Genomic DNA, 60,948 nt, shown 5'->3' with positions numbered 1-60,948 from the left:
CATTATTTACCCTCTGTTCCCCCATGTTTGTTTGTGAGTGATTGTTTATTGTATTGCGGTCCGTTATTGTGGCCTTGGATTTATTTGACTTGTATTGTGATTATTGTTGAGTAAAATTACGTACATTACTCATATCTGCTGTCCTGCGCCTGACTCATCTTCACCAGCTACACACAGACACATTACAGAACCTGATAAAATGAAGTTGAATGAAAGGAATTTTTGAGATCCAGTTAGTTGTTTGCATTTAATATATTTGAGTTTGTAGTACACTAAAAGTGAAGTATATTATACTTAAAATATCCTCCTTGTTGGATTTACTTAAAGAGCTGATGCAAATAGTTACCTACGTTTTTTATGTAAAAGGTGCACAATATTTTGTTACAGTGCAGGAAGCTGTCTTGTTTCCCATAATGTCACGAATAGCATTATTACCTCCACACTCCTGGAAAATACCCATACCTCTGGACTGCAGTAGTTACTGGTCTTGTTGGCCTGGTCATGCTACTGATCTGATTCTTGGCAGACCAAACAACTGAAAAACCGGTTGGCCACAAAAATGTTAATTGTAATTAATTTGAGCTTACCTACCTGGAACACAACCAGGGAATTTTCCTAGAAGCCTGCCCATGTTACGTTACAGGCAGGTATAAATTGAAAAATCTCAGTAGGAAAAGTTTCAGAGAGGAATTGATGCCTGTCTCACCTAACTGAAGGTAAGAGTAAATACTGGGATATTAAAGAATTTAAATTGGATTGTTTTAAAGAGTTTATGCCACGACACTGAAGGCTATTGAGCACATTATAACTTTAAAATGCTTAATTAAACTTAATATTCATGTTTTTTTTTACCAAGGAATTCAAAATACATTTTACTCATAGCAAAATAGTATATAAACAAATAAATTTCGATCTAATAGGCTACAAATGTTTGAATTATTTAGATAAATGGTATTTCCATATATGTTAATGAACTGCATTTATTTTACAATTATGGAGATGGTGCTTCAAGATGATGAAACCAAAATAGCTCTGCAGACTAAACCAAAGAAGGTACAAATTGAGATGACAGTTGCAATAAAATGAGAAAATTTGCTAAAAGCAAGCGACATATGTTAAACCCGTTTCACCTCTATGTTCATCCCATAGTGGGAAACAAGAGCAAGCAGGTGTCCGTTGTCTATACCTGTGCGTAACGTGAAGGATGGCTCAAGACTCAATGATATGCTGCACCACCAGGCAGTTAAGGTGCGTTTACAGTTTATGATGCTTTGTGTGTGCCGTGGTACAGTACCGCAACTTATTTGCTTGGCTCTTTTGCTCAAATTATGAAGCCGTGCCTCAATTTGAGTGTTTTCTATTTCAGTGAAGATGGAACACTATAAAATAAAGCAACACATTTTAATTTAAACTGTCTTATTTTATTTCATATGCAGAACCAACAATGCACATCACAAGTTTGTGAAGGTTCTGTCATGACTCCCAAGGCTCTAATGCGCTGTCCCAAAGATACTCCTCTTGAGATCCGACCTCAGGCAATTGACCTAATCAACCAATACTACAAGTCCTTCAAAATGTAAGTAATAGGCCTCAGTGTAATACTTCTCTAAAGACGATGACTATTATTACTCCAAAATTGTTCAACCCAAGTGTGGAATCTGTAAAAGACACACTGTTGCTTAAAATTGCAATATTGTTTAATGCCTTTTAGGCATTTATAGATTTAGCCTATATTTTCTGTACATCATTTATGAGCCTTTATAAAGCCTTTACTGTACAATGTATTCTTAGGTGCTTCATAAATTATGGCAGTATGGGAAAATATTTAAGCCAGTTAGTCTTTATAGCCTATTGTAAACATTTGCTTATAGATAATTTATGAAGCATCTATGTGGGCCTTACAAAAGTTTTGCAATGGGAAAAATGTAAATCCCCTCTATGTTATGATTTGTTTGTTTTCAATGATTTACACATAGCCTAATTTAATCCCAAATGCATAGCCCCAAAATTGAACATCACCTTGCCAGATTGGAGGAAGTTGCTATGGAGATAGGTTCCTGTGGAACTTATTCGCTGACTATGGACGAATTAGTGTTTGGTGCTCGACAAGCATGGAGGAACGCCCCAAGATGCATCGGCAGGATTCAGTGGTCCAATTTACAAGTAAGAAAACATACTAACAAGGCAGAAGATACATTTCCGTTTCTCATGATCTTTTAGGAATCAATATCAGTATCTATTGTATTCTTGTATGTGTTTTTCATGCATGCACATGGGCGTATGTGTAATGTTCTATGTGTAGATTAGCCTAATGAATGATGAGGGTGAGTATTGGTAAAGTGGGACACTTTATGAAAATATGCTTTCTGGAACACCTTACAGAATCACCCCATTGTGTTAACCCCCAACATTATACAATTCTAAATAGCTTAAGAACTCCACTACACTACACTACCGTTCCATTAAAATAACATCAAATTGATCAGAAATATAGTTTAGACATTGTTAATGTTATAAATGACTACTGTAGCTGTAAACGGCAGATTTTTAATGGAATGTCTACATAGGCTTACAGAGGCCCATTATCAGCAACCATCACTCCTGTGTTCCAATGGCACGTTGTGTTACAACTAATCCAAGTTTATAATTTTAAAAGACTAATTGATCATTAGCAAACCCTTTTGCAATTATGTTTGCACAGCTGAAAACTGATTAAAGAAGCAATACAACTGGCCTTCTTTAGACTTGTTGCATATCTGGAGCATCAGCATTTGTGGGTTCGATTACAGGCTCAAAATGGCCAGAAACAAAGAACTTTCTTCTGAAGCTCGTCAGTCTATTCTTGTTCTGAGAAATGAAGGCTATTCCATGCGAGAACCAGAATAGAAAGAGGAGTGGGCGGCCCTAGTGCACAACTGAGCAAGAGGACAAGTACATTAGAGTGTCTAGTTTGCGAAACAGACGCCTCATAAGTCCTCAACTAGCAGCTTCATTAAATACTACCTGCAAAACACCAGTCTCAACATCAACAGTGAAGAGGCGACTCCGGGATGCTGGCCTTCAAGGCAGAGTTGCAAAGAAAAAGCCATATCTCAGATTGGCCAATAAAAAGAAAAGATTAAGATGGGCAAAAGAACACAGACACTGGACAGAAGAAGATTGGGAAAAAAGTGTTATGGACAGACAAATCTAAGTTTGAGGAGTGTGGATCACAAAGAAGAACATTTGTGAGATGCAGAAAAAATGAAAAGATGCTGGAGGAGTGCTTGACACCATCTGTCAAGCATGGTGGAGGCAATGTGATGGTCTGGGGGTGCTTTGGTGGTGGTAAAGTGGGAGATTTGTACAAGGTAAAAGGGATCTTGAAGAAGGAAGGCTATCACTCCATTTTGCAAAGCCATGCCATATCCTGTGGACGGTGCTTAATTGGAGCCAGTTTCCTCCTACAACAGAACAATGACCCTAAGCACAGCTCCAAACTATACAATAACTGTTTAGGGAAGAAGCAGTCAGCTGGTATTCTGTCTATAATGGAGTGGCCAGCACAATCACTGGATCTCAACCTTATTGAGCTGTTGTGGGAGCAGCTTGACCATATGGTACGTAAGAAGTGCCCATCAAGCCAATCCAACTTGTGGGAGGGAAGCATGGGGGGAAATCTCTTCAGATTACCTCAACAAATTGACAACTAGAGTACCAAAGGTCTGCAAGGCTGTAATTGCTGCAAATGGAGGATTCTTTGACGATAGCTTGAAGGACAATTATTTGTTTGAAGGACAATTATTATTTCATTAAAAATCATTATTTAGAACCTTGTCAACATCTTGACTATATTTCCTATTCATTTTGCAACTCATTTCATGTATTTTTTCATGGAAAAAATGGACATTTCTAAGTGACCCCAAACTTTTGAACGGTAGTGTATGTGAATGCAAAGAGCAAACAACAAGTTGCACAAGAACTCACTACTTTAACGGTCCAGGTTACAAAGTGGCTCAGTGACTCATGTTCACATCTCAACGTTAAAAATCCAGTCTGCATGTTCCTCACAAAGAGGGCAACTGATGCCGCTGAGCCAGATCTGTATGTGTCAGGGGAAAAGCTCCAGCTGGTATCCGATTTTAAGTACCTTGGCATCATACTTGATTCCAACCTCTCTTTTAAAAAGCAGGTGAAAAAGGTAACTCAAATAACCAAATTCAACCTAGCTAATTCCCGATATATATGAAATGTTTTGACTACAGAGGAAGATAAAACTGTACTTCAAATCTATGATGCTTCCCCACTTAACATATTGCTTGACTAGTTGGGCCCAAGCTTGCTGTACAACAATAAAGCCCATTCAATCTGTCTACAAACAGGCTCTCATGGTGCTTGATTGGAAGCCCAATAGCCATCATCACTGTTACATCCTCAGGAAGCATGAGCTCCTGAGTTGGAAAAATCTTGTGCAATACACCGAAGCATGTCTTGTATTCAAGATCCTAAATGGCCTGGCTCCCCCTCCACTCAGTACTTTTGTTAAACAGAAAACCCAAACCTATGGCAGCAGATCTACAAGGTCTGCTATGAGGGGTGACTGTATAGTTCCCTTAAGGAAAAGCACCTTTAGTCGATCTGCTTTCTCTGTGAGAGCTTCCCATGACTAGAGGCCAATCAATAATCCCTAGCTGTGTATTACCCGTTTCAAATCAAATTAAACTTTATTTGTCACATGCGCCGAATACAACAGGTGTAGACTTTACCGTGAAATGCTTACTAACAAGCCCTTAACCAACAGTGCAGTTCCAGAAGAGTTAAGAACATTTTTACCAAGTAAACTAAAATGAAAAGTAAAAATAAAAAGTAATACAAAGTAATCTGTACATGTAGGTGGGGGCGAAGTGACTATGCATAGATGACAAACAAACAGCGAGTAGCAGCAGTGTACAAAAGGGGGGGTCAATATAAATTGTCCTGTAGCGATTTTATTAATTTGTTCAGCCGTTTTATGGCTTGGGGGTAGAAGCTGTTGAGGAGCCTTTTGGTCCTAGACTCTGTGCTCTGGTACCGCTTGCCGTGTGGTAGCAGAGAAAAAAGTCTATAACTTGGGTGACAGGAGTCTCTAACAATTGTATGGGCTTTCCTCTGACACCGCCTATTATATAGGTCCTGGATGGCAGGAAGCTTGGCCCCAGTGATGTACTGGGCCGCTCACACTACCCTATGTTGCGCCTTACGGTTAGATGCCGAGCAGTTGCCATACCAGGCGATGATGCAACCGGTCAGGATGCTCTCGATGGTGCAGCTTTCGAACCTTTTGAGGATCTGAGGACCCATGCCAAATCTCTTCAGTTTCCTGAGGGGGAAAAGGATTTATTGTGCCCTCTTCACCACTGTCTTGGCATGTTTGGACCATGGTATGGACCTTGGTATGCTTTCCATGTTGTCTGTAGCTGGTGACGTGTGGAAACACTTATGTATTTTGTTTTGTTGCTTTTAGCGTTGCTGTGTCTTTACTATCATTAACTGTAGACTGGTAGTTTTTATCAAAGATTCTCTGTAATTAGTTATTATGCGATAAGACTGATTAATCATATGTAACCGTAATTACTAGGAAGTCGGGGCACCAAGGAAAAATATTCAGATTACAAAGTTATCATTTCCTAAAATAACTTTTCAGATATTTTATCTGAACAATTAGTCTTCGAATAAATTCATTATTTACTTTACCTCACGTTAGTCTCATTCCAAACGTCGTAAATTGTTGGTTATCTGCACGAACCCAGTCTTCACTATGAGTCATCCATACATCAATTGTCTTAAATCATTTATTTATTACTAACTAAGTATTTCACAGAAATGCATAAACAAACAAACAAACAAGGTAAATGTGGTACCATGAAATTATAGGAGAATGTGCCCTAGTGGGCTAAACCGGCATGGCGGCTTGTTAGACAAAAGGAGAAGTGGGGGTCGACTAAGAAGTCACAACAGAGTGATAATTATAACAATTGAAATGCTAATCCTTTGCACATGAACACTCACTCATTCGGGAACAATTGCAATCAATATATATATTTACGCTCAGTGTGTCGTCTTGATCACTGGTGAAAACTTAATTTCTTTTGTAGAATTGTCCGTCTCTCTCCCTCTCTCTCTCGGTTGTGGTTAGAGGGGATTGTTCAGAGTGACATTCATTATAGGATAGATGTTTCGGCGGTTGTCGTTCTTCGCATTCCATGATACCGAATTCCTAGTGGCAAACTAGTAATTAATATCAAATACTTGTTCTTATTCTGTCGGTATCGATAGTCTAAGAGTTTAACCACGTGGTATGGTTAAAAGATTCAGCAATGGTCTACAACCCTTGTCCTCCTAATGTAGAAAAATATGGTCTGACCCTAACTGGGCTCAGGGGCGGTCCTCTGATTTAGTTCAAATCAAAAGGAAATTGTATTTTTCTTCATTAAACAGTCCAAAATCATATTACACAATTAAACAAACAGTATCATACTCACTCATTCATCTTATACAACAATTAGATGTGAACCTCATATCTGAGGCTATTATATAAACAGTATTATGGTAATATGGCCACACCGTCTCCCATGAGCTTCTCCAAGTTGTAACAAACGGACCAGTTCGTAGCTGGATTCTTCACCGATCTTTTATACCTTCTCCGGAACATGAAATTTGTTCGTACCTCAAGTTCTGTGAGGTGGAAGGATTTCCTTTGTTCTCCATGAAAATCTACTCTCTCTATACTGTGTGTCCATGAGGAGATTCTCAGGAATTTACAACGTCTCTCTGACCACAGCAACCTAGTTGAAGGAGGAAAGGGGGAGGCAGGGAGAGGGGGATGGGCTTGCTATACCCAAAGAGGCCAACGTCATGACAGCGTGCTATGTGATACTTGTTCTATGTTGCTCTGCGTGTGCTCACTGCTCATTGATTGTCTGTATTGTTATTGTAATTGTTTTGAATAACCTGCCCAGGGACTGCAGTTGAAAATTAGCCTGCTGACTAAAACCGGAACTTACTGAAACGTTGATTAATGTGCACTGTGACTGTAAAAATAAACTCAAACTCAAACTGCAATCCACTTTAATGACAGGACATTTTTCCACGTAATGGAACAGATTATAATGTTAGAATACATTAACTTAATGCTCAAATTAACTGGTGTTACCTACGTTTCCAATCCAACTATTCAGACCTCTGCTTCAAATGTCCCACTGCGTCCCTAACAGCCCGATGTAGCCCAGCGAGCATGACTCGCTTTCTCCAGCGGACTAAAACATGGCATTAGTAGTTTATCTAAAAACTACCAATAACTAATAACATATTCAATTAAAATTATTAGAAGGCATTGTTTTCATTTCAGTCTACCGAAACAATATAACACAGGATGGATGGCTCTTCTTCAAACACAAATTGTCATGAGACCACATTTCTTCTGTAGATACTGGCAAATTGGGACAACTTGGTATTCAAAGTGGGACACTTCATTCTTTATTGTAAAGAATAATAAATTAGAGTATATGAGAAATTTCTTTATTTTTATAATAAACTTCAATTATTCATACAAATTAAATGTATTAAAACATTCTTTATGTCATTTTGTGGAACATTAAAGTGGCAATATGTCTTTTTGGCCAACCCGACCCAAAAAATGTACGTAGAAATGTGAGTTATAGATCCATCATTCTACCTGAAAGCAAGTTACATTTACATTACATTTAAGTCATTTAGCAGACGCTCTTATCCAGAGCGACTTACAAGCAAGTCTAAGAAGTGGTAGATCTGTTCTATGTGCGCTATTGTAATGCTTCAAGTTCTTAAAAAAAAGTTTGTCTTTTACTTTCGGTTTGGTACACCAGCTTCAAACTACACTCTAGTGGACATTTTGTAGAGTGAAACCATTTTAAGACCTCACCCCTCAAACATGTCAATGACTGTTTTATTGTCACCAGCGTCAAATACAGCAAAATAAAGTTTTTTAGTCATCATATTACCTGTATGCTTATGAATATACTGCAGCTAGCTAGAATGGTTTTATGTTGGTGAGGTAATATCTTTCATTTGATCCTATGTAGAAAATTGATTTCTGTTAAGAAAACAACATGTATTTCATAATCTACCGGGGGGGAAAACTGCCTTAAAATGGCCTAGAGTGTCCCAGTTTGACAGTAACAGAGTGTCCCAGTTTGACAGTAACAGGGTGTCCCAGTTTGACAGTAACAGGGTGTCCCAGTTTGACAGTAACAGAGTGTCCCAGTTTGACAGTAACAGAGTGTCCCAGTTTGACAGTAACAGGGTGTCCCAGTTTGACAGTAACAGGGTGTCCCAGTTTGACAGTAACAGAGTGTCCCAGTTTGACAGTAACAGGGTGTCCCAGTTTGACAGTAACAGGGTGTCCCAGTTTGACAGTAACAGGGTGTCCGAGTTTGACAGTAACAGAGTGTGCCCGTTTGACAGTAACAGGGTGTCCCAGTTTGACAGTAACAGAGTGTCCCAATTTGACAGTAACAGGGTGTCCCAGTTTGACAGTAACAGAGTGTCCCAGTTTGACAGTAACAGGGTGTCCCAGTTTGACAGTAACAGGGTGTCCCAGTTTGACAGTAACAGAGTGTCCCAGTTTGACAGTAACAGAGTGTCCCAGTTTGACAGTAACAGGGTGTCCCAGTTTGACAGTAACAGGGTGTCCCAGTTTGACAGTAACAGAGTGTCCCAGTTTGACAGTAACAGAGTGTCCCAGTTTGACAGTAACAGGGTGTCCCAGTTTGACAGTAACAGAGTGTCCCAGTTTGACAGTAACAGAGTGTCCCAGTTTGACAGTAACAGGGTGTCCCAATTTGACAGTAACAGAGTGTCCCAGTTTGACAGTAACAGGGTGTCCCAGTTTGACAGTAACAGGGTGTCCCAGTTTGACAGTAACAGAGTGTCCCAGTTTGACAGTAACAGAGTGTCCCAGTTTGACAGTAACAGAGTGTCCCAGTTTGACAGTAACAGAGTGTCCCAGTTTTACAGTAACAGGGTGTCCCAGTTTGACAGTAACAGGGTGTCCCAGTTTGACAGTAACAGGGTGTCCCAGTTGGACAGTAACAGAGTGTCCCAGTTTGACAGTAACAGAGTGTCCCAGTTTGACAGTAACAGAGTGTCCCAGTTTGACAGTAACAGGGTGTCCCAGTTTGACAGTAACAGGGTGTCCCAGTTTGACAGTGACAGGGTGTCCCAGTTTGACAGTAACAGAGTGTCCCAGTTTGACAGTAACAGAGTATCCCAGTTTGACAGTAACAGGGTGTCCCAGTTTGACAGTAACAGAGTGTCCCAGTTTGACAGTAACAGGGTGTCCCAGTTTGACAGTAACAGGGTGTCCCAGTTTGACAGTAACAGGGTGTCCCAGTTTGACAGTAACGGAGTGTCCCAGTTTGACAGTAACAGGGTGTCCCAGTTTGACAGTAACAGGGTGTCCCAGTTTGACAGTAACAGGGTGTCCCAGTTTGACAGTATCAGAGTGTCCCAGTTTGACAGTAACAGAGTGTCCCAGTTTGACAGTAACAGGGTGTCCCAGTTTGACAGTAACAGGGTGTCCCAGTTTGACAGTAACAGAGTGTCCCAGTTTGACAGTAACAGGGTGTCCCAGTTTGACAGTAACAGGGTGTCCCAGTTTGACAGTAACAGAGTGTCCCAGTTTGACAGTAACAGAGTGTCCCAGTTTGACAGTAACAGGGTGTCCCAGTTTGACAGTAACAGAGTGTCCCAGTTTGACAGTAACAGAGTGTCCCAGTTTGACAGTAACAGGGTGTCCCAGTTTGACAGTAACAGGGTGTCCCAGTTTGACAGTAACAGAGTGTCCCAGTTTGACAGTAACAGGGTGTCCCAGTTTGACAGTAACAGGGTGTCCCAGTTTGACAGTACCAGAGTGTCCCAGTTTGACAGTAACAGGGTGTCCCAGTTTGACAGTAACAGAGTGTCCCAGTTTGACAGTAACAGAGTGTCCCAGTTTGACAGTAACAGAGTGTCCCAGTTTGACAGTAACAGGGTGTCCCAGTTTGACAGTAACAGGGTGTCCCAGTTTGACAGTAACAGAGGGTCCCAGTTTGACAGTAACAGAGTGTCCCAGTTTGACAGTAACAGAGTGTCCCAGTTTGACAGTAACAGGGTGTCCCAGTTTGACAGTAACAGAGTGTCCCAGTTTGACAGTAACAGAGTGTCCCAGTTTGACAGTAACAGGGAGTCCCAGTTTGACAGTAACAGAGTGTCCCAGTTTGACAGTAACAGGGTGTCCCAGTTTGACAGTAACAGGGTGTCCCAGTTTGACAGTAACATAGTGTCCCAGTTTGACAGTAACAGAGTGTCCCAGTTTGACAGTAACAGAGTGTCCCAGTTTGACAGTAACAGGGTGTCCCAGTTTGACAGTAACAGAGTGTCCCAGTTTGACAGTAACAGGGTGTCCCAGTTTGACAGTAACAGGGTGTCCCAGTTTGACAGTAACAGAGTGTCCCAGTTTGACAGTAACAGAGTGTCCCAGTTTGACAGTAACAGGGTGTCCCAGTTTGACAGTAACAGGGTGTCCCAGTTTGACAGTAACAGAGTGTCCCAGTTTGACAGTAACAGGGTGTCCCAGTTTGACAGTAACAGGGTGTCCCAGTTTGACAGTAACAGGGTGTCCCAGTTTGACAGTAACAGGGTGTCCCAGTTTGACAGTAACAGAGTGTCCCAGTTTGACAGTAACAGGGTGTCCCAGTTTGACAGTAACAGAGTGTCCCAGTTTGACAGTAACAGAGTGTCCCAGTTTGACAGTAACAGGGTGTCCCAGTTTGACAGTAACAGGGTGTCCCAGTTTGACAGTAACAGAGGGTCCCAGTTTGACAGTAACAGAGTGTCCCAGTTTGACAGTAACAGAGTGTCCCAGTTTGACAGTAACAGGGTGTCCCAGTTTGACAGTAACAGAGTGTCCCAGTTTGACAGTAACAGAGTGTCCCAGTTTGACAGTAACAGGGAGTCCCAGTTTGACAGTAACAGAGTGTCCCAGTTAGACAGTAACAGGGTGTCCCAGTTTGACAGTAACAGGGTGTCCCAGTTTGACAGTAACATAGTGTCCCAGTTTGACAGTAACAGAGTGTCCCAGTTTGACAGTAACAGTGTCCCAGTTTGACAGTAACAGGGTGTCCCAGTTTGACAGTAACAGAGTGTCCCAGTTTGACAGTAACAGGGTGTCCCAGTTTGACAGTAACAGGGTGTCCCAGTTTGACAGTAACAGGGTGTCCCAGTTTGACAGTAACAGAGTGTCCCAGTTTGACAGTAACAGGGTGTCCCAGTTTGACAGTAACAGGGTGTCCCAGTTTGACAGTAACAGAGTGTCCCAGTTTGACAGTAACATAGTGTCCCAGTTTGACAGTAACAGAGTGTCCCAGTTTGACAGTAACAGGGTGTCCCAGTTTGACAGTAACAGAGTGTCCCAGTTTGACAGTAACAGAGTGTCCCAGTTTGACAGTAACAGGGTGTCCCAGTTTGACAGTAACAGGGTGTCCCAGTTTGACAGTAACAGAGTGTCCCAGTTTGACAGTAACAGGGTGTCCCAGTTTGACAGTAACAGGGTGTCCCAGTTTGACAGTAACAGAGTGTCCCAGTTTGACAGTAACAGGGTGTCCCAGTTTGACAGTGACAGGGTGTCCCAGTTTGGACGTAGGCAAATATTCTAAAAAGGTGAAAGTAGTAAAATAACCATTTACAGTCATTTTCATTTACATTTACAAAATATGTTGTAATGAAAAGCTGAATATCCTTTCTTATTTTTTTAGAAGCTTAACATTATTTATCTTAGAATCCTATGTCATTTTACTTACCATTATGACTTTAGAGACATGTCATTACACGCCCACAATGACTTCACGCCAATTGAATCCGTTTTTTATCATCACATACTTCCTCACTAACACACAGGCATTGATTGTTTGTTATGTTATTGTACACATTTAAATATATGCATTATAAAGCTTTGCTAGGTGTCGCACTTAACCAATACTCACCAACATGTTTCTTGGATTGTTCTGCAGGTGTTTGATGCCAGAAAGTGCAAGACTACTCAGGATATGTTCAAGTCTCTGTGTGAACACTTACAGTTTGCCACAAATGGAGGAAACCTAAGGTAAACAAAGAGTTGGGACAAAGAGCAGGGACTTGTTTCAATCCAAACATCTGTGTTATAGCGCGATTGAAACTGTAAGGTAATTTTCAATTGAGAGATCATATGCAGTGTTTACGTGAATGCAGTCTCTGCGAATGCGGGAAGATTGCCTTTCGATTTAAAATCACGCTTCGACACAGATTGAATCTAGGCCTAGGTGACCAACAGCCCTACTTTCTGAGGGAGCCTAACTAATTCAGCATTCTTTGTGAAACTAGAAAGGATAGAGAAGTATGAGGTAATGAGGCAGAGGGCAGAAAACACTGAGTAAAGATCAACCCTGTATGAAGTTAGAAATGTGTCAAATGTAAACTACAGATTTGTCCCACTAACTGTTCGTCGCTCTGGATAACAACATCTGCTAAAATACTAACATGTAAATGCACCAATGTAAAAGTAATTCTACTAATACTCCTGTCTCATGTGTTATTTATTGCACTTGACTTAGACCTTCAACCCTTTACTCCGTGAGAAGAATATTGTAGGTCAGGGATCCCCAATTACATTCAGCTATAGGCCGATTTTTCCTTGAAGGGATGGTCACGGGCCGGAACATAGTTATGAATAGTTTGTACACTGCATATTGATCTGTGGGCATGCAATGTTGTTGTTCTAAAATGGGGATTGCTAAACAATGTGTTGGAACCTAACCAGATTAAATTAGGCATACCTCAGGTAATGTGCTCCATCATAAAGGCGAGGGGGCAGGGTTCTGGGCATCTCGCCCATCCAGCCTAGGGATGAAGTTGGTATGGTCATGCAAATGATGTTACTGATCTGGTTGGCCTGGTCATGCTATTGATCTGATTATTGATAGACCATTATCTTGGCCAGGTCGCAGTTGTAAATGAGAACATGTTCTCAACTAGCCTACCTGGTTAAATAAAGGTGAAATAAAATAAATAAATAAAAAAGACCAAACAACTGAAACACCCGTCTATAAGAAATCTTTTACAGTTTAAATGTAATTTTAATGGTAAATTTCTTGAATGGAAAATTCTCTTAATATTAATGAATAACTTAAAATAAATATGCATTAACCTCTTCAATTAAAAAAAAGAACATTATCATCTATAGAATGATATAACAAATACAATAATAAAATCAGCAGCCAATTTTTTTAACTAAGTATACCTACCAACTAGAAAATAAGCAACTGTAAAAGGGGAAATGGAAAACAAAATGGAAATGAAAAGGCCTGATGGTGGCGCTAGAGGAAAGGTCAGGTAGTCACCAAATCAATAGGTTTCTTCCACTTGGTCTTGATTGTGCACAACAAATTTTATGGCAATCCAGCCATTCCTTTGAGATATATCTTGTTCTCAGTCTGTTCTCAGTCTTGTTCTCAGCCTGTGGGCATCATGTGTGTAGTGATCCAATATCCATAGCCATTTAACAGTTATCACTGGCCCTTGCTCAGCCTTACCCACCAAGAGCCCAGCGCCGAGCCTTCTTGCTAGCAAAGTCACTGATCAAGTCTTTGAAGTCCAGCTTTCTAGCTAACTGACTTTCAATGGACAGCATGGCAAGACTGCAAAACTTGTCCTGGGACATAGTGGACCTCAAATAGTCTTTTTAATCAGTTTTATCTTACTGAAAGCTCTCTCACCACAAGCAACACTCACAGGCAGTGTGCAAAAAATACGTAAAGCAATGCACACTTCTCCAAAAATGCTTTGCAGCTGCATCTTACAAATTGCATTCAGGAGACCAAGAGGGGACAAGTTAGGGGGGAAAGTGGCAGCATATATAGTGTTCAGGTGTCTTACTTCATGATGAAACTCAGGTGTAAGATCTCTGGAATACTTCATGATCAGTGGTTGGCACACAGAAGGGACTTTATCCTCACTAATCTGCCCAACTTTCAGAACAGCAGAAAAGTATTCTACAATTTCTGCAGTGGTGTAGAACCTAGTGTCCAAGTCACTTATGATGTTGTCCATAGCAGTAAAAAAACACTGTTCTGAAACACCGTTGCTGCACTGTCCTGAGCTGTCTCCTCTTGAGAGATCTCATCATGGAATCTCTTCCTTTTCCTCTGGCGGCTGTGTTCTGAAACACCGTTGCTGCACTGTCCTGAGCTGTCTCCTCTTGAGAGATCTCATCATGGAATCTCTTCCTTTTCCTCTGGCGGCTGTGTTCTGAAACACCGTTGCTGCACTGTCCTGAGCTGTCTCCTCTTGAGAGATCTCATCATGGAATCTCTTCCTTTTCCTCTGGCGGCTGTGTTCTGAAACACCGTTGCTGCACTGTCCTGAGCTGTCTCCTCTTGAGAGATCTCATCATGGAATCTCTTCCTTTTCCTCTGGCGGCTGTGTTCTGAAACACCGTTGCTGCACTGTCCTGAGCTGTCTCCTCTTGAGAGATCTCATCATGGAATCTCTTCCTTTTCCTCTGGCGGCTGTGTTCTGAAACACCGTTGCTGCACTGTCCTGAGCTGTCTCCTCTTGAGAGATCTCATCATGGAATCTCTTCCTTTTCCTCTGGCGGCTGTGTTCTGAAACACCGTTGCTGCACTGTCCTGAGCTGTCTCCTATTGAGAGGTCTCACCATGGAATCTCTTCCTTTTCCTCTGGCAGCTGTGTTCCTTGCTTACTTGAGGTACAACAGCTATTTGCATAGCAATCAGTGTTGCCTCAGACAGGAGAGACTCCCATTCATCTCTAAGAGCCTCCATCTCTTCCTTCTACGTCTCTGATATTGGCTGCCTCTGTGTCAAGTGAGATTTTTCCTGACTGGAGAATCACATTCCTCTTCTCAATGCATTGCAGTACCTGCAATTATGCCAACTGACATGTCATTCAACACAATGCTGCTCACCTCCTTCTTCAGTTGGGAGTAGGGCTTGTTCAGGGATATGGGGATGGGGAGACATGGCTGCTGAACCTGAAGCTGCATCTGTTGGGCCTGGCACCAGGCAGGGGGAGGGACAACTGGTTTATTATGAATGGCTTGCTAAACGTTTGCCTACATTGATTAAATGTGGGCTAAAAGAGGAGCGAAATGTAAACACTCAGAATTTTCTGTGAAGATATTCAGTAACTAATGTTAGGGGAGCAAAAGTAGCCTATTTCAATATGGACTAAGCTATCAGGTTCATTTCCACCACTCACGGACTACACCCACCTTCCTTTGTGAAACATTGGGTGACATACTGTCGCCCTTTCTGTTCTCTTTCCTGTCTTTATTTTCTTTCTTTTAGTTTTGGAGGGGGGAATACAGAGGCTCTCTGGGTGTTTACTTTTTGCCAAAAACAAGAAAAGATAAAGAAACCGTTACTTTTATTAGTTATTAGTACATTGTAAGTAAAATAATATATTAACGGTGATAGGTTAATAATTTAATATGGAAAAAAATTTACCTAATGTTCTCTGATTTCCTAGATTTTAGTATTTTATGTCAACAACTAAATTATTAGGCAATTTGTTTTGTTTTTTCTCTGGAAATAAAATTGCCAATGGGCTGCCTGCTGCTAACCCTGCTGTAGGACATTCACTCTGTTATGGGCCAGTTTCACAAGCTCCTTCTTATTTCAGTTTGTCTGTTATTACATATCTTATTCTTTCTTCTGTCTTATTTATTTCAGGTCTGCGATTACCGTCTTCCCTCCGAGAAAGGAAGACATGCTAGATTTCCGGGTGTGGAACAGCCAGCTGGTGAAGTATGCAGGTTACCAGATGCCTGATGGCAGTATCCAGGGAGACCCATCCAGTGTAGAATTCACTGAGGTACTATATAAATGAGCTATAGCCACCAGGATCCACCCAGCTATTTCAATAACATGCATTAAAACAGGCTCACATACTGTATGTCTTTGTTTGAAAATATCAATTTTTAAAGTTGCTGTTACTTTTGTGCTGTGTTCCTAAAGATCTGTATCCGGCTTGGATGGAAACCTCGGTACGGCCTCTTCGATGTATTGCCACTAGTCCTGCAGGTCAACGGGGAGGACCCAGACCTTTATGAAATCCCTCCACACCTGATCCTGGAGGTTCCCATGGAACACCCTCAGTGAGTGACTTTAGCCTCGTTTCTATTGGATGATTGTGTACACACTTTTGAGAACAAATACGATGTTAAGCCTGCAGAGAGTCATCATAGCTATTCCACTGCATACAACGACATTCATTGGTTATGATACCGCTACAAAAGTGGTGTCCAGTTATGTTGTGACACGTGTATGCAAATCCGTTTGATTCCATACTAGATTTGCCATTGATTGGATTCATCAGAGACACATAGTATTCAGAGCATCATGCCTCCATAGCCACGGTGATTTTTTTAAGTAGGAATTATCTAATTAAATCAATGTTTTATGTAGCTGCCTGGGTAAAATCAAACCATTGCCCCCAGTCACTCAAGATTTTGAACTATAAAAAAGGTTTTAAAATCCTCCGTCTGGAGCTCTTGAGGAACAGAGCTGAATAGGAGAGAGTGAAGAGCTCTAGAGAACTTAACTACGCAGCACATTCCTTTATCCAAATAGTTTCCCAAAGCCAGGTCTAGGAGGGCCCAATGACCTGTACCATTTTCTTTTATTTAAATGTCTAACCACTCCAAAGTGGTCCTTCATTTGTTTCACTGGACACAATACTGAGTTGAGTCAAGTGTTTCAAGCACCTTTGGTCGAGTGAACACGTCAACTGTGTGTGTGAGTAACTCATACTGTATGAAAAAGGTGTTACATTGAGGACTGAATGATTCACTACAGAAACTAACCACATCTATCCTAGTGGTGGTGTTTTTGGGCGTGCTCTTTTATATATTATTATCAGATATATTGTGTTGATCTTTCCTCATTATAGGTATAAGTGGTTCCAAGACCTTGGACTGAAGTGGTATGCTCTGCCTGCGGTGTCCAACATGCTGATGGAGATTGGTGGACTTGAATTCCCAGCCTGTCCCTTTAATGGCTGGTACATGGGCACTGAAATTGGTGTGAGGGATTTCTGTGACTATCAGCGTTATAACGTCTTGGAGGTAAGGCTCACTTTCACAGGTACTCACCATGGCTACAGCACAGGGTCATGCTCAGCAAGAGTAGCCCACGTTTTTAAATGGAGGAGGAAACCTTGTCTGGAGTAACCAAAAATATAATTTTCTGTTTAAAAATGTTTTCTTGTTTCATACCTCTGCAACACAACCCTGGCTGACTTGATAATGATGCAATGATTGTAGATGTTTTGGCTTCCTGTCCGTACAGGAAGTTGGTCGCAGGATGGGCCTGGAGACACACAAGCTGTCCTCACTGTGGAAGGACCAGGCCTTGGTGACCATCAATGTTGCAGTCATATACAGTTTCCAGGTAACCTATGATTTTCATGTATACAGGACCAATCCAAAGGCATGTTTTTCCCAATAGATATAAATACATTTGATTTGATTTGATATCCCAAGTTATGTTGTTGTTGTTGCTGTTGTTGTTTTGTTACATAATTTGTTTTTTTAATACCTACAATTTTAAATAAGATACTTCCATCCCATAATATTTAGCCAGAGGATGCTACATCGATTCAGCCATCAACTGGAGTTTTCCTTGAGATAAATGTACTCCTTTTGTCTCATTACTGTACGCTGTAGAAGAACAAGGTGACCATCACAGACCACCACTCTGCAGCCGAGTCCTTTATGATGCACATGGAGACCGAGTTCCGGCTGCGTGGCGGCTGCCCTGCAGACTGGGCCTGGCTGGTTCCTCCCATGTCTGGCTCTCTCACCCCCGTCTTCCACCAGGAGATGGTCAACTACATCCTCTCTCCCTTCTTCTACTACCAGGTAGATACTGAGACACCATCTTGTTCTGTGCATAGTATATGTCATTCATCTGGTTAATCTCCACCAGGGCAACAGGGCAGTTGCTGAATGATCATCTGTAACTGTTGTTGTTGTTGTTGTTTGAAGCCTGACCCCTGGACGACCCATGTCTGGAGAAATAGGGAGATGTGCCTGAGGAAGCAACAGATCAGCTTCAAAGCGGTGGCCAGGTAATCTTACATGGACTATGACACCCATATCTGTAATGCTTTATGAACACAGTCTTGATGCGTTATAAATTAGAATGCAGTCCTAATCATATTATTGACATAGCTATAAATGCACATAATGGTTGAGGTTGAGTGAAACCATGCACATAATGCATTACAAAGTATTATCATTCATTGCTGGTTCCCTCCTATAGGGCGGCTCTCTTTTCTTCAATCCTTATGAGCAGAGTGCTGGCTAACAGGGTGCGTTGCACTGTCCTGTACGCTACTGAAACAGGGAAATCACAGACATTGGCCCAGAGACTGAACTCCATGCTAAAATGTGCCTTCAACTGCAGGGTAGGAGATCCATCTCATCTCTATGAAGGATGATAGGGGGCCTACTGCCTCAGGCTAATATGCTTCAGGGCATTTGTGTGTGTTAAGCACTGTGAATCAATGTAAAACTCTAGTTTAATTGGAAGCTAAATTTATGTGAGGACTATATTGAGCTCATTTAGAGTTAATTTACAGAACAAGCAATGGGGAGTTAGCTAGTAGATGTGCTTGTACAATGTACAATCTGTTGATGTCTTAAGTCACTACTGTCCTCAAAATGCAGAATTTCCCAGATATTTTACAAAGTTAACTAAAGCTGCTCTGTATATCTTCAAAGTTGCTCTGTATGGAGGACTATAACTTCAGTGACATGGAACAGGAGAGCCTTCTGGTTGTGGTAACAAGCACATTTGGGAATGGAGACTCCCCTGGAAATGGAGAGGTGTGTATCTGTATTTTGAAGATATTAACAATAATATTTTCCCCCTCATTTATAAAATGTAATGTCTAAATATTCACCACATGTTAATATTTAATTCTCTAGAGTTTCAAGAAGCAGCTTTTCTCCTTGCAGTATCTCAGGAACAAGTTAAGGTAAGTAGTATCTCAAGAATTTTTCTCTGCATTGCCCTCTCTGTACTGTGCTGTACATGTACATTAGTGGAGTTTGCTGAGCGGAGCTCATAATATTGTCTGGAACGGAGCGAATGGAATGGCATCAAACACATGGAAACCATGTATTTGATACCATTCCACTGATTCTGCTCCAGCCATTACCACAAGCCCGTCCTCCCCAATTAGGTGCTACTAACCTCCTGTGATGTACATGTCTTTAAGATGTACTAATTTGATGAAGTGGTGACTTGACTACAGTCTCTGTCACCTCTCTTTGGTTTTGAAACTGGTCATATCTCCCCTCTCCTCCCCCAGGTACTGTGTGTTTGGACTGGGCTCGAGGATGTACCCACAGTTCTGTGCTTTCGCCCATGCCGTGGATGCCAAGCTGGAGGAGCTGGGGGCAGAGCGGGTGACGCCCACTGGAGAGGGGGATGAACTGAATGGACAGGAAGAGGCCTTCTCTGCCTGGGCTCTCACCACTCTCAAGGTGGGCAGACAAGGAAGGATGGCTCTCTGGCTTAAAAGTGGATCTTAATTACGTGCTGACGATAATTTTTTCAGTGTATTTTATAGTATACATATTAACTTACTCCTGGTATGTCTACTATATGCTCAAGTAACATTACAAAAAAGACCTGTTATGATCTTTAATCTGATAAGCATTTGCATATCATATTGATCTACACAGTGTATTTAATAATGGAGCCTAAGCACGCTTTCTCTGCTTCCAGGATGTATATAAGGAGTTCAACATCCAGGGACAGCTGAGTCTGCAGCTCCCTGGGGCAGAGCGACTCCGCGAGGCCTGGGACCCTCTGAGATATCGTGTAGCACTGGAGACTTGCTCCCAGGACCACATCACAGGTACTACACCTGGGCCAGGGGATGGACATTTGACAAGGGACTGGTGTAGCACTATAAAGCATTATAAACTAATCTTGTATTTCAGTCAGCCAGTTGTACGTGATGATTTTCACTGTCCTCTCTTTCGCAGCACTTTCAGCCATTCACTCTAAAACTGTCTTCCCCATGAAACTGAAGAGGAGACAGAATCTACAGAGCCCCCATTCAAGGTTCATTTCTTGTCTTCTGCCACACCATTTATTTTACCCACTAGCATTGTTATTGTTGCAATACTTTTAACATTTTTGACAGGACTCAATTTTGACAGGGTTTAATTCAGCATTGTCATTCTTGTTTCTAGCCGGTCCACCATTCTGGTGGAGCTGGAGAGGGAGACAAGTGCAGAGGTCATGAACTTTGCCCCAGGAGACCATGTTGGTGTTTTTCCAGGGAATCTCCCTCAACTGGTGGCTGGAATCCTAAAGTTCCTTCCCCATACAGCCCCAACCAACCAGTGCCTACGACTGGAATACCGTTCTGACTCCTGCCTTGGTAAAACACTATTCAGTAATAATGGTGCTGATTGAGGTAACCACGGTAAAATCAGATTTCTTTTTAGGAAGACATCACCTTCAAAAAATGGACACTGTTAAAATTACTCTGCATTTCTATTTCCCAACAGATGATGAGAAAAACTGGCAGACTGTCAGACGCATCCCAGCATGCCCTTTGTCTCAGGCGCTCACCTACTTCCTGGATGTGACCACGCCCCCCTGTCAGAACCTCCTCCACAAGCTCTCTCAGCTGGCAAGACAGGAGGGGCACTGCCAGCGTCTGCTGACCTTGGCAAATGTAACTTCTGTTTGTCTCAAGGACTATTGTAGTGTTCATTATTGTCTCTTGAAATAAAAATGAGAAATCATGAAAGAAAATCCTTTAACCTACCAACCTTTGGAATTGTATAGAATTGGAGAAAATACTATGTTTCATACACATAACCATGTAAGCCTATGCACTTTCCAAAAAATAAAAAATAATATAAACAGATATTTTTCTCGTTATTTAGCTTCTGTCTTAATTTGCCGTCAGGACTCTCAGGAGTACACGACCTGGAAGATGTTCCGTGTTCCCAACTTCCTGGAAGTCCTGGAGGAGTTCCCGTCTTTAGAACCCTCTGCAGCCTTCCTCCTCAGCCAGCTGCCCCTGCTCAAGCCCCGCCTCTACTCCATCAGCTCCTCCCCTCAGCTCCACCCCAATGAGCTACATCTCACTCTGACGGTGCTCAACTATCACACACAAGGTATGGGACATTAGATTTTACATTTTGGTCACTGAGCAAACATTCTTATCCAAGATACAGGACAGGGCAACTCAACTTAGAAATGACAATACATCAGTTATCAAATGCTTTGAAAGGAATTTGAACTGCTATCTCTTGGCTGTGAAAGTAACTGTACTTTATTTTTCTGTACTACCGATAGATGGACAGGGTCCTCTTCACCACGGGGTCTGCAGCACCTGGCTGGATACCATTAAGAAAGGAGACCTGGTACCATGTTTCATCTACAGGTATAGAACGTACTGTAACACACTGTATGTCCGTAGGCTGGTACATTCTCCAATTGTACCAAATGCTTGGTTGTAGCCTATCCCCAGTATCATGATTGAGATTATCATTTCAAGTGAAGCTAACTGATTGTGTTATTGTTTACAGTTCAGGTGGGTTCCACCTCCCAACAGAGCCCAGCACTCCAGTCATTCTGGTGGGGGCTGGCAGCGGCATTGCGCCCTTCAGAAGCTTCTGGCAACAACGGCTACATGACATGAAACAGCCAGGTAGTGTGTGTGTGTGTGTCTGTATGTCTGTTTGTGTGTCTGTTGATACAAAATCTCTGACCTTAAGGGCTATGGTTTTGTCTTTGCAGGGTTCTCTGGAAGTCCTATGAGCCTGGTGTTTGGTTGCCAGAGTTCGGAGACAGACCATTTATACAAAGAGGAGACACTGGAGATGAGAAGACAAGGGGTCCTGAAGAGTGTTACAACCACATATTCCCGCCAGCCAGGTCACCCAAAGGTACTGTTGCATTGTCATTTTGAAAGAAATCATGTACTGAGTAAGCTTTTCAATCAAAAGCTTGATTGAACCTGATTGGCTTGTGATTCAAGTGAAGGTTGAAGCGTAACATCTCCCTGTACTGTGCCTCCTATTCCTAACTTTTGACCTCTGTGTGTCAGCAGATCTATGTCCAGGATGTCTTGAGGGAGAAGATGGCAGGGGAGGTGCTGAGTGTATTGCACCAGAAGGACGGTCACTTCTACGTGTGCGGGGGTGTGAACATGGCCCAGGGAGTTACTCTAGCAGTACAGGAGATTCTGAGCAGCCAGCTTGGCATTACCCTCACCCAGGCAGGAGAATACCTAGCCCAACTAAAGGTTGGTTCACTTTCCTCTCAATCATTAATATGAAAACTAATGTGAATGCCATGTTTCCTCTTAATCTAGTTCCAGTACTGTAGTAAGTGGACAGTGTTTTACAATGCTTTTATGGTTTGTATGTTTTTTCTTTATTTGAAGATTCAGAAGAGGTACCATGAGGACATTTTTGGAGCCCAGTTTCAAAAGTGAGGTGATCGGGATGGAGAAAGATCTACACATAGCATGCATTTTCCTCTATGCTTGTGATGCCCTGTTTTTGTTTTTGTTGATAGATTATGATTGTCACTTTGGAACATGTTTGTAGCTGTTGGTGGTCCCAAACAAACCAGCTAGCCATCCTTTGGCCCATTGCTTGAAAATGTACCCACTTTCACTGTTTTCACTTTATTTTTAATGCACAGTAAGTATATTTCAGAGAGATGATTATAACATTTACATTCACGTCATGATATTAAAGATAGATTATAGATGCACAGGTGATAAATATATATAGTGTGTGTACAATATAATAGAATGTGGGATTGTTGAATCTGAATTATACATAATGGGAATATGCTTGTAATCCGAATGTGTTTTACTTATTTTGAATAAAAATAATATTACATAATCATTGTAGTTGAAGCCTTCTTGCAAGCCTCTGGTTTAGACTATCAGTGACCCCAAGAAGGTCAAAGAAGCAAAAGCCTATCCGTGCTGCTGAGGTTTGAGGAGCTTCTGCCTGGGAAAGTACAGAGAGAGGCTAGAGAGGCTCAGAGATATTTAATTAGTCATGATGTATCGTATGCAGAGGCTGTAAAACAGATTGGTGTAACTACAGTGTGGAATGATGGAGCTTCCATGGCTGCTCCTGTAGTAAGTGGGCCTAATGTCAGGGCTGGTGTTTCTGGTAGAAGTTAGTAGGGATTTATATGTCTTTTATTTAATTTTCATGGAAGTTCAGAATTGGGCAGATCATGATTGAGCGTACATTCCAGCACAGTAGGTGGCGGCATGCATTTACATGATTGTTTGCTGACCGCCATGATATCATAGAAGAAGAATATCCGTGCCTGCAGCGCTTAAAATGTAGATGATCTGGAACGCGCCGTATGTTTTTACAGTGCAGATTATCCCTGCAGAAATAACTTGCGGAAGTGGTAGTCGTCCATGCTCGAGGCCCTGTAGTTGGTGTTTGCTAACTATGATCTTTGAGTTTACTGGATAATTACCTAGCTGCATTTTACGCGCATAGTGTAGTTAAATTGAAGTCCATTATGGCTGGAAGTCGACTTGAAAAATTTGGAACAGTGTTCACGCGGTAGGTCAAAATGTCGTGTTGCTAGCTAGCTAACGTTAGCCAGCTTAATTTCTGTCATTCAAGGTTACTGGAGGATGCTATCTAGTTTTCTAGACCCTTTAGAGTTTTCTAGCTAAGGTTAGCTCGATACAATTTTATTTGGTGTGGGAGTGTCTTTTCAGCAACTGGTAGTCCATGCTATCAAGGGTATGGTTCCTCGTAATATACATTCTAACGTTAGCTAGCTAGTCTAGCTCTTTGCATGTGAAATTGAGAATGCATTTGCTCCATTGTTTACATTTTTGCTGCTGACTCACTGGTTTCATTTTCAGAGTCAGAGATCTTATGCGTTCTGGAGTTGTCAAACAGTCTGACAAGCCCATTTGGTATGATGTATACAAGGCCTTTCCACCCAAGAAAGACCCACTTTATGTCAGACCAGTGGCCAAGATCTATGGGAAGAAAGAAGAGGCTGTGCCTGACATCTTCTACAGAGAGGATGAAATCAGAGCGTAAGCTAATTAAACGGGTTGCCTTAAGCTTTTTACTGCCATTCAAAAGCTGTTAGAAATATACATGTGTTGATCAGCATTGGTCTCTGTCCCAGGAAATTCTATGAGGTGTATGGAACAGGGCCCAGAGCTTTTGATCTCACCAAGTCCAACTTTGTTTCAACATGCCAAAGGTATGGGCAATAAATCACATTGATCATAGGTTCATCAAGTTTTAGGATTCCTCATACAATGCTGGATCCTAACTTCTGCAGTTCTATAAAGTGTTTTTTTTTCTTCCTTCATGTAGGTTTGTGGAGAAGTATACAGAGTTAGAGAGCAGGGGAGAACTGGAGAAACATTCCCTGTTTGAGGAGACTGGGAAAGCTCTCCTTGCTGAGGGCTTAGTATTAAGGAGGAGGGGTGGTCCTGCGGTGAGTAGACTTCAAATGATACAACTCAATAATTTTAATGCTGACTGCCTGTTTTCCAAATACTCTATAGACATACTACATGACCAAAAGTATGTGGACATCTACTCATCAAACATCTCATTCCAAAATCATGGGCAGTAATATGGAGTATTAAATGTTTTCCACTAGATGTTGGAACATTGCTGCGGGAACTTGCTTCCATTCAGCTACAAGAGCATTAGTGAGGATGGGCTCTGATGTTGGGCGATTAGGCCAGGCTCGCAGTCGGTGATCCAATTCATCCCAAAAGTGTTGGGTGGGGTTGAGGTCAGGGCTCTGTGCAGTCCAGTCAAGTTCTTCCACACCGATCTCGACAAACCATTTCTGTATGGATCTCACTTTGTGCACCGGGCATTGTCATGCTGAAACAGGATTGGGCCTTCCCCAAACTGTAGCCACAAAGTTGAAAGCACACGATCATCTACAATGTCATTGTATGCTGTAGCGTTAACATTTCCCTTCACTGGAATTGAGTGGCCTCGCCCGAACCATGAAAAACAGCCCCAGTACAGTTGGCACTATGCATTGTGGCAGGTAGCATTCTCCTGGCATCCACCAAACCCATATTCATCCGTCGGTCAGACGGTGAAGCGTGATTCATCACTCCAGAGAGAAGTTTCCACTGCTTCAGAGTCCAATGGCGGTGAGCTTTACACCACTCCAGCCGACACTTGGCATTGCCCATGGTGAGCTTAGGCTTGTGTATGGCTGCTCGCCTATGGAAACCCATTTCATTAAGCTCCCGACTAAGTTGTGCTGATGTTGTTTCCAGAGGCAGTTTGGAACTCGGTAGGGAGTTTTGCAACTGAGGACAGACAAATTTTACACGACTCAGCACTCGGTGGCCCTGTTCCATGAGCTTGTGTGGCCTACCACTTCGCAGCTGAACTGTTGTTGCTCCTAGACATTTCCACTTTACAATAACAGCACTTACAGTTTATCGTGGCAGCTCTAGCAGGGCAGAAATTTGACAAAATAACTTATTGGAAAGGTGACGTTCTATGACGGTGCCATGTTGAAAGTCACTGAGCTCTTCAGTAAGGCCATTCCACTGCCAATGTTTGTCTATGGAGATTGCATGACTGGTGCTCAATTTTATACAGCAACAGGTGTGGCTGAAATAGTCAAATCTACTAATTTGAAGTGTTAACTTTTGCATGGGGTGGCAGGGTAGCCTAGTGGTTAGAGCGTTGGACTAGTAACCGAAAGGTTGCAAGTTCGAATCCCAGAGCTGACAAGGTACAAATCTGTCGTTCTGCCCCTGAACAGGCAGTTAACCCACTGTTCCTAGGCCGTCATTGAAAATAAGAATTTGTTCTTAACTGACTTGCCTAGTAAAATAAAGGTAAAATTAAAAAATATATATATATATATCACATACATACAGTAACTGTCAAATGTTTGGAAACACCTACTCGTTCAAGGGTATTTCTTTATTTTTAAACTATTTTCTACATTGTCAAATAATAGTGAAGACATCAAAACTATGAAATAACACATGTTATCATGAAGTAACCAAAAAAGTGTGAAACAAATCAATGTATTTGAGATTCTTCCAAGTAGCCACCCTTTGCCTTGATGAGTGTTGCACATGCTTGGCATTCTCTCAACCAGCTTCACCTGGAATGCTTTTCCAACAGTCTTGAAGAAGTTCCCACATATGCTAAACACTTGTTGGCTGCTTTTCTTTCTCTGTGGTCCAACTCATCCCAAACCATCTCAATTGCCTTAAGGCCGGGTGATTGTGAATGCCAGGTTGTCTGATGCAGCACTCCATCACTCTCCTTCTTGGTCAAATAGCCCTTACACAGTATGGAAGTGTTGGGTGATTGTCCTGTTGAAAAACAAATGATTGTCCCACTAAGCGCAAACCAGATGGGACGGCGTGTTGCTGTGGTAATCATGCTGGTAAAGTGTGCCTTGAATTCTAAATAAATCACTGACAGTGTCACCACCAAAGCACCATCACACATCCTCCTCAATGGTTCATGGTGGGAGCCACACATGCGGAGATCATCCGTTCACCTACTCTACATCAAAGACACGGCGGTTGGAACCATAAATCTCAAATTTGGATTCATCAGACCAAAGGATAGATTTCCACTGGTCTAATGTCCATTGCTCTTGCTTCATGGCCCAAGCAAGTCTCTTCTTATTATTAGTGTCCTTTAGTAGGGGTTTCTTTCGACCATGAAGTCCTGATTCACCCAGTCTCTGAACAGTTGATGTTGAGAAGTCTGTTACTTGAAGCATTTATTTGAGCTGCAATTTCTGAGACTGGTAACTAATGAACGTATCCTCTGCAGCAGAGGTAACTCTGGGTCTTCCTTTTCCTGTGGCGGTCCACATGAGAGCCAGTTTCATCATAGCGCTTGATGGTTTTTGTGACTGCACTTGAAGAAACTTCCAATGTTCTTGAAATTTTACAGATTGACTGACCTTCATGTCTTAAAGTAATGGACTGTCACTTCTCTTTCCTTATTTGAGCTTTTCTTGCCATAATATGGACTTGTATAGATTTGACCAAATCTTCTGTATAACACATACCTTGTCACAACACAACCGATTGGCTAAAACACATTATGGAAAGACATTGCACAAATGAACTTTTAACACCTGTTAATCATGAAGCTTGTTGAGAGAATGCCACGAGTGTTAAAATCTGTTATCAAGGCAAAGGGTGGCTACTTTGAAGAATCTCAAATATAAATATTTTTTGGTTACTACATGAATCCATGTGTTATTTCATAGTTTTGATGTCTTCACTATTATTCTACAATGCAAAAATAAAGAAAAGCCCTGGAAGTAGGAGTAGGGCTGTCAACCTTTTTGAATGGTCCTGTATAGTGTATATACTAATCACTTACAAACATGAGACCTTCTGTTTAACAATGGCTGCACTTTTGCCGATTGACCTGCAGGTGGCGTCAGTGACCAGGGATCCAGTGTTGGGCATGAAGCTGACTGACATGCTGGCGGAACTGCAGACAGATGCACCTGGCGAAACACCGACACCAGGAGAAGAGACACAAGCACCAGTGACTCCACAGTAGGCCTCTGCAACATGGCTTTAACCAAACTCTTCACCTAGATGGAACCCACAGGAGGTTGGTGGCACCTTAATTGAGGGGGGGGGCTTATTAAGTGGAATGTTCTCAAATACATCAAACACATGGTTTCCATGTGTTTAATGCCATTCCATTTGCGCCGATCCAGGCATTATAAGCCGTCCTCCCCTCAGCAGCCTTTACTGATGGAACCAACCGTCCACCTCCACTGACTAAAAAGGGACTTTCAGTATCTGTCCAACACTAGACTAATACTTCTCAGTCCAGACTTTCTGAACAATGGATCAACAAGAAATACTTCTTGTTCAGTGGTCCTGGGCAGCTTTCACAACCCTCTATCTTGACTGCAGGTTTTTGACCGGTAATGTGTAGGATTCCAAGTTATTGTACATTTCTGGTCTGGAACCTTGTAAGACTGATGTTATGCATAAGGCTGTAAATGCATATTCAGTGTGTGTAATATATACTGTGTGTCCTACTCAGCTCTTGAGTATTCACTTGCAAGATGATGCTTACGTTGCAGTGTGCTTTGACTTTCGACAGGCCACCCCTGTTGATAGGTGACATCGCTGTGATTATCGATTGGCACCGAGTGATCAGTAAAGTAATTATATATATTCTAGAATGTGGCCTCTTTTCTCTCCATTTTTCCTCTGTCGCTCGCCCTCCGTTATCTTTCAGTCACGCTGTAGAACACTCATGCAAGACAAGCAAGCTGTGAGTGAGTGTTGATATTGCATTCTCCATTTGCTGCTGTGACAGTCTAATTCAGCAGTGTCTGCTGCCTGAGCTTCTGGGATGAAATGGAGATATTAATGCCGTATTGCTTCAGAGAAATACCACTGAGCACATAACCACATCAGCCGACTGGGGATGAGTAAATAAGCATCACAGGTGCCACATTAAAAGAAATGCAAGGTAACATCTGTGGAAGGTATTCCACCAGATAGGAAAGGATTGACATCAACACCTACACACTGAATGATTGATAATTATACTCCACAACTATATTTAAATGAAGATTAGTTTCTACTGCCACAATTCAAATGAGCACCACACCAACATTGCATATTGTTCTGAACATAATCTTGGCGTATGTGTTTTTCCATGCATATTTCAGATTCAATAACATCTCAAAGCAAACCAGAATAACATGCCAAGTAACCAGTTATTAGAACCTCTGCAGGTTACCTTTTCTCTTCTCTCTAATCAGGATGATCATCGGTCTTCCTGTTCTCAGTGCTTGCAGAGTCTTTGATCCACTATATGACCTAGCAGCCCTGAAGTTCAACTGCTATTTGAAAAGAAATCTAAACAGCGCTTATATCTAGAGCCTTGGCTTTGATATAGAGAAGTACTGGTCGGGGTTATTTGCTCTGGAATAAAACTTGCACCCGTGAGCATTTTCCCAGTTCCAAAGTACCCCCCTCTTTCCTCCACCATCTTTTCTACGAGATGACCTTGGCGGTGTTTCTCATTATCAGCCCTCTTTCTGTTTATCAAAAGAGAACTGTCCATCTTAGTCTATTCTGCGCTCGCATGGAGAGGAGAAATGATATCACCAGAGTAATGGAATGGGTGATTGTCTGCACACAGTCAGAGAAAGCAATTCTGTGGCAGATGGATGGCTAGACTATCTGAGGGCCTAATGAACAGAAAGGAGGGATAGAATCAGGGAGAGAGGTAGAGAAGGGAAAGAATCGGAAGGAGGGAGAGTTGGGTTCGGAATGAAGAACAATCCTTGTCTGTCTGCTGAATCCACAGGCTTAGAGGGGAGAAACGGACACTCAGCTGGGTGTGTTAGCAAAACCTGTGGTTTGATGCAATCCTCAAAGATGTGATTTTTGCACTGTTTTCCTTTATCTTGAGGGTTAAATAATATAGCTTCTGTAGAGGTGTGGGTGAGCATATACAGTTGAAGTCAGAAGATTACATACATTTCACAATTCCTGACATTTAATCCTAGTAAAAATTGTCTTAGGTAAGTTAGGATCACCACTTTATTTTAAGAATGTGACATGTCAGAATAATAGTAGTGATTTTATTTTTTTCAATTACATTTCCAGTGGGTCAAGTTTACATACACTCAATTATTATTGGGTAGAATTGCCTTTTAAATTGCTTATCTTGGGTCAAACGTTTTGGGTAGCCTTCCACAAGCTTCGCACAATAAGTTTGGTGAATTTTGGCCCATTCCTCCTGACAAAGCTGGTGTAACTGAGTCCGGTTTGTAGGCCTCCTTGCTTGCACACGCTTTTTTCAGTTCTGCCCACAAATTTTCTACAGGATTGAGGTCAGAGTTTTGTGATGGCCACTCCAATACCTTGACTTTGTTGTCCTTAAGCCATTTTGCCACAACTTTGGAAGCATGCTTGCGGTCATTGTCTATTTGGAAGGCCCATTTGTGACCAAGCTTTAACTTCCTGACTGATGTCTTGAGATGTTGCTTCAATATATCCACATAATTTTCCTTCTCATGATGCCATCTATTTTGTGAAGTGCACCAGTCCCTCCTGCAACAAAGCACCCCCACAACATGATGCTGCCACCCCCGTGCTTCACGGTTAGGATGGTGTTCTTCGGCTTGCAAGCCTCCCTCTTTTTCCTCCAAACATAACGATGGTCATTATGGCCAAACATTTTTATTTTTGTTTCATCAGACCAACATTTTTAGTTTCATTTCTCCAAAAAGTACTATCTTTGTCCCCATGTGCAGTTGCAAACCATAGTCTGACTTTTTTATGGCGGTTTTGGACCCGTGGCTTCTTCCTTGCTGAGCGGCCTTTCAGGTTATGTTGATATTGGACTCGTTTTACTGTGGATATAGATACTTTTGTACCGGTTTCCTCCAGCATCTTCACAAGGTCCCTTGCTGTTGTTCTGGGATTGATTTGCACTTTTCGCACCAAAGTACGTTAATCTCTAGGAGACAGAACGCGTCTCCTTCCTGAGCAGTATGACTGCTGCGTGGTCCCATGGTGTTTATACTTGCTTACTATTGTTTGTACAGATGAACGTGCTACCTTCAGGCGTTTGGAAATTGCTCCCAAAGATGAACCGGACTTGTGGCCTACAATTTTTGTCTTTGCTAATTTCTTTTGATTTTCCCATGATGTCAAGCAGAGGCACTGATTTTGAAGGTTGGCCTTGAAATACATCCACAGGTACACCTCCAATTTACTCAACTATGTCAATTAGCCTATCGGAAGCTTCTAAAGCCATGACATCATTTTCTGGAATTTTCCAAGTTGTTTAAAGACACTAAGTTGATGCTGCATGTAAACTTCTGACCCACTGGAATTGTGATGCAGTGAAATAATCTAAGTCATTTTTTCCAACAATTGTGTCATGCACAAAGTAGAGGTCCTAACCGACTTGCCAAAACTATAGTTTGATAACAATAAATTTATGGAGTGGTTGAAACACTTAAGTTTGAGTCATTAAAACTGGTTTATGTAAACTTTCGACTTCAACTGTAGCCTACTGAATATTCTGACATGCTTTCTGTATGTGTTGTATGGTTGAGTTTGTAAGTTCCAGGTGGAGAAATGCGGAGAGCAACCATTGATAAGATGGAGTTAATACAATGAACTTCACGAAGGAGGCCTTTAACAAGAGAAACACTGTCTGGAAGTAGATGGCTTCTTGGCAGCAGCCACAAGATTTCTCAATATTTCCTTTCAAATGGTATTTTCAGGCAGGTAATACATTTTTTTTCTGCCAGGTTTCTGGCAAGGATCTCTGGATACAAATTATTCCAATTGAGCATGGACTGAAATGTAATTGATCAAAATGCCATTCTCTCTGTCATTGGAGTGCGAGTGTGGATAACAGTTTACTGCTTCTGACATAGTTTTCTAAAGAAGCTGTGGAGGAGACTAGATACAGAATGACTCTAAGTGAAAAGTGTTTGGGGTGAGAATTCTGCTTGATGGCGGTGTTCTGTTTTATACAGTGTTTTGGAAAGTTTTCAGACACCTTGACTTTTTGTTAGGTTACAGCCTTATTCTAAAATGTATTACATTGAGGAAAGAAATCAATATACATACAATACAAAGTGAAAACGGGTTTAGATTAGATTTTTTTTTTCTAATAAAAAAACAAAGTTAGAATTAATTGAAATATCACATTTACATAAGTATTCAGAACCTTTACTCAGTACTTTGTTGAAGCACCTTTGGCAACAATTACAGCCTCAAGTCTTATTGGGTATGTCGCTACAAGCGTAGCACATCTGTATATGGGGAGTTTCCCATTTTTCTCTGAAGATCCTCACAAGCTCTGTCAGGTTGGCTTGGGAGCATTGCTGCACAGCTATTTTCAGGTCAACAGGGATGTCCGGGCACTGGATGGGCCACTCATGGACATTCAGACTTGTCCTGAAGCCACTCTTGCGTTGTTTTGGCTTTGTGCTTAGTCGTTGTCCTGATGGAATGTAAACCTTCGCCCCAGTGATGTTCTGAGCGCTCTGGAGCAGGTTTTTGTCAAGGATCTCTCCATTACTTTGCTCTGTTCTCTTTGCCTCGATCCTGACTAGTCTCCCAGTCCCTGCTGCTGAAAAACACCCCCACAGCATTGTGCTGCCACCACCATACTTCACCATAGTGATGGTGCCAGGTTTCCTCCAGCCGTGATGCTTGGCGTTCAGGCCAAAGTTCAGTCTTGGTTTCATCAGACCAGAGAATCTTGTCTCATGGTCTGAGTGTCTTTAGGTGCATTTTGTCAAACTCCAAACAGGCTGTCACGTGCCCTTTTTACTGAGTGTCTTCCGTCTGGCCACTCCACCATAAAGTCTTGATTGGTGGAGTGCTGCAGAGATGGTTGTCCTTCTGGAAGATTCTCCCATAGCTACAGAGGAGCTCTAAGTGACCATCAGGTTCTTGGGCACCTCCCTGACCAAGGCCCTTCTCCCCCGATTGCTCAGTTTGGCCTGGCGGCCAGCTCTAGGAAGAGTTTTTGGTGGTTCCAAACTTCTATTTAAGAATATTTTAGGCAACTGTGTTTTTGGTATTCTCCAGATCTGTGCCTCGACACAATCCTGTCTCAGAGCTATACGGACAATTCCTTCGACCTCATGGCTTGGTTTTTGCTCTGACATGAGACCTTCTATAGACAGGTGTGTGCCTTTCCAAATAATGTCCAATCAATTGAATTGACCACAGGTGGACATCAAAGTTGTAGAAACATCTCAAGGATGATCAATGGAAACATGATGCAACTGAGCTCAATTTCTAGTCTCCGAGCAAAGGGTCTGAATACTTATGTAAATAATGTATTTTTTATTTGTACTACATTTGCAAACAATTCTAAATCTGTTTTTATTTGTCATTGTGGGGTATCGATTGAGGATTTATTTTTTTCATCCATTTTAGAATAAGGCTGTAACAAAATGTGGAAAAAGTCAAGGAGTCTGAATAGTTTCCGAAGGCACTGCATTTAACCACAACTATTCTTACTTGTTTGGATCTGGTTGGTTGTCAAATGTGATCAGTGGTAGAAAATAAAACTCAATTCATTAAATATGTAACAATCTATTTGATCAAAGTTGGGTAGCCTAGGTTGTGTAAATTATATCATTGAATGTCGTTTTAATTATGGTTTGTAAGGGGCTGTAGAGTCACTGTATATACTGTACCATAGCCTATATACAATAGAACATTCAATAATTCATTCAATGGCTTTATTTACATTTTTCCATATTCATAAATGGGTCGAAATGTAAATTGAACTCTCTTCAATGCTTTCTCTCCCACTGTCTTTTTCTTCCTGCTCACTGGCAGTGCTGTCACAAAGCTCTCATCTCGTTGGCATTATACAGTCGGGGTCTGAAACTGTCTTAATTCTTTTGCCTTTCTATTGCTTACGATAAAGCCTGGCTTGTCAGTCACTTTGGCGGATAATTGTATCACAATTTGCAAGACAGTGTGGTGAGGGAGTTTAAAAAAATATTTAATGTCATGTTATATTTTTTACATTTGATATCCTACCTACCCAGAAGTCATTATGTCCTTGTCATACAATCCTTTTCCACCTTAAACAGCCTAAAGTTTGACAGTGTTTCACTTGATGTGTAGTTTTACCTGGAAGTGCTAATGATTTGGGCTGGGTAATTATAACAGTTCATACTCAATGCAGTCACATGTTAATCTTGCATATAAAAAGGGTATGTAAACATATAAAAATAGGTGTTCAAACAGCCAGAATTAAAATCGACAAGCCAATTTCAGTGGTCAACAACAACAAGCCTAATTAACGTTATTTGCTTCTGTTTGTGGACCGACTGACTGACCGCTACATGTACAGGAAAACACCCACACACTCACTGGAGTGTGTCGGCAGCACACGCTCACTTTTTCTTGGACCAACATTCAGAGCCCTAAAGTATGGTTGTAGTTTTAGGAGTTAGGAGTTAGCAGGTAACTTTGGTTGAGTTTAACTTTGGATAACCGGTACCATGAAAGTGGCTCAGTTGGAGTCGGGTAAATATCTATAGCAACGAATCCTTAACCTGATCTGGGACAGGTTAGATCTTAACTCGGGGTTAGCTCTTAGCTCTGGCCCCCCAATGGTGGAACAAACTCCCTCGCGATGCCAGGACAGCGGAGTCAATCACCACCTTCCGGAGACACCTGAAACCCCACCTCTTCAAGAATACCTAGGATAGGATAAAGTAATCCTTCTCACCCCCCCTTAAATGATTTAGATGCACTATTGTAAAGTGGCTGTTCCACTGATGTCAGAAGGTGAATTCACCAATTTGTAAGTCGCTCTGTATAAGAGCGTCTGCTAAATGACTTAAATGTAAATGTAATGTAAATGTGGTTAACTAATTTATCTTGAATGAAGTGTCTGAGCTGTGAGTTGAAGACCAATTAGCCTCAATCAGATTCCTTCCTGTTGTATCTTTTCTAAGAAATACTAAAGAAAATGTATGTTTTAAAGAACAGTTTATTGAAGTTAACCACAGTATACAAGTATTGTCCAATCAATTAAATGTATTTATGAAGCCCTTCTTACATCAGCCGGCATCACAAAGTGCTGTACAGAAAATTAGAGAGAACATACTTAAATTCACACAGGACACTGGATAAGACAGGAGAAATACTCCAGATATAACAAACTGACCCGAGACCCCCGACACTGCAGCACAACTACTGGAGGGGTCAGGAGACACTGTGGCCCCGTCCGACGATACCCCCGGACAGGCAGGATATAACCCCACCCACTTTGCCAAAGCACAGCCCCCACACCACTAGAGGGATATCTTCAACCACCAACTTACCATCCTGAGACAAGGCAGTTTATAGCCCACAAAGAGCTCCGCCACAGCACAACCCAAGGGGGGTGCCAACCCGGACAGAAAGATCACATCAGTGACTCAACCCACTCAAGTGACGCACCCCTTATAGGGACGGCATGGAAGAGCACCAGTAAGCCAGTGACTCAGCCCCTGTAATAGGGTTAGAGGCAGAGAATCCCAGAGGAGAGAAGGGAACCGGCCAGGCAGAGACAGCAAGAGCGGTTCGTTGCTCCAGTGCCTTTCTGTTCAGCTTCACACTCCTGGGCCAGACTGCACTCAATCATAGGACCTACTGAAGAGATGAGTCTTCAATAAAGACTTAAAGGTTGAGACAGTCTGTGTCTCTCACAATGGAAAGGCAGGCCTTCCAAAAAAATGGAGCTCTATAGGAGAAAGCCCTGCCTCCAGCTGTTTAAAAATTCTAGGGACAGTAAGGAGGCCTGCGTCTTGTGACCGTAGCGTACGTGTCGGTATGTACGGCAGGACCAAATCGGAAAGATAGGTAGGAGCAAGCCCATGTAATGCTTTGTAGGTTAGCAGTAAAACCTTGAAATCAGCCCTTGCCTTAACAGGAAGCCAGTGTAGGGAGGCTAGCACTGGAGTAATATGATCACATTTTTTTGGTTCTAGTCGAGATTCTACCAGCCGTGTTTAGCACTAACTGAAGTTTATTTAGTGCTTTATCCAGGTAGCCGGAAAGTAGAGCATTGCAGTAGTCTAACCTATAAGTGACAAACGCATGGATAAATTTTTCACATTTTTGGACAAAGTTTCTGATTTGTGCAATGTTATGTAGATGGAAAAAAGCTGTCCTTGAAACAGTCTTGATATGTTCACCAAAAGAGAGATCATGGTCCAGAGTAACGCTGAGGTCCTTCACAGTTATATTTGAGGCTGTACAACCATAAAGATGAATCGTCAGATTCAACAGAAGATCTCTTTGAGCTGGGATCTCTCGCTCTCCCACTGCTGTGCGTCCCCTAAGTGGTTACGTGGCCTCGGATACAATATGCCACACTCTTGCAAAGGTTGCGTAATCATCCACTTCATTTGAGGAAGACCACTGATTTGAATATTTTATTAATCAAATGTGTTTTGGGGTGTTAAAATACTATCACATTACACATTTACTCCATGCACATTAAAATTGTAGTATTACTTAATACAATTATTTGATCAATGGGAGTGAAAAAATGTGCTGTGCATTGATAACCACACCAAAGTAATAACATAAATATGGCACTTTTTTAAATGATTTCACACAATAGCCTGCTGATTTTGCAAGACCTTTTCTTTAATTTCGATTCCAGCACAAATTCAAATGTGACACTGACTTGCACATGTGGATTGATGTTTAAGCATGGTCCCAGTTATTAGTTAAGCATTCGACTAGCCATGTGCAAATTCCACGAGCAGCTACAAACCTGCTAGAGTTAGTGGCAGGTTGACATGCAAAATCCGTCAACCTAGTACAAATGAAGCCTGAGCTGGAATGGGATGCCAACTGAAGCTGGCTAGGGTTAGCAAACCCTGATTTAGATCTAGCTTTCTTCGTAGTATACCCCTCTGGCTGTGTCGACTCCAATGATGAGATATTGATTGGCTGAGAAATGTCATTGTTGAATAATAACCCCGGGCTATGAGGATTTCGCCCATTGTAGAGAGAGATTGAAAGTGAGAGCTTTCTCAGCCACTGGGTGGCACCCCAATCATACACGGAGTATTTCTCCCTTTTTGGGGTCTACACACGCACATACACCACAGTTCAGTGAGTAATTGTCATCTGTGGCAAATTGAAGGGCAGATGCTTGTTCCAGCGTTCTTCCTATTTAAATGATCTTGTCAATATTTTTTACAAGGCCTTGGTTTTCCTCCCCCTACCTGTGACTGAGTTTGGATTTAGTAAATATATAATAAATAGGAGAAGAAGACACGTGATTTATCAACATCTGTCACTTCTTTTGTCAGTACAAGTACAAGTACTTTGCAAGGGAGAAGGGTCCACAAAATGTCTAATGTGGGAGAGCATGCCTGTCCTTTGTATGTATAGCAGGCATTTTAAGACATCCTCCTTGAAAATACAGCCTTTTCTCAGTTTACTTCAGTTGCAACATCCTTTTGTAAGGTAAGTCATCCATCCAATAAATGTCTTTCCCCAAGGCACCATAACTCCTCTGTCAGAGAGCAGAGCCGCAGGAAGTACGGGTGCTGCGTGCCTTATATATATATATATATTTTTTTTTTTAAGTAAAACATTTTTAGTCCAACAAATGAATAAACCTGGTCTTTATTACTGCTCTATAACAGAGTCAGCTGTGATTAAGGGCAGGGTGGAGGCCTGGAGATAGAAGTTGTTTCTCGGGCCCAGCTTTGCACCTGTACTGTCTCCACCTTTCTAGATGGTAGTGGGCTGAACAGGCTGTGGCTTGGTCATTGGTGTATTTGCCATACCAGGCGGTGATGCAGTCCGACAGGATGCTCTCAATGGTGCATCTGTAGAAATTCGTGAGGGTCTCGGGGGGCCAAGTCTAATTTCTTCAGCCTCCCGATGTTGAAGAGTCTGTTGCGCCGCCTTCACCACCAGGTCTGTGTGAAGGGACCATTTCAGGTTGTCGGTGATGTGCACACTGAGGAACTTGAAGCTTTTGACCCTCTCTACTACGGTCCTGTCGATGTGGATGGGAGGTTCCTGTAGTCCATCATCAGCTTCTTCGTTTAGTTGACATTGAGGGAGAGGTTATTTTCCTGGCACCACCCATCCTGGACTCTCACCTCATCCCTGTAGGCTGTTTCATCGTCAGTGTCCAAAACATTTTGCATAATCTTAAATGCATGAGAATTTACTTTGATTTTAAAAAATAAATAAAAACTTCATTATATGTCAACTAAGAACAAATTCTTGTTTTCAATGACTGCCTAGGAACAGTGGGTTAACTGCCTTGTTCAGGGGTAGAACGACAGATTTTTACCTTGTCAGCTTGGGGATTCGATCTTGCAACCTTTCGGTTACTAGCCCAACGCTCTAACCACTAGGCTACCTGCCGCCCGACTTGCTTCAGAAAGACAGTATGAGGCTACCTACCGTACATGAACATGCAAAATGACTCGCTTCTGGGATTAGCCACTAAGTTTCCAAGGATAATAGACACTGACACAGTCACTTAGCACGGTAACGTTCTGTGTTCCATTAATTAGATTACATTAGGCCAACTGGGAAACTGTGTGGGCTTGGAGGATAATGCTGTCACCCTGAGTGGTTTGCTTGACCTGGCTCTAAAACCTGCACCTGAATTATATTGTTTTATTTTACAAAACCACTATGCCATATGTAAAATAATATGAATTGAGTTTAAAATGTTGTTTTTTCAGTGTGTGGAGAGCATTCTCTCACTTCCTTAGTGCTACTGCCCTGGCTCTATGTGCACACATCAGTTTGATTGAGTGCAGAAACCATCTCCTACTTGGCAACTGGGAAGCATTCATCTTTGACATGTCCAATACCACCCTTGTCCACATCAGTCTAGTTGTTCAAGCAAGCACTAATCCATTAGTGGAATCGATGGACAGTAACAAAATATATGTTGAATGCAATTAAATGAATGTGTATTTTTACCAGTGAAAACTGGGTAAAGTGGGTGGGAAAAACAAAACTCATAATGGCAGCTTTCTTTAATTGGACATATGAGGGACATACTTACCTCTGTGCGTGTGTTTGGGTGCATTTGTATATGTCTCTCTTCATGTTTAGTCCCTTGTCTTACAATGAGAGTTAAGTTGCTGGTAGTGTGTGGTTGGCTAGCGTCAGGGCTGAAGTCTCATCACGAGGCCCAGGTGCAGATGGAATTAGACAATAAGAGGCGTGAAAGTAGTAAATTCAGAGGAGCGTAACGGTTGCTCTGAGGGAGAAGGAGGGAGGGAGAGCAGGGAGACCGGGTTATATGAACGTTTTAAAGGGTTAGATTTGCGGTGTCTTGCCCCCACCAACCAAAACCCAGATAAAACGGGAGTGTGAACACATCAGCGAGTACCCATGACAACTGAAGAGGAACAAATGTCACACTGAGCGCTGGATGACTGGCAGCCGCCTGCTCCCTTCATCCCCCTCCACCGCCAGCCGTGGCAAATGCCACAGGATGTATTATGCAGATAGAGTAGTCACACACACTCCAGCCCAGAGAGCCAGCCAGTCGAAGAGCTGAGAAGTTCAATTCAGAGCCTCCACTCTGTGGCTGTCTGTGGTACAATTTTAGACAGGTGTCCATCTGTCTGGGTTATTGATATATAAAAAAACACAATCTGGGATATTTCCATCTGCTCATTGATAAATACCTTAATGAGATTAGTATAACTGTCTTGCGTTAGACCTACAATATGTATTCACAACACCAGGATTAAGATTACGTGTGTTCCTTTGTGGTTTGAACCAATTATCCATAATTCAATGCATTTTGTCATTTGGGTGAAGTGTCCCGTTAAAAAAATGTTGAATGCTTATTCATATCATTCTGCAAGCATGCAGTGTCTGAAGACAAACAGTGGACCTCTGGTCTGGTTCGTCTCCGTCTGTCTGGGTGGTGGCAGAGCGAGGCGCCCGGACGGTAAAGGACCTCCCCATAATCAATGGCAGGTTGGCTCCACTGGGTGTTGGAGCCCTTTTCACAAACCCTGTTTGTCTTACTTCTCCGCAAGCAGCTCAGGCTTGGAAGAAAGACTGTTTTATACCAGTGTACTGCTCAGGGTATTGGTTGGAACCTGCTTGTCTGTTGTTTGTTTATTTATTTATCTGTGCTGGGAGTCTAAGCGTGAGACAAACTCCATAACTCGAGGACAAGTTCCAAACAAATAAGGGCATGCTTCTTGTACCGCTGGTCTTAAAGTACAATCAGTTTGCAGTTCTCTTTCCCTGTGACTTGTGCATCTTTTCATTGGAGATCTTTGTTAAAGTTTAAATGAGCATGGTGCCATGTAGACATTTAAAGGTACATTTTGCACGATGTTCTCATTTGAAAATTAATATTAAAAACTGTTCAGCTCAAGCAGTGGTGTTGGTAGACTCTCTCCCTATTCATGTCTGTCTGCAAGTGAAATTGGCAGGCTGACTGTGTCCATGGCCGGGTAAAGGGTTAAAACATTTCCTGCCGGGTTCTGCCTCCTCACTGTTGACGTGTGTGTGATCCAGGTCAATGTCATTTGCTCTGCAGGCTTGTTAATTTCAGACGGCATTAAAATGCACAGGCTCACTCTGGGCTCCGCCCCAGGCTGTTCCCTCGCCCCTGTCACCTACAGCACCTTTCACATGATACAATTCAAAATAATTGGCCAGATAATTAATCCTTTTGAAATGGCCTCCTAATAAGCGTAAATTGCATACAACAGCTTAAGCTCGCTTTTTAAAATCTCATCCGAGCTCACGATTAAGCTTGAAAAGGACCAGGCCTGGAGAGCTCTCGAGGCCCATGCAGCACATTAAAGTCTCTCATTTAGCCACGTCTCTCTCTGCGCTTACCTTCTGCCAAAGTGTTTATTCCTAAATAATGATGGAAAAGGCACTATTGACAGATGGACCAGGCAGGAGGTGGTGGAGTGAGGGTAGCTTGGGGTGTATATACTGTGCCTGGTGGTGGAGAGAGGGCAGCTTGAGGTATATAATGTAGCACCATGCCTGGTGGAGAGAGGGCAGCTTGGTGTATATAATGTAGCACCATGGCTGGTGGAGAGAGGGCAGCTTGGGGTATATAATGTAGCACCATGTCTGTGGCTCTAAGACACTCTAACCTGGGGTATCAACACACTCTGGAGTGCCGGAGCACAACGGTACACACACACACACACACACACACACACACACACACACACACACACACACACACGTCTCCCCAAACCACAGCATCAAGACCCTGGCATGCAGCCCCTCCCCTCCCTGCCTGTCTATGATCACTACTAATAAGTTCATCCGTTAACTGCCACCACATTTGCACACAGCGAACTTTGGGCAAAGAATAAGCAAGTAACCGGACTGTAGCAGCAAGGGCCTTTGACGGTAGCTACAGCTGACTGGAGGCTATAAGCAGGAGACAGCGGGGAGGGAGGAATGGGAGCTGACTGGAGGCTATAAGCAGGAGACAGGGAGGAATGGGAGCTGACTGGAGGCTATAAGCAGGAGACAGGGAGGAGGGAGGAATGGGAGCTGACTGGAGGCTATAAGCAGGAGACAGGGAGGAGGGAGGAATGGGAGCTGACTGGAGGCTATAAGCAGGAGACAGGGAGGAGGGAGGAATGGGAGCTGACTGGAGGCTATAAGCAGAAGACAGGGAGGAGGGAGGAATGGGAGCTGACTGGAGGCTATAAGCAGGAGACAGCGGGGAGGGAGGAATGGGAGCTGACTGGAGGCTATAAGCAGGAGACAGGGAGGAGGGAGGAATGGGAGCTGACTGGAGGCTATAAGCAGGAGACAGGGAGGAGGGAGGAATGGGAGCTGACTGGAGGCTATAAGCAGGAGACAGCGGGGAGGGAGGAATGGGAGCTGACTGGAGGCTATAAGCAGGAGACAGGGAGGAGGGAGGAATGGGAGCTGACTGGAGGCTATAAGCAGGAGACAGGGAGGAATGGGAGCTGACTGGAGTCTATAAGCAGGAGACAGCGGGGAGGGAGGAATGGGAGCTGACTGGAGGCTATAAGCAGGAGACAGGGAGGAGGGAGGAATGGGAGCTGACTGGAGGCTATAAGCAGAAGACAGGGAGGAGGGAGGAATGGGAGCTGACTGGAGGCTATAAGCAGGAGACAGGGAGGAGGGAGGAATGGGAGCTGACTGGAGGCTATAAGCAGGAGACAGACGGAGGAATGGGAGCTGACTGGAGTATATAAGCAGGAGACAGCGGGGAGGGAGGAATGGGAGCTGACTGGAGGCTATAAGCAGGAGACAGGGAGGAGGGAGGAATGGGAGCTGACTGGAGGCTATAAGCAGGAGACAGGGAGGAATGGGAGCTGACTGGAGTCTATAAGCAGGAGACAGCGGGGAGGGAGGAATGGGAGCTGACTGGAGGCTATAAGCAGGAGACAGGGAGGAGGGAGGAATGGGAGCTGACTGGAGGCTATAAGCAGAAGACAGGGAGGAGGGAGGAATGGGAGCTGACTGGAGGCTATAAGCAGGAGACAGGGAGGAGGGAGGAATGGGAGCTGACTGGAGGCTATAAGCAGGAGACAGGGAGGAATGGGAGCTGACTGGAGTATATAAGCAGGAGACAGCGGGGAGGGAGGAATGGGAGCTGACTGGAGGCTATAAGCAGGAGACAGGGAGGAGGGAGGAATGGGAGCTGACTGGAGGCTATAAGCAGGAGACAGGGAGGAATGGGAGCTGACTGGAGTCTATAAGCAGGAGACAGGGAGGAGGGAGGAATGGGAGCTGACTGGAGGCTATAAGCAGGAGACAGCGGGGAGGGAGGAATGGGAGCTGACTGGAGGCTATAAGCAGGAGACAGGGAGGAGGGAGGAATGGGAGCTGACTGGAGGCTATAAGCAGGAGACAGGGAGGAATGGGAGCTGACTGGAGTATATAAGCAGGAGACAGCGGGGAGGGAGGAATGGGAGCTGACTGGAGGCTATAAGCAGGAGACAGGGAGGAGGGAGGAATGGGAGCTGACTGGAGGCTATAAGCAGGAGACAGGGAGGAATGGGAGCTGACTGGAGTCTATAAGCAGGAGACAGGGAGGAGGGAGGAATGGGAGCTGACTGGAGGCTATAAGCAGGAGACAGCGGGGAGGGAGGAATGGGAGCTGACTGGAGGCTATAAGCAGGAGACAGCGGGGAGGGAGGAATGGGAGCTGACTGGAGGCTATAAGCAGGAGACAGCGGGGAGGGAGGAATGGGAGCTGACTGGAGGCTATAAGCAGGAGACAGCGGGGAGGGAGGAATGGGAGCTGACTGGAGGCTATAAGCAGGAGACAGCGGGAAGGGAGGAGGGAGGAATGGGAGCTGACTGGAGGCTATAAGCAGGAGACAGCAGGGAGGGAGGAATGGGAGCTGGCTGGAGGCTATAAGCAGGAGACAGTGGGAAGGGAGGAGGGAGGAATGGGATCTGACTGGAGGCTATAAGCAGGAGACAGCGGGGAGGGAGGAATGGGAGCTGGCTGGAGGCTATAAGCAGGAGACAGCGGGAAGGGAGGAATGGGAGCTGACTGGAGGCTATAAGCAGGAGACAGCGGGGAGGGAGGAATGGGAGCTGACTGGAGGCTATAAGCAGGAGACAGCGGGGAGGGAGGAATGGGAGCTGACTGGAGGCTATAAGCAGGAGACAGCGGGGAGGGAGGAATGGGAGCTGACTGGAGGCTATAAGCAGGAGACAGCGGGTAGGGAGGAATGGGAGCTGACTGGAGGCTATAAGCAGGAGACAGCGGGGAGGGAGGAATGGGAGCTGACTGGAGGCTATAAGCAGGAGACAGCGGGGAGGGAGGAATGGGAGCTGGCTGGATGCTATAAGCAGGAGACAGCGGGGAGGGAGGAATGGGAGCTGACTGGAGGCTATAAGCAGGAGACAGCGGGGAGGGAGGAATGGGAGCTGACTGGAGGCTATAAGCAGGAGACAGCGGGAGGGAGGAATGGGAGCTGACTGGAGGCTATAAGCAGGAGACAGCGGGGAGGGAGGAATGAGAGCTGACTGGAGGCTATAAGCAGGAGACAGGGAGGAGGGAGGAGGGAGGAATGGGAGCTGACTGGAGGCTTTAAGCAGGAGACAGGGAGGAGGGAGGAATGGGAGCTGACTGGAGGCTATAAGCAGGAGACAGCTGGGAGGGAGGAATGGGAGCTGACTGGAGGCTATAAGCAGGAGACAGGGAGGAGGGAGGAATGGGAGCTGACTGGAGGCTATAAGCAGGAGACAGGGAGGAGGGAGGAATGGGAGCTGGCTGCTGTAATGAGTTAAGAAGCAGCACCAGAAAAGGACTGTTTTTAAGGGAACTGTTACAGTGTATTGCTGCCAGACTCGATGTTGACATTTCTTTAACAATACACCACTGGGCTCTTTGTTCTCTTTGTCAGACGGCACTGGGTGCCAAGCCTTTATACAGAGGCACATTTTAATTGAAGCCTTCGTGAAGTTGTGTGCACATTTTCAGTTTGGATAACATCACATCCTCCCTTGTCAGGTAATTGCTGTTTGTCCAGAGCTGTAACCATTTCAAAGCCAAAAGCACTGTTTGTGTTCTATCTTGTTCTTGATAAAGGGAGATCAAAGTTTTACGGTTTTATTTCTCAATAACTAGCTCTCCCCCCATACACAGCAACATCATCTTAACTTTATTCACACAGTCCCAACTAGCCCCCCCCCCCTCTTTTTTTTGTGATATCCAATTGGTAGTTAGTCTTGTCCCATTGGTGCAACTCCCCTACAGACTTGGGAAAGGCAAAGGTCGAGACCCATTCGTCTCCCGAAACACAACTGCTTCTTGACACACTGCTCGCTTAACCCGGAAACCAGCCGCACCAATGTGTTGGAGGATGATACACTGTCCAGCTTGCAGGTGCCCAGCCCACCACACGGAGTTGCTAGAGCACGATGGGACAAGGAAATCCTAGCCGGCCAAGCCCTCCTATAACGGATGGTGCTGCTCCAATTGTGCGCTGTCTCATGGGTCTCAGTCAGCTGTGACACAGCCAGGGATCAAACCCAGGTCTGTAGTGACACCTCAAGCACTGTGATACAGTGCCTTAGACCGCTGCGTCACTCGGGAGGCGAAATTCTGTAATATATTTAACCAACGTTAGATCTAGTTTGCGTGGGAGGAAAGTTTAAATGGAGAATTGAATTGTGTTTGCAACAACATGCAGATTTCTGTGCAGACATAGCTGCTGATTGTGATTGGTGTGTTATTGCTCTCTAGAGCATAACAAATCGCCATTATGTTGTTTTGCTGAGACTAATTTAATTGTCACATTGTCACAAAATTAATTATCTGTCATTTATATTGATGCCATAAGCGCAAGTAAAGAGTGCAGCTGCTGCCTCTGGCACCGTAGCTAAAAGTACACCCAGACCGGCTCCAGGTCTCCCACTCTGTTTGGGAAGGAGGAGAGGGATTTGATGTTACCTACTTCTCTCCACAAAGCTGCAGTGAAAAGCAATAGCCAGCCATGGCTTGTCCTACTGAGCGAGCGAGCTCTGTGTGTGGGTGTGTTTCCCCTCAGTGCCCCTAATTTAGTTGTGCCATGAGTGGTCAGGCTGTGGTAAGAGACCCCTTCCTTCCCAGCAGGTAAAGAGGCTAAAGAGCTGGACTAGATTGTTTAAATGTCATGGTCAGGTCTGCTTTTTGTCTACTGCTACAAGGACCTCTTGGCTCTGGAGGGTTTTTCATCAAATATACTGTATCCCCACCCTATGGGTCACGGTGGAGAGGAAGAGGAGCAGCTATCCTCTTGCTATTTCTGAGATTAACTCCACAGCAGTGCTGAGTGAATATCAATTATATGGTTTTCTTTTTCTTCAAATCTTAGCAGTGCAGATTTGATAAATTCCTGCTAGTTACCTGCTAGTAACTTTAGCAAATGTCATTTCTGAATGGCGGTAGAAAGGGGGTATGTCTCTATTCTATCATCTCTCTGTCCCTGCCGGCTCTACCTATCATTGATGATACTCCCCTTGTGAATATCAGTGGTATAGTGGACGGTAAACTCTAACTCAGATTAATCACATTTTATTTTTGGAATAGCAGTTTCTCACTTAATACTATAAACATGTTTTTTGTATTAGGGTGAGTATTCAGGGTGGGCCAGTGAGTACAGGGATGAGGTAGTAGTAAATAGCCAGTGAGTACAGGGATGAGGTAGTAGTGAATAGCCAGTGGGTACAGGGATGGGGGTAGTAGTGAATATCCAGTGGGTACAGTGATGGGGTAGTAGTGAATAGCCAGTGGGTACAGTGATGGGGTAGTAGTGAATAGCCAGTGGGTACAGTGATGGGGTAGTAGTGAATAGCCAGTGAGTACAGTGATGAGGTAGTAGTGAATAGCCAGTGGGTACAGTGATGGGGTAGTAGTGAATAGCCAGTGGGTACAGTGATGGGGTAGTAGTGAATAGCCAGTGGGTACAGTGATGGGGTAGTAGTGAATAGCCAGTGAGTACAGTGATGAGGTAGTAGTGAATAGCCAGTGGGTACAGTGATGGGGTGGTAGTGAATAGCCAGTGGGTACAGTGATGGGGTAGTAGTGAATAGCCAGTGAGTACAGTGATGAGGTAGTAGTGAATAGCCAGTGGGTACAGGGATGAGGTAGTAGTGAATAGCCAGTGGGTACAGGGATGGGGTAGTAGTGAATAGCCAGTGAGTACAGGGATGGGGGTAGTAGTAAATAGCCAGTGACTACAGGGATGAGGTAGTAGTGAATATCCAGTGAGTACAGGGATGGGGGTAGTAGTGAATAGCCAGTGGGTACAGGGATGAGGTAGTAGTGAATAGCCAGTGAGTACAGGGATGGGGGTAGTAGTGAATAGCCAGTGAGTACAGGGATGAGGTAGTAGTGAATAGCCAGTGAGTACAGGGATGGGGCTAGTAGTGAATAGCCTGTGAGTACAGGGATGGGGTAGTAGTGAATATCCAGTGAGTACAGGGATGAGGTAGTAGTGAATAGCCAGTGGGTACAGGGATGGGGGTAGTAGTGAATAGCCAGTGAGTACAGTGATGAGGTAGTAGTGAATAGCCAGTGGGTACAGTGATGGGGTAGTAGTGAATAGCCAGTGGGTACAGTGATGGGGTAGTAGTGAATAGCCAGTGAGTACAGTGATGAGGTAGTAGTGAATAGCCAGTGGGTACAGTGATGAGGTAGTAGTGAATAGCCAGTGGGTACAGGGATGAGGTAGTAGTGAATAGCCAGTGGGTACAGGGATGGGGTAGTAGTGAATAGCCAGTGAGTACAGGGATGAGGTAGTAGTGAATAGCCAGTGAGTACAGGGATGGGGCTAGTAGTGAATAGCCTGTGAGTACAGGGATGGGGTAGTAGTGAATATCCAGTGAGTACAGGGATGGGGGTAGTAGTGAATAGCCAGTGAGTACAGGGATGGGGGTAATAGTGAATAGCCAGTGGGTACAGGGATGGGGGTAGTAGTGAATAGCCAGTGAGTACAGGGATGGGGGTAGTAGTGAATAGCCAGTGGGTACAGGGATGGGGGTAGTAGTGAATAGCCAGTGAGTACAGGGATGAGGTAGTAGTGAATAGCCAGTGAGTACAGGGATGAGGTAGTAGTGAATAGCCAGTGAGTACAGGGATGGGGGTAGTAGTGAATAGCCAGTGAGTAGCGGGATGAGGTAGTAGTGAATAGCCAGTGGGGACAGGGATGGGGGTAGTAGTGAATAGCCAGTGAGTACAGGGATGAGGTAGTAGTGAATAGCCAGTGAGTACAGGGATGAGATAGTAGTGAATAGCCAGTGAGTACAGGGATGGGGGTAGTAGTGAATAGCCAGTGAGTACAGGGATGGGGGTAGTAGTGAATAGCCAGTGAGTACAGGGATGGGGGTAGTAGTGAATAGCCAGTGAGTACAGGGATGGGGTAGTAGTGAATAGCCAGTGAGTACAGGGATGAGGTAGTAGTGAATAGCCAGTGAGTACAGGGATGGGGGTAGTAGTGAATAGCCAGTGAGTACAGGGATGGGGGTAGTAGTGAATAGCCAGTGGGTACAGGGATGGGGGTAGTAGTGAATAGCCAGTGAGTACAGGGATGAGGTAGTAGTGAATAGCCAGTGAGTACAGGGATGAGGTAGTAGTGAATAGCCAGTGAGTACAGTTATGAGGTAGTAGTGAATAGCCAGTGAGTACAGGGATGGGGGTAGTAGTGAATAGCCAGTGGGTACAGGGATGGGGTAGTAGTGAATATCCAGTGAGTACGCGCTCTCACCACTGGTGTCCCCCAGGGCTCTGTTCTAGGCCCTCTCCTATTCTCGTTATACACCAAGTCACTTGGCTCTGTCATAACCTCACATGGTCTCTCCTATCATTGCTATGCAGACGACACACAATTAATCTTCTCCTTTCCCCCTTCTGATGACCAGGTGGCGAATCGCATCTCTGCATGTCTGGCAGACATATCAGTGTGGATGACGGATCACCACCTCAAGCTGAACCTCGGCAAGACGGAGCTGCTCTTCCTCCCGGGGAAGGACTGCCCGTTCCATGATCTCGCCATCACGGTTGACAACTCCATTGTGTCCTCCTCCCAGAGCGCTAAGAACCTTGGCGTGATCCTGGACAACACCCTGTCGTTCTCAACCAACATCAAGGTGGTGGCCCGTTCCTGTAGGTTCATGCTCTACAACATCCGCAGAGTACGACCCTGCCTTACACAGGAAGCGGCGCAAGTCCTAATCCAGGCACTTGTCATCTCCCGTCTGGATTACTGCAACTCGCTGTTGGCTGGGCTCCCTGCCTGTGCCATTAAACCCCTACAACTCATCCAGAACGCCGCAGCCCGTCTGGTGTTCAACCTTCCCAAGTTCTCTCACGTCACCCCACTCCTCCGCTCTCTCCACTGGCTTCCAGTTGAAGCTCGCATCCGCTACAAGACCATGGTGCTTGCCTACGGAGCTGTGAGGGGAACGGCACCGCAGTACCTCCAGGCTCTGATCAGGCCCTACACCCAAACAAGGGCACTGCGTTCATCCACCTCTGGCCTGCTCGCCTCCCTACCACTGAGGAAGTACAGTTCCCGCTCAGCCCAGTCAAAACTGTTCGCTGCTCTGGCCCCCCAATGGTGGAACAAACTCCCTCACGACGCCAGGACAGCGGAGTCAATCACCACCTTCCGGAGACACCTGAAACCCCACCTCTTCAAGGAATACCTAGGATAGGATAAAGTAATCCTTCTCACCCCACCCCCCCCCTTAAATGATTTAGATGCACTATTGTAAAGTGGCTGTTCCACTGGATGTCAGAAGGTGAATTCACCAATTTGTAAGTCGCTCTGGATAAGAGCGTCTGCTAAATGACTTAAATGTAAAATGTAATAGCCAGTGAGTACAGTGATGAGGTAGTTGTGAATAGCCAGTGGGTACAGGGATGGGGGTAGTAGTGAATAGCCAGTGAGTACAGGGATGAGGTAGTAGTGAATAGCCAGTGAGTACAGGGATGGGGGTAGTAGTGAATAGCCAGTGCGTACAGGGATGGGGTAGTAGTGAATATCCAGTGAGTACAGGGATGGGGGTAGTAGTGAATAGCCAGTGAGTACAGGGATGAGGTAGTAGTGAATAGCCAGCGAGTACATGGATGGGGGTAGTAGTGAATAGCCAGTGAGTACAGGGATGGGGTAGTAGTGAATAGCCAGTGGGTACAGGGATGAGGTAGTAGTGAATAGTCAGTGGGTACAGGGATGAGGTAGTAGTGAATAGCCTTTGGGTACAGGGATGGGATAGTAGTGAATAGCCAGTGGGTAAAAGGATGAGGTAGTTGTGAATAGCCAGTGGGTACAGGGATGGGGGTAGTAGTGAATAGCCAGTGGGTACAGGGATGGGGGTAGTAGTGAATAGCCAGTGAGTACAGGGATGGGGGTAGTAGTGAATAGCCAGTGAGTACAGGGCTGGGGTAGTAGTGAATAGCCAGTGAGTACAGGGATGGGGGTAGTAGTGAATAGCCAGTGAGTACAGGGATGGGGGTAGTAGTGAATAGCCAGTGGGTACAGGGATGGGATAGTAGTGAATAGCCAGTGAGTACAGGGATGGGGGTAGTAGTGAATAGCCAGTGAGTACAGGGATGGGGGTAGTAGTGAATAGCCAGTGGGTACAGGGATGGGGGTAGTAGTGAATAGCCAGTGAGTACAGGGATGAGGTAGTAGTGAATAGCCAGTGAGTACAGGGATGAGGTAGTAGTGAATAGCCAGTGAGTACAGGGATGAGGTAGTAGTGAATAGCCAGTGAGTACAGGGATGGGGGTAGTAGTGAATAGCCAGTGGGTACAGGGATGGGGTAGTAGTGAATATCCAGTGAGTACGCGCTCTCACCACTGGTGTCCCCCAGGGCTCTGTTCTAGGCCCTCTCCTATTCTCGTTATACACCAAGTCACTTGGCTCTGTCATAACCTCACATGGTCTCTCCTATCATTGCTATGCAGACGACACACAATTAATCTTCTCCTTTCCCCCTTCTGATGACCAGGTGGCGAATCGCATCTCTGCATGTCTGGCAGACATATCAGTGTGGATGACGGATCACCACCTCAAGCTGAACCTCGGCAAGACGGAGCTGCTCTTCCTCCCGGGAAGGACTGCCCGTTCCATGATCTCGCCATCACGGTTGACAACTCCATTGTGTCCTCCTCCCAGAGCGCTAAGAACCTTGGCGTGATCCTGGACAACACCCTGTCGTTCTCAACCAACATCAAGGTGGTGGCCCGTTCCTGTAGGTTCATGCTCTACAACATCCGCAGAGTACGACCCTGCCTTACACAGGAAGCGGCGCAAGTCCTAATCCAGGCACTTGTCATCTCCCGTCTGGATTACTGCAACTCGCTGTTGGCTGGGCTCCCTGCCTGTGCCATTAAACCCCTACAACTCATCCAGAACGCCGCAGCCCGTCTGGTGTTCAACCTTCCCAAGTTCTCTCACGTCACCCCACTCCTCCGCTCTCTCCACTGGCTTCCAGTTGAAGCTCGCATCCGCTACAAGACCATGGTGCTTGCCTACGGAGCTGTGAGGGGAACGGCACCGCAGTTACCTCCAGGCTCTGATCAGGCCCTACACCCAAACAAGGGCACTGCGTTCATCCACCTCTGGCCTGCTCGCCTCCCTACCACTGAGGAAGTACAGTTCCCGCTCAGCCCAGTCAAAACTGTTCGCTGCTCTGGCCCCCCAATGGTGGAACAAACTCCCTCACGACGCCAGGACAGCGGAGTCAATCACCACCTTCCGGAGACACCTGAAACCCCACCTCTTCAAGGAATACCTAGGATAGGATAAAGTAATCCTTCTCACCCCACCCCCCCTTAAATGATTTAGATGCACTATTGTAAAGTGGCTGTTCCACTGGATGTCAGAAGGTGAATTCACCAATTTGTAAGTCGCTCTGGATAAGAGCGTCTGCTAAATGACTTAAATGTAAAATGTAATAGCCAGTGAGTACAGTGATGAGGTAGTTGTGAATAGCCAGTGGGTACAGGGATGGGGGTAGTAGTGAATAGCCAGTGAGTACAGGGATGAGGTAGTAGTGAATAGCCAGTGAGTACAGGGATGGGGGTAGTAGTGAATAGCCAGTGCGTACAGGGATGGGGTAGTAGTGAATATCCAGTGAGTACAGGGATGGGGGTAGTAGTGAATAGCCAGTGAGTACAGGGATGAGGTAGTAGTGAATAGCCAGCGAGTACATGGATGGGGGTAGTAGTGAATAGCCAGTGAGTACAGGGATGGGGTAGTAGTGAATAGCCAGTGGGTACAGGGATGAGGTAGTAGTGAATAGTCAGTGGGTACAGGGATGAGGTAGTAGTGAATAGCCTTTGGGTACAGGGATGGGATAGTAGTGAATAGCCAGTGGGTAAAAGGATGAGGTAGTTGTGAATAGCCAGTGGGTACAGGGATGGGGGTAGTAGTGAATAGCCAGTGGGTACAGGGATGGGGGTAGTAGTGAATAGCCAGTGAGTACAGGGATGGGGGTAGTAGTGAATAGCCAGTGAGTACAGGGCTGGGGTAGTAGTGAATAGCCAGTGAGTACAGGGATGGGGGTAGTAGTGAATAGCCAGTGAGTACAGGGATGGGGGTAGTAGTGAATAGCCAGTGGGTACAGGGATGGGATAGTAGTGAATAGCCAGTGAGTACAGGGATGGGGGTAGTAGTGAATAGCAGTGATGGGGTAGTAGTGAATAGCCAGTGAGTACAGGGATGGGGGTAGTAGTGAATAGCCAGTGAGTACAGGGATGGGGGTAGTAGTGAATAGCCAGTGAGTACAGGGATGGAATGAATAGCCAGTGAGTACAGGGATGAGGTAGTAGTGAATAGCCAGTGAGTACAGGGATGGGTAGTAGTGAATATCCAGTGGGTACAGGGATGGGGTAGTAGTGAATAGCCAGTGAGTAGTTGGTGTCCCCCAATAGCCAGTGGGTACAGGTCTCTCCTATCATTGATGGGGTAATCTTCTCCTTTCCCCCTTCTGATGACCAGTGAATATCTCTGCCAGTGTGTGTGACACCACCTCAAGCTGGGCAAGACGGAGCTGCTCTTCCTCCCGGGGATGCCCGTTCCATGATCTCGCCATCACGGTTGAAACTCCATTGTGTCCAGTGGGTGATCCTGGACAACACCCTGTGATCAAGGTGGTGGCCCGTTCCTGTAGGTTCATGTAGTACGACCCTGCCTTACACAGGAAGCGGCGCAAGTCCTAATCCAGGCACTTGTCATCTCCCGTCTGGATTACTGCAACTCGCTGTTGGCTGGGCTCCCTGCCTGTGCCATTAAACACCTACAACTCATCCAGAACCAGTGGGTTCAACCTTCCCAGGGATGGCTTCCAATATCCGCTACAAGACCATGGTGCTTGCCTACGGAGCTGTGAGGGGAACGGCACCGCAGTACCTCCAGGCTCTGATCAGGCCCTGGGCACTATCCACCTCTGGCCTGACCACTGAGGAAGTACAGTTCCCGCTCAGTCAAAACTGTTCGCTGCTCTGGCCCCCCAATGGTGGAACAAACTCCCTCACGCCAGGACAGTGGAGTGAAACCCCACCTCTTCAAGGAATACCTAGGATAGGATAAAGTAGATTTAGATGCACTATTGCCAAAGTGGCTGTTCCACTGGATGTCAGAAGGTGAATTCACCAATTTGTAAGTCGCTCTGGATAAGTAAATGACTTAAATGTAAAATGTAATAGCCAGTGAGGTAGTTGTGAATACAGGGATGAGGTAGTAGTGAATAGCCAGTGGGTACAGTGATGGGGTAGTAGTGAATATCCAGTGGGTACAGGGTTGAGGTAGTAGTGAATAGCCAGTGGGTACAGGGATGGGGTAGTAGTGAATAGCCAGTGGGTACAGGGATGGAATAGCCAGTGGGTACAGTGATGGGGTAGTAGTGAATAGCCAGTGGGTACAGGGATGGAATAGCCAGTGGGTACAGTGATGAGGTAGTAGTGAATAGCCAGTGGGTGCAGGGATGAGGTAGTAGTGAATAGCCAGTGGGTACAGTGATGAGGTAGTAGTGAATATCCAGTGTGTACAGGGATGAGGTAGTAGTGAATAGCCAGTGGGTACAGGGATGGGGTAGTAGTGAATAGCCAGTGGGTACAGGGATGGAATAGCCAGTGGGTACAGTGATGGGGTAGTAGTGAATAGCCAGTGGGTACAGGGATGGAATAGCCAGTGGGTAAAGTGATGGGGTAGTAGTGAATAGCCAGTGGGTACAGGGATGGGGTAGTAGTGAATAGCCAGTGGGTACAGTGATGAGGTAGTAGTGAATAGCCAGTGGGTACAGAGATGAGGTAGTAGTGAATAGCCAGTGGGTACAGAAATGGGGGTAGTAGTGAATAGCCAGTGGGTACAGGGATGGGGGTAGTAGTGAATAGCCAGTGGGTACAGAGATGAGGTAGTAGTGAATAGCCAGTGGGTACAGAGATGGGGGTAGTAGTGAATAGCCAGTGGGTACAGGGATGGGGGTAGTAGTGAATAGCCAGTGGGTACAGGGATGAGGTAGTAGTGAATAGCCTGTGAGTACAGGGATGGGGATAGTAGTGAATAGCCAGTGGGTACAGGGATGAGGTAGTAGTGAATAGCCAGTGAGTACAGGGATGGGGGTAGTAGTGAATAGCTAGTGGGTACAGGGATGGGGGTAGTAGTGAATAGCTAGTGGGTACAGGGATGGGGGTAGTAGTGAATATCCAGTGGGTACAGGGATGGTGGGAGTAGTGATTATCCAGTGGGTACAGGGATGGGGGTAGTAGTGAATAGCCAGTGGGTACAGGGATGGGGTAGTAGTGAATATCCAGTGAGTACAGGGATGGGGGTAGTAGTGAATAGCCAGTGAGTACAGGGATGGGGGTAGTAGTGAATAGCCAGTGGGTACAGTGATGAGGTAGTAGTGAATAGATAGTGGGTACAGGGATGAGGTAGTAGTGAATATCCAGTGGTTACAGGGATGAGGTAGTAGTGAATAGCTAGTGGGTACAGGGATGGGGGTAGTAGTGAATATCCAGTGGGTACAGGGATGGAGGTAGTAGTGAATATCCAGTGGGTACAGGGATGGAGTATGTGGCCAGAGGGATTTGAGAAAGGTGCCAATCTCTGGGATGGCCTTTTCCTTTTTGAGAGCCATTTGGCCTACTTCTGTGATGCAACCGAGGCCAACCCATTAATATGATAACACCTTCACAGCTTGGGCTGGCCATACAATTTTTTGCCCCTGGGGAGCTGTCAATAACGGGCTTGGGTCTCCCAGTAAAGCCCACCGTTCCCCTCCACGTGGCAGCAGAGAATACATCCTTCAACTTTCATTCCATATTAATGTTTGTCAAGAGGCTGGCCGGCCGTCTCTGGTGGGGATGGGCCACTCTGAGAGGCCCAGTAATGAGAATCTTTAATATAGCCTGTCTCACTTGGCTGCGGATGAGATTGTTCCTGCTAAACTCCCGCTGTGAGATAAAATACTATTTATTTTTTAACATGCATGCTGGCCGGCGTCTCATTTATTTATTTTTTCTTCTACAGAGGAAGGGCAATAGTTATTTCTGCCCTTGTTGTGAAGCCTCGGCCTCATTGGATTGGGTAATAATAACCTTGGAGGGATGATACAGAAGTCTTCCATCGCCCGCTTGTCTATTCCTGAGAGGTAGCTCGCACTTTCAGGTCTGCTCCTGTGTGTTCCCAAATACAGTGTTGGTTGGTGTACAGTTGGGGGCTCAAGCACAGTAATCATCTCATAAGTAATGCGACAGTGTTGTGCCGCAGTAATAAACGGAAGATTTTTCGAAAGTTTTTTTCTTCTTTTCTTCTCATGAATAACATAAAAAATTCAAACCAGAGAAGGAAGACGGTGATAAAGCAGCCCTTAATAATTATAGTTTTAAATAAATAATGAGGCCACGTCTGGATCCATTCTTCCTGTCTTTTTTTTTACTCTCCTGTCCTCCTCTCTCATTCCTGCGCTCCATCCTTTCCTCCACGACTGATCAATTCCTCAAGGACACGACAGGGAGATTTTCTGATGACACTGCTCCATTTTGTTTCCTGGGTGGGAGAGAGTTCTCTTCCCAACTACTTTTTCCTATTTTGTCCTCGATTAACAGCATTGGGACAAAATTATTACCAAGTATCTAATTTATTTCGCTAGAGCCTGTTAGGGGTCAAGATTGAATGGCATCCTGACTGTTTAGATGATTGCAGCTTCTAAACTCACCCCTGGACAGGACACAGAAATTGGTTTAATATTGTTATCCAACTGTAATGAGCCATGCACAAGCACACAAGTGAACAGAGTGCAGTTTTATGAACATAATAAGGACTGAAAAAAGTGTGAAGATAGTCTCTCCCCTGTAGGGGACGTGGCAAACATTTTTGTACATACACACAAACAATGTGTGAAATGTGCTCAACACCCGTTGTTTAATCAGAGTGTAAGGGCTGTATGCATGTCTTCCTGTCTGATCAATTTCCTTTAATGGTCATGCTCCTGATTTACTATTTCCCCATAAAAGCTTATTGATGCAAACTGCTTAGCACGCATCTTCCTGTTTTGCCATGTGTTCACCTTTCTCTTTCCCCCTACCCCATAAAAATGGCGCCGGAGAAGAAGGCAGACGTTTTACATGTCCCCAACCGATTTGTGTTTTTTCGTTAGTTCATTTACGTTTTTTGAAACTTATTTTGTACATAATGTTGCTGCTCCTGTCTCTTATGACTGAAAATAACTTCTGGACATCAGGACTGCGATTACTCACCACGGACTGGCAGAATCCTTTTTTCCTTTAACGAGTCTGACGAACCCGACGCAAACAATATACTGCCTTCTCAGGAACAGACCCAGATCCCCGTGATTTGCATGAAGAGGAGGCGGTGAAAAAGGGGCCAAAGGGCGTACCACCTTCTGAGAATTAGTAGGCGATCGAATAAACCCCCACTTCCTTCCATTCTGCTAGCAAACGTACAATCTTTGGAGAATAAAATACATGACCTGCGCGCAAAAGTAAACTACCAATGGGACATTCAAAACTGTAATATCTTATGCTTCACGGAGTTGTAGCTGAACGACGACACTATCAACATAGCTGGCTGGTTATACACTGTACCGGCAGGATAGAACAGCGGCGTCTGGTAAGACGAGGGGCGGCGGACTATGTATTTTTGTAAATAACAGCTGGTGCATGATATCTAAGGAAGTCTCCAGCTATTGCTCACCTGAGGTAGTGTGGTCTACAGCTTATCATGAGACACTCTATCTGCCTAGGGAGTTTTCATCTGTATTTTTTGTAGCTGTTTACATGCCACCACTGTCAGAGGCTGGCACTAAGACCGCATTGATTGAGCTGTATTCCGCCATAAGTAAACGCTCACTCAGAGGCGGCGCTCATAGTAGCCAGGAACTATAATGCAGGGAAACTTAAATCCATTTCTATCATCATGTTAAATGTGCATTCAGAGGGGGAAAAACTCTGGACCACCTTTACTCCACACACAGAGATTCATACAAAGCTCTCCCTCACCCTCCATTTGGCAAATCTGACCATAGTTCTATTCTCCTGATTCCTGCTTACAAGCAAATATTACTGCAGGAAGCACCAGTGACTAGATCAATAAAAAAGTGGTCAGATGAAAGCAGATGCTAAGCTACAAGACTGTTTTGCTAGTACAAACTTAAATATGTTCCGGGATTCCGCCAATGGCATTGAGGAGTACACCACATCAGTCATTGGCTTCATCAATAAGTGCATTGATGACGTCATTGCCACAGTGACCGCACGTACATACCCCAACCAGAAGCCATGGATTACAGGCCACATCCACACTAAGCTAAAGGCTATAGCTGCCGCTTTCAAGGAGCGGGAAACTAACCCGGAGGCATATAAGAAATCCCACTATGCCCTCCGACGAACCATCAAACAGGCAAAGCGTCAATACAGGACTAAGATCGAATCGTACTACACCAGCTCTGATGCTTGTCAGGTGTGGCAGGGCTTGCAAACCATTACAGACTAGGGAAGCATAGCCGAGAGCTGCCCAGTGACACGAGCCTACCAGATGAGCTAAACTACTTCTATGCTCACTTTGATGCAAATGGCACTGAAACATGCACGAGAGCACCAGCTGTTCCGAAAGACAGTGTGTTCTAGCTCTCCGCAGCCGATGTGAGTAAAACCTTAAAATGATTGTGGATTACAGGAAAAGAGGATCCAAGCACGCCCTCATTATCATCGACAGGTCTGCAGTGGAGCAGGTTGAGAGCTTCAAGTTCCTTAGTGTCCACACCACCAAAAAACTAGCATGGTCCGACCACACCAAGACAGTTGTGAAGAGGGCACAACAAAACCTATTCCCACTCAGGGGCCTGAAAAGATTTGGCATGGGTCCTCAGATCCTCAAAAGGTTCTACAGCTGCACCATCGAGAGCACCCTGACTGGGTGCATCACTGCCTGGTATGGCAACTGCTCGGCCTCCGACCGCAAGACACTACAGAGGGTAGTGCGAACGGCCCAGTACGTCACTGGGGCCAAGCTCCCTGCCATCCAGGACCTCTATACCAGGAAGTGTCAGAGGAAGGCCCTAAAAATTGTCAAAGACTCTAGCCAACTTGTTCTCTCTGCTACCACACAGCAAGCAGTACCGGAGCGCCAAGTCTAGATCCAAGAGGCTTCTTAACAGCTTCTACCCCCAAGCCATAAGACTCATAAGACTCCTGTTATTTTACTGCAGCATTACTTGTTACTTTTATTTCTTATTCTTATCTGTAGTAATATATATTTGTTCATTTTTTTCTATTATTGTTTTTAAACTGCGTTATTGGTTAGGGGCTCATAAGTAAGCATTTCACTGTAAGGTCTACCTACACTGTAAGGTCTACCTACACCTGTTGTATTCGGCGCATGTGACTAATAACATTTAATTTTGATTTGATTTGCTCCTTCAGGCATTGGAGATTTAAATCTTGAGATTTTTTTTGTGAGATAAAGTTGACAGGCCTTTGTGTGTGTTCATCACAGCCTTCTCCCCAACGTTGGGGCCCTAACGTAACATAGCCTACAGAGCTTTGAGAAAGGGTGCCTTTAACTCGTGGAGGGCCAGAGCAGAGAGAAAAAGACCCATCACAGCCTTCTCCCCAACGTTGGGGCCCTAACGTAACACAGCCTACAGAGATTTGAGAAGCGGTGCCTTTAACTCGTGGAGGGCCAGAGCAGAGAGAAAAAGACCCATCACAGCCTTCTCCCCAACGTTGGGGCCCTAACGTAACACAGCCTACAGAGATTTGAGAAGCGGTGCCTTTAACTTGTGGAGGGCCAGAGCAGAGAGAAAAAGACCCATCACAGCCTTCTCCCCAACGTTGGGGCCCTAACGTAACACAGCCTACAGAGATTTGAGAAGCGGTGCCTTTAACTCGTGGAGGGCCAGAGCAGAGAGAAAAAGACCCATCACAGCCTTCTCCCCAACGTTGGGGCCCTAACGTAACACAGCCTACAGAGATTTGAGAAGCGGTGCCTTTAACTCGTGGAGGGCCAGAGCAGAGAGAAAAAGACCCATCACAGCCTTCTCCCCAACGTTGGGGCCCTAACGTAACACAGCCTACAGAGATTTGAGAAGCGGTGCCTTTAACTCGTGGAGGGCCAGAGCAGAGAGAAAAAGACCCATCACAGCCTTCTCCCCAACGTTGGGGCCCTAACGTAACACAGCCTACAGAGATTTGAGAAGCGGTGCCTTTAACTCGTGGAGGGCCAGAGCAGAGAGAAAAAGACCCATCACAGCCTTCTCCCCAACGTTGGGGCCCTAACGTAACACAGCCTACAGAGATTTGAGAAGCGGTGCCTTTAACTCGTGGAGGGCCAGAGCAGAGAGAAAAAGTCCCATCACAGCCTTCTCCCCAACGTTGGGGCCCTAACGTAACACAGCCTACAGAGATTTGAGAAGCGGTGCCTTTAACTCGTGGAGGGCCAGAGCAGAGAGAAAAAGACCCATCACAGCCTTCTCCCCAACGTTGGGGCCCTAACGTAACACAGCCTACAGAGATTTGAGAAGCGGTGCCTTTAACTCGTGGAGGGCCAGAGCAGAGAGAAAAGACCCATCACAGCCTTCTCCCCAACGTTGGGGCCCTAACGTAACACAGCCTACAGAGATTTGAGAAGCGGTGCCTTTAACTCGTGGAGGGCCAGAGCAGAGAGAAAAAGACCCATCACAGCCTTCTCCCCAACGTTGGGGCCCTAACGTAACACAGCCTACAGAGATTTGAGAAGCGGTGCCTTTAACTCGTGGAGGGCCAGAGCAGAGAGAAAAAGACCCATCACAGCCTTCTCCCCAACGTTGGGGCCCTAACGTAACACAGCCTACAGAGATTTGAGAAGCGGTGCCTTTAACTCGTGGAGGGCCAGAGCAGAGAGAAAAAGACCCATCACAGCCTTCTCCCCAACGTTGGGGCCCTAACGTAACACAGCCTACAGAGATTTGAGAAGCGGTGCCTTTAACTCGTGGAGGGCCAGAGCAGAGAGAAAAAAAGACCCATCACAGCCTTCTCCCCAACGTTGGGGCCCTAACGTAACACAGCCTACAGAGATTTGAGAAGCGGTGCCTTTAACTCGTGGAGGGCCAGAGCAGAGAGAAAAAGACCCATCACAGCCTTCTCCCCAACGTTGGGGCCCTAACGTAACACAGCCTACAGAGATTTGAGAAGCGGTGCCTTTAACTCGTGGAGGGCCAGAGCAGAGAGAAAAGACCCATCACAGCCTTCTCCCCAACGTTGGGGCCCTAACGTAACACAGCCTACAGAGATTTGAGAAGCGGTGCCTTTAACTCGTGGAGGGCCAGAGCAGAGAGAAAAAGACCCATCACAGCCTTCTCCCCAACGTTGGGGCCCTAACGTAACACAGCCTACAGAGATTTGAGAAGCGGTGCCTTTAACTCGTGGAGGGCCAGAGCAGAGAGAAAAAGACCCATCACAGCCTTCTCCCCAACGTTGGGGCCCTAACGTAACACAGCCTACAGAGATTTGAGAAGCGGTGCCTTTAACTCGTGGAGGGCCAGAGCAGAGAGAAAAAGACCCATCACAGCCTTCTCCCCAACGTTGGGGCCCTAACGTAACACAGCCTACAGAGATTTGAGAAGCGGTGCCTTTAACTCGTGGAGGGCCAGAGCAGAGAGAAAAAGACCCATCACAGCCTTCTCCCCAACGTTGGGGCCCTAACGTAACACAGCCTACAGAGATTTGAGAAGCGGTGCCTTTAACTCGTGGAGGGCCAGAGCAGAGAGAAAAAGACCCATCACAGCCTTCTCCCCAACGTTGGGGCCCTAACGTAACACAGCCTACAGAGATTTGAGAAGCGGTGCCTTTAACTCGTGGAGGGCCAGAGCAGAGAGAAAAAGACCCATCACAGCCTTCTCCCCAACGTTGGGGCCCTAACGTAACACAGCCTACAGAGATTTGAGAAGCGGTGCCTTTAACTCGTGGAGGGCCAGAGCAGAGAGAAAAAGACCCATCACAGCCTTCTCCCCAACGTTGGGGCCCTAACGTAACACAGCCTACAGAGATTTGAGAAGCGGTGCCTTTAACTCGTGGAGGGCCAGAGCAGAGAGAAAAAGACCCATCACAGCCTTCTCCCCAACGTTGGGGCCCTAACGTAACACAGCCTACAGAGATTTGAGAAGCGGTGCCTTTAACTCGTGGAGGGCCAGAGCAGAGAGAAAAAGACCCATCACAGCCTTCTCCCCAACGTTGGGGCCCTAACGTAACACAGCCTACAGAGATTTGAGAAGCGGTGCCTTTAACTCGTGGAGGGCCAGAGCAGAGAGAAAAAAGACCCATCACAGCCTTCTCCCCAACGTTGGGGC

At 44.9% G+C, this 60,948-nt stretch overlaps 2 protein-coding genes across 3 annotated transcripts; both read left to right on the top strand.

The window, feature by feature from the left end:
• The first annotated feature begins 684 nt into the window (after window positions 1-684).
• Window positions 685-22,981, top strand: LOC135553071 (nitric oxide synthase, inducible-like). 2 transcript variants are annotated; one of them, XM_064985161.1, is made up of 26 exons: window positions 685-716; window positions 1,000-1,053; window positions 1,150-1,248; window positions 1,437-1,576; window positions 2,001-2,163; window positions 12,045-12,136; window positions 15,762-15,903; window positions 16,047-16,186; window positions 16,981-17,155; window positions 17,379-17,480; window positions 17,756-17,950; window positions 18,077-18,159; window positions 18,354-18,498; window positions 18,815-18,919; window positions 19,022-19,071; window positions 19,408-19,582; window positions 19,827-19,959; window positions 20,090-20,168; window positions 20,300-20,490; window positions 20,621-20,790; window positions 21,028-21,238; window positions 21,420-21,507; window positions 21,653-21,774; window positions 21,864-22,012; window positions 22,177-22,371; window positions 22,513-22,981. In XM_064985161.1, exons 2-26 carry the CDS (start codon window positions 1,000-1,002, stop codon window positions 22,561-22,563), a joined length of 3,249 nt encoding a protein of 1,082 aa, XP_064841233.1. In that variant the 5' UTR covers window positions 685-716; the 3' UTR covers window positions 22,564-22,981. The 2 variants fall into 2 exon arrangements, with proteins under 2 accessions (XP_064841233.1, XP_064841232.1); XM_064985160.1 differs by lacking the exon at window positions 685-716 and having other exon boundaries at window positions 949-1,053.
• Window positions 22,982-23,450: 469 nt separating this feature from the next.
• LOC135553070 (small ribosomal subunit protein mS23-like) lies at window positions 23,451-33,202 on the top strand. Its single transcript, XM_064985159.1, has 5 exons — window positions 23,451-23,671; window positions 23,983-24,162; window positions 24,258-24,335; window positions 24,452-24,575; window positions 27,536-33,202. Exons 1-5 carry the CDS (start codon window positions 23,628-23,630, stop codon window positions 27,665-27,667), a joined length of 558 nt encoding a protein of 185 aa, XP_064841231.1. The 5' UTR covers window positions 23,451-23,627; the 3' UTR covers window positions 27,668-33,202.
• Window positions 33,203-60,948: the final 27,746 nt, after the last annotated feature.

Source organism: Oncorhynchus masou, chromosome 13 (assembly GCF_036934945.1).
Source record: "Oncorhynchus masou masou isolate Uvic2021 chromosome 13, UVic_Omas_1.1, whole genome shotgun sequence".
In the NCBI taxonomy this organism is placed as follows: Eukaryota; Metazoa; Chordata; class Actinopteri; order Salmoniformes; family Salmonidae; genus Oncorhynchus; species Oncorhynchus masou.
The sequence above is the reverse complement of the archived record's forward strand: the minus strand, read 5'-3'. Positions and strand labels throughout refer to the sequence as shown.

Coding starts and splice junctions, on each gene's coding strand:
- LOC135553070 (XM_064985159.1), top strand. CDS start 23,628: ATGGCTGGAAGTCGACTTGAAAAATTTGGAACAGTGTTCACGCG. Junction 23,672..23,982: donor TTTGGAACAGTGTTCACGCG/GTAGGTCAAAAT, acceptor TTTCATTTTCAG/AGTCAGAGATCTTATGCGTT. Junction 24,336..24,451: donor TTTGTTTCAACATGCCAAAG/GTATGGGCAATA, acceptor TCCTTCATGTAG/GTTTGTGGAGAAGTATACAG.
- LOC135553071 (XM_064985160.1), top strand. CDS start 949: ATGGTATTTCCATATATGTTAATGAACTGCATTTATTTTACAATTATG. Junction 19,960..20,089: donor CTCCCAGGACCACATCACAG/GTACTACACCTG, acceptor TCTCTTTCGCAG/CACTTTCAGCCATTCACTCT. Junction 20,791..21,027: donor GTCTGCTGACCTTGGCAAAT/GTAACTTCTGTT, acceptor ATTTGCCGTCAG/GACTCTCAGGAGTACACGAC.